Source organism: Malus sylvestris, chromosome 17 (genome assembly GCF_916048215.2).
Source record: "Malus sylvestris chromosome 17, drMalSylv7.2, whole genome shotgun sequence".
NCBI lineage: Eukaryota > Viridiplantae > Streptophyta > Magnoliopsida > Rosales > Rosaceae > Malus > Malus sylvestris.
In genome coordinates this window covers 25,881,008-25,951,449 of record NC_062276.1, presented here as the reverse complement: position 1 = coordinate 25,951,449, position 70,442 = coordinate 25,881,008, and the positions used below count along the sequence as shown (strand labels likewise).

At 37.1% G+C, this 70,442-nt stretch overlaps 5 protein-coding genes and 2 long non-coding RNA genes across 9 annotated transcripts; 5 read left to right on the top strand and 2 right to left on the bottom strand.

The window, feature by feature from the left end:
* The first annotated feature begins 5,667 nt into the window (after positions 1–5,667).
* On the top strand, positions 5,668–7,779 carry LOC126611575 (SNF1-related protein kinase regulatory subunit gamma-like PV42a). The gene is made up of 3 exons (XM_050279872.1): positions 5,668–6,277; positions 6,564–6,927; positions 7,189–7,779. Exons 1-3 carry the CDS (start codon positions 5,703–5,705, stop codon positions 7,534–7,536), a joined length of 1,287 nt encoding a protein of 428 aa, XP_050135829.1. The 5' UTR covers positions 5,668–5,702; the 3' UTR covers positions 7,537–7,779.
* A 2,144-nt stretch (positions 7,780–9,923) lies between these two features.
* Positions 9,924–11,749, top strand: LOC126611574 (phosphatidylcholine:diacylglycerol cholinephosphotransferase 1-like). The gene is made up of 3 exons (XM_050279871.1): positions 9,924–10,528; positions 11,013–11,150; positions 11,233–11,749. Exons 1-3 carry the CDS (start codon positions 10,142–10,144, stop codon positions 11,533–11,535), a joined length of 828 nt encoding a protein of 275 aa, XP_050135828.1. The 5' UTR covers positions 9,924–10,141; the 3' UTR covers positions 11,536–11,749.
* Positions 11,750–14,817: 3,068 nt separating this feature from the next.
* LOC126611573 (protein POST-ILLUMINATION CHLOROPHYLL FLUORESCENCE INCREASE, chloroplastic) lies at positions 14,818–18,415 on the bottom strand. Its single transcript, XM_050279870.1, has 8 exons — positions 18,161–18,415; positions 17,206–17,332; positions 16,850–16,934; positions 16,688–16,766; positions 15,676–15,789; positions 15,479–15,591; positions 15,194–15,304; positions 14,818–15,104 (listed from the first exon to the last, which is right to left on the bottom strand). Exons 1-8 carry the CDS (start codon positions 18,267–18,269, stop codon positions 14,994–14,996), a joined length of 849 nt encoding a protein of 282 aa, XP_050135827.1. The 5' UTR covers positions 18,270–18,415; the 3' UTR covers positions 14,818–14,993.
* A 245-nt stretch (positions 18,416–18,660) lies between these two features.
* Positions 18,661–21,286, top strand: LOC126611572 (palmitoyl-monogalactosyldiacylglycerol delta-7 desaturase, chloroplastic-like). Its single transcript, XM_050279869.1, has 5 exons — positions 18,661–19,382; positions 19,634–19,774; positions 20,232–20,372; positions 20,481–20,587; positions 20,944–21,286. Exons 1-5 carry the CDS (start codon positions 18,783–18,785, stop codon positions 21,137–21,139), a joined length of 1,185 nt encoding a protein of 394 aa, XP_050135826.1. The 5' UTR covers positions 18,661–18,782; the 3' UTR covers positions 21,140–21,286.
* A 7,295-nt stretch (positions 21,287–28,581) lies between these two features.
* LOC126611571 (pseudo histidine-containing phosphotransfer protein 6) lies at positions 28,582–30,110 on the top strand. Its single transcript, XM_050279868.1, has 5 exons — positions 28,582–28,770; positions 28,894–29,024; positions 29,145–29,288; positions 29,539–29,611; positions 29,714–30,110. The coding sequence occupies exons 1-5, from the start codon at positions 28,702–28,704 to the stop codon at positions 29,768–29,770; spliced, it is 474 nt and encodes a 157-aa protein (XP_050135825.1). The 5' UTR covers positions 28,582–28,701; the 3' UTR covers positions 29,771–30,110.
* A 3,713-nt stretch (positions 30,111–33,823) lies between these two features.
* LOC126611570 (uncharacterized) lies at positions 33,824–37,998 on the bottom strand. 3 transcript variants are annotated; one of them, XR_007618903.1, is made up of 3 exons: positions 37,904–37,998; positions 37,023–37,144; positions 33,824–33,851 (listed from the first exon to the last, which is right to left on the bottom strand). It is a non-coding gene; the product is annotated as an uncharacterized LOC126611570 (long non-coding RNA). The 3 variants fall into 3 exon arrangements; XR_007618901.1 differs by lacking the exon at positions 33,824–33,851 and adding an exon at positions 34,253–34,280; XR_007618902.1 differs by lacking the exons at positions 33,824–33,851; positions 37,023–37,144 and adding an exon at positions 37,379–37,524.
* Positions 37,999–55,843: 17,845 nt separating this feature from the next.
* Positions 55,844–57,288, top strand: LOC126611567 (uncharacterized). The gene is made up of 3 exons (XR_007618898.1): positions 55,844–56,470; positions 56,576–56,634; positions 56,724–57,288. It is a non-coding gene; the product is annotated as an uncharacterized LOC126611567 (long non-coding RNA).
* Positions 57,289–70,442: the final 13,154 nt, after the last annotated feature.

Here is a 70,442-nt window from a genome sequence, read left to right as displayed (position 1 = left end):
AGATTGTGAGATCCGATAGAGGTGGTGAGTATTTTGGCAGGTTCACTGAGGCTGGACAAAACAAAGGACCGTTTGCAGCTTATCTTGAACAAAATGGCATCGTGGCCCAGTATACCACTCCTGGGACTCCACACCAGAATGGAGTTGCTGAACGAAGGAATCGAACCCTGAAAGACATGATCAGATCCATGTTTGCACATTCAAAGCTTCCAATGTTTCTTTGGGGTGAAGCACTGAAAACTGCAAACTATATATTGAACCGTGTACCAAGCAAGTCCGTAGACATGGTTCCATTTGAAGCTTGGACTGGAAGGAAACCGAGCTTTCATCACTTTCGTGTATGGGGTTGTAATGCTGAGGCCAGATTCTATAATCCAACAGAGAAAAAACTCGATCCAAGGACCACCAGTTGCAAGTTCATTGGGTATTCTGAGAAGTCTAAAGGGTATAAGTTCTATTGCCCTAACAGTCACTCGAGGGTTATGGAAACTCATAATGCAAGATTTCTTGAAGATGAGGATGAAACTGATATCAGAATATCAGCAGCTACATTCTCAGAATTCGATGAAATTACACTTGATAACGACGTTATTGATCCGCATGCACCTACTCTTTCCATTCCCGTGGACCTACAGCCACACCCTTTTCATGACAGTTCACATACGGTCCATGAAAATGATACAACAAATGAGGAGTATGCACCCCATGCAGACGTCCAGGAACATGAAGTACATGCACCAGTACAATTAACTGAAGAAGACCTTGTGAATGATCTAGCAACTGCAGTTTTCAAATCAACTATTCGAAAATCACAGCGAGTACGTAAGCCAGCATTGTTGCCTGATTTCGTATACCTAAATGAGGCAGAACATACTATAGGTGATGAAGATGATCCCTTGTCCTACAATCAAGCCATAACAAGTTCAAGATCCACACTATGGAAGCAAGCCATGCATGAAGAACTAGAGTCCATGGAGAAAAACCGTGTGTGGAGCTTAGTTTCAAAGCCAACTGGAACAACAAAAATTATTGGTTGTAAATGGGTGTTCAAGACAAAACGAGACTCACAAGGCAACATTGACAAACACAAAGCAAGGTTAGTGGCAAAGGGCTTTACACAAAGGGAAGGCATTGATTATAATGAGACATTTTCCCCAGTCTCAACAAAAGATTCCATGAGAATACTCACAGCACATTTTGATTTAGAACTTCATCAAATGGACGTCAAGACGGCATTTCTAAATGGAGAGCTTGAAGAAGATATTTACATGCAACAAGCACCTGGATTTGTTGAAAGGGGGAAGGAAACGATGGTTTGTAAACTGAATAAGTCTATATACGGCTTAAAACAAGCCTCGAGGCAATGGAATAGGAAATTTGATCAGGTAATGGCAGCTTCTGGTTTCCAAGAGAACAAATTGGATGAGTGTATTTATCTGAAAGTCCTTGGTGCGAAGGTCATATTCTTAGTATTGTACGTAGACGATATATTATTAGCTAGCTCCGATATGTCTCTACTACAGGCAACTAAGAGTATGCTCACACAAAACTTTGACATGAAGGACTTGGGGGAAGCTCGATTTGTTCTGGGAATAGAAATAGTAAGAGATCGTGCTATGAAGTCTCTTGGTCTTTCTCAAAGGCAGTATATCGATAGAATTGCTAAAAGATTCAATATGGACAAATGTTCGAATGGAGAATTGCCTATCGGCAAAGGAGACAAACTGAGCAGTGATCAATGTCCCAAAAATGAATTAGAAAAGGAGGGAATGAAAGACAAGCCCTATGCATCTCTTGTCGGGAGTCTAATGTATGCTCAGGTATGTACAAGACCGGATTTGGCTTTTGCACTGAGCGTGCTTGGTAGGTTTCAATCAAATCCTGGTGCATGTCACTGGGTTGCAGCGAAAAAGGTACTGAGGTATCTCAAAAGAACAAGAGATTTTATGTTAACTTACAGTCATGGGAACAAGCTGGAATTGGTGGGGTTTATGGATTCGGACTTGGCAGGGTGCGTAGACGACAGAAAGTCAACTAATGCATATATCTTTATGTTGGCTAATGGTGCAGTATCGTGGAAGAGTGCAAAACAGAAAGGTATTGCATCTTCAACTATGGAAGCTGAATTTGTAGGGTGCTATGCAGCAACTCAACAAGCTGTTTGGCTTAAAAACATGATGAAAGGATTGGAAATTGTTGACAGTGTTGAAAAGCCTCTCAAGTTGTATTGTGACAACAAAGCTGCAGTTTTCTTTTCAAAGAATAACAAGAGGTCTTATGCCAGCAGATTAATGGACATCAAATACTTAAAAGTACGAGATGAAGTGAAGAAAGGAACTGTCGAGATTGAGTACATCAACACAAGTTTAATGGTTGCGGATCCAATGACAAAGGCTTTACCAGTGGGAGTTTTCAAGAAACATGTTTTCAACATGGGAGTAAGAGAGGCCTTTGATTCAGTTAATGAGTGGGAGTAAGCACTCCTTAAACTGTGTTGAGTTTGTTTCAGTTATCTTGTTTATTGATTGACAATTGTTAGTTAGCTTGCAAATTTGTTATCTTTAATAATTTGCTTAAATTGGCTGATCATGTTTCTGCAAACAACTTTGGTACTGGAATTATTTCAGTTTGTTATGGGGAACTGACATTCTGAATTGTCAGTTCTTAACATCATGACTCTCAAGAGTGACATAGTGTTTTTTAAGTTAAATGTGTATGTGATTACAGAGTGCAAAGTGCAAGCTGTACGTGCCTTGTTTTCTGTGGTCCTATATTTTTCTTAAAAAAATGACAAGTTACTAAGAAGGATCAGTTGCAAGCTTTTGTGAACTCTATGATCATCATGATTCTTGTAATACTAAGGCATATCATTGACATTCAAGTGGGAGAATGTAAAACTTGTTTGAATAACAATGAGATTGCAACTGGACCACTTGGGTGGCGTTTAACTAGTTATACTAGTTATGCGAAACACAAGGAGTCCGAGAGCTTTAGTATGACAAGAATTGTGGAGTTCTATACGTTGCAGCTGTTCTATTTCGATCCTTATCAAATATATACTAGTATATAGAGTCATGATAGGACTAAAACTTGTTAAGAGATAGAGATAATCACTCCTTCTAATAATAGACTGGACCGAGTGAATCTCTAGATATATGGTTGGATATATATAGTTGCAGTCCCTGCTTCCTCATGTACTCTCTCAATATTATCTAAAACCCTATTCACTTAGAAGAGAGACTTTTGTGTGCTGGAAGTAGAAGACTTCTTCTTCGGTTGTTTCTTCAAAATGGCGATGCCCACAGGTAAGTGTCTTACAGATTATAAACTGGTATATCTCTAGTTATGATGAATATAATATTAGTTGGTAATCCTAGGGTTGTGTTGGTTTGCTGTGTTGCAGTAGTTTATTTATTCATATACTGCTTACATTTGTGGGAAAGTTCAAATAAATTAGTCTATCTGTTTGATTACACTAGATTCTACTATACGTTAACTAAGGAGGTGTTTGATAACCATTATATTTTTAGTTTTTGTTTAAACTTTTTTGAAAACTGAAATCTTGTTTGGTAACTACTTTCAGTTTTAAAAAAAAAAAAAAAAAAAAAAAAAAAAGGTTATCACTGAAAACCACAAATTGAAAACTGTTTTTTTGAGTTTTCAAAATTGGCCTTGAGTTTTCACCTTTTTATTGTCATTTTTCATATTTTTTGAAAAGTGAAAGTAATTATCAAACAAGATTTCAGTTTTCAAAAAAAGTGAAAAATGAAAACCAAAAATTAAAAAAAAAAAGAAAAAAAAAGGGTTATCAAATGGCCCCTAGGATAATAACAAAGCCCATGCATATTCATGCTACATATAGCTACTTGAAACTAAATATCCCCTCCCAAAATTTATTATTTATTTTATTATTTTGGAAGTGGTTTAAAATGTATAGATAGATTCCACGAGTGCATAGGCGTAAACGGTGCTTGATTCCAAGTTAGAACGAAGAAGTTTCGAGCGTCAAAATTGAGTGTTTAAGGTTTAGGGTTAAATTTCTCACTAGCCCGTTTCCTTCAAGACTTTCGACTTGAATTCCGGCCATGTCTGGCGGAATCGATAGACACCATTTACCTAGAATTAAATTCCTTACTTCTATCTACAAAACTCACCCAAGAACCTCCTTAATAAACCACCACACGTAGTGGTGCAAGGACGCAAAATTCTTAGGTTTTAGCGGCCCTATTCTTTTTTTCAGCAGATTGCTTAGTAGCGACTGACTCCACCACCTGAAACTTGTAGCCCATTATCCTAGGAGTAAAACACATCCAACCCATCATCAACTTCCACGTCCTTTAGTTTTCAAAATTTTGTTTACAAATAATCTCTCTAGCATTACTCTTTATCTATATATATCAAGCTCAAAAGTATCTCATTTCCATGACTCTCTTTACATATGATAATATACTATTTTGTTGTTCTCATTTCAGGTATGTTATATACTCATGAGAATTGTAAATGAGAAAATAAAATCATATTTAAGGACGTTGTATAGCAATAACAATTGAAACATATCCTATAATGCATGAGTGAGTGTATGTAATAGGCAAGTTTTGGAAAATTTTCATATCGGATTTGACATTTTCCAATTCTTATATAGAGTTAGGCAAGTTTTCCAATTTCGATTTCGGATTTAAATTGGGCAGAATATTTTGAAACATTTTGTCTCGGAATGAGAAGCTAAGATGATAAAATACAACTTGTAATCCACAACAAGAAATTAGGATGATATATAATGTAAAAATAAAAGGCTTTTTAGTCAAAATGGTCTTGAGATTTGCATAACACATCATTTTGGTCCCTGAGATTGAAAATCAATATAAATGGTCCCTGAGATTGTCCACCATCCATTATTTTGGTACTTTCGTTAAAAACTCAAGTATCCTGGAGCTCTTGGCTGAAAGTTTAGGTAATTTTCAAAGCTTCGTAACTCAATCATTTCTTAACCAAATTTGACCCATAATATATCAAAATGAAGATAGGAAAATTTAGAACAAGATTATACCTATTTGGAAGCCCAATGTTTTCTAGAGATTGTCGTAAAATAGCCTAAAAGGTGACTGGTTCACGGGAAAACTGGAAAACTCGTTGGAAACTGGGTAAACTTTAAACGTTTATAACTTCTTCAATACTCAACGAAATTGATTGATTCAAAACGAAAATCATACTTCTCGACGAGACAAAGAGAATGGTACCTTTCTCGATGGCTAAATTACCGTGGTTTGGTCGGAAAACAGCTCGAAAGTGGTTATCTTGGTCTCGAGTTAGCCACTTTCGAGCCGTTTTCCGGCCAAACCACGGCGAATTAGCCATCTAGAAATGTACCATTCCCTTCGTCTCGTTAAGAAGTATAATTTTCGTTTTTGAATCACTCGATATCTTTGAGTATTGAAGAAGTTATGAACGTTTAAATTTTACCCAATTTTCGGCAAGTTTTCTAGTTTTCCCGCAAGCCAGTCACTTTTCAGGTTATTTTCCGGCCATCTCCGGTAACCATTGAACTTCCAAATAGGTATAATCTTGTTCTACACTTTCCTAGCATCATATATAATTTGTGACCATGACAGGTGTTATGCCACCGAGTCCTATACTTTCCCTTAACGTGGCTACACAAACACAGCCATGCAACAGCCGCAGCTCTGACTTCGACACGTACCACCATGTCCGAAGCACCCATCTTACAGATAAATATCAATAACACCACCTCCTTATCTTCCACTTTCCTTGCACAAAATTCAGTACAAAAAATAAACAAAATGCAGCAAACAAAGGAGCAGTACAACACCGGCACCGCCACCGCCAAGCAACCTTCTCATGAGGCTGATCAGAGTAAAACTCAGCGGCTAAGAGACAAGAAGGTCGGGGACCTGATGGTTAACAAGCGGAGGCTCGTGGAGGTGCCGTACACGGCGACTCTTGCCCATACCATGAACGCTTTGGTGGCGAACAAGGTGCTGGCCGTGCCTGTGGCGGCACCGCCGGGCCAGTGGATTGGAGCCGGTGGTTCTATGATCGTGGAAGCTGACAAGCAGACCGGGACTGTGCGGAAGCACTATATAGGATTGGCGACCATGCTTGATATCTTGGCTCATATTGCAGGGACTGAAGATCAGCTGATGGATGAAGGAGTTAATGATGGGTTTGATCTTGATCAGAAGATTTCAGTTCCGGTGTCTACGATCATAGGGCAATGCCTTGAGGGTTTAAGCTTGTGGACACTAAACCCCAACACAAGGTGACTAATTTCTTTCTAATTTTGAATTTTAGCAAATGTCACATGATCCTTTTGTACCCATTTCATTAAGAGCATGCATGTTATTATACATCAATTTTTCTCTTGTAAAACATGTTATTTTACCATCTCTCCTAGGCTCAGAGTTGTGTGGATTAGATTTACAGTCAGTTCTACTAGGTCAGCCACAATGAGTTATTTTTGAAATGACAAAAAATTGGGGTTAATGCAATTGTGGGATATTGCTCATAATCTCTGAATTATAACTATAACCACTTTCCATCTTTAGCATCATAGACTGTATGGAAGTGTTTAGCAAGGGAATACACCGTGCTTTGGTACCCGTAGACAGCCACATGGACAACGTCGCTGGAGTTGAACTTGTGGAATCCGCTTCCAGCTACCGGATGCTCACCCAAATGGATGTGTTGAAGTTCCTCAAGGAACATGCCAGCTCCGGATCCGAACTCAATGGCATCCTATCACGGACGGTGTCTGATTTGGGAGTGGTAACTGAACGAGTTTTCGCCATTACTGACCGCACAAAGGTTATAGATGCCATCAAGTGCATGCGGATAGCTTTGCTGAATGCTGTTCCGATTGTCAGATCCTCAGACGCCGACAATGAAGAAGATCACAAGCAGCTTGTAAATGTACGTCTCATTGAACTTTAATTTTCTCTTTTTCTGTTTGCGACATGTACTATTTGAAATGATTGGTTCATATTGCAAGTGGCTAATCCTACTTTGGTGTAATACAAGTACGAATGATGTTTTGTCGAGCATATTTGACCACGTATACTCTAATACTTGGGGTCACCACTATTAGAGAAGTTGTGGTCATTAAATGTCTACAACTAACACGTGGGAGTATAAGTTTAGTGGCAATGATTTTTCTTATGCCTTTGACCGTAGGGCTTTGGTAGGGAGGTTATAGGAACATTTTCGGCAACGGATTTGAGGGGTTGCCACTTTGCGACGCTGAAAACATGGCTGCCGATGAGTGCCCTGGACTATACGGAGACTGTCTTTGCAAACCCTCTATTGGCATCAATAGCATCGAACACAGCGGGTCCAACGTCGAGGGAACTGGTGGTATGCCAATCCGATACGTCCTTAGGTCAAGTGATTGACAAGGTGGTCACCAAACAAGTGCACCGAGTTTGGGTTGTGGATCAACAAGGCTTGCTCAAGGGCCTCATTTCTCTTACGGACATAATCCGAGTGACGAGGTTTGCAATAGTAGCTGAACCAAACCCCTGAAAGAATTAACTAATTCTGTAGCCATTTGGAGAGGTTAATATTTTGTGTAATATTTTGGAGTTTTTGTATATGTTGGGGTATAAATAGGTTGTGCTTATTTACATGGTTTTCAAGTTGTTCCTGTTAACTTTCAATCCTATACAGTCCGTGCTCCAAATGTCTTTTCCTTTACGTCTGCCTGTAAGAATATATGTTAATTTCAAGTACTTTGTGAATGACCAGTTTGTAGTTTTTATATCTTTATATCTTTGTGTATCCTGATTTTCATTTATTTCTTAGGAAAAAATTCTTTTATTTTTTATGAAACAAATTTAAGACTCTGTTCATAATTTATTTGATTTATTGAATCCAATCGACATGGAGAAGAACCCAAACGACACAGAGGAGTTTAGGGCGAAATAAGAAGAAGAAAGCAATGGTGAAATCATTGCCCTATTTCTCAGTTCTAGCGATTAAGACACTATAATATTTCTTTTGAAAAAGGTTGCTAGAGGTATTATTTCCAAATACTTTGCTTGTCAAACAACTTGATCTGCTTCGACTTTTATTGACGGCAACCAAAGTTGGTTTTAGAATATTCCACTACGCTTTCCCGTATATGAATTACTATTAGCCTGATAATTTGTGTAAACTGTGAATTGTTTCACCAAGAGGAGAGGCAGCTGTAAAACATACAGGATTGGTCGTCTTCAGTTTCAGTTTAATTTCTTATGTGCATGCACTGCATGGAACCCATCATGTGTGAAGTTTTTTATTATTTACTTATTAATTGATCAATATTAGAATTGTGTGCAGTTCTCTTTACTAATTAGTCATTACTTAGTGTTATGCGCGTTCATTTCTTCATAATATGGTGAGAGCATACACCGTCCCTGCAAAACTAACAAGCGTTGATTAGCTACTGTACTTTAATTAGCTTTCCTAGGTATAACACTACGTTTTTCAATTACCAAGCTTTGTGAAACCGCCATGCACAAATCTGGTAAATTGAGATGCTAAGAAACACTACGTCCCCACGCCTCTGTAATTTGCTCTCAAAATATATTTTGAACAGGAAGAGACATGGCAGGTTATGAATCTAAAATAAAGTGGATTATCTAATTCAACTTCACACACGGGTTGCAAATCCCATATGCGCGAGCAGCGATCTCCAGACCTCACTCGTCATGAGCAGCGATCTCGTCTTTCTCCAGATTCGTCGTCAACAGCCCTTGCCTCGTGGGGTCATCGGAAGGGCGTCGTAGGTCCGTTGGAGCAATGACGTGGGTTGTTACTTTACACCAAACAACAGTTTCCAACCTTAGCCTAGTCAATCTTAAATGCGAGCTTATCCTTTCCAACCCACTAAACGGCCCGCAGAGTACGACGGGGAAAGCTATATGTACCTACTAAGTCCGTAATCTTTATCAGAGACATTTCAAGTGAAGGAAGCATCGGCGAGACTTTATCGTAAGAAATTGATTGCATGTGTTTCAGTGTTCTATTTTGTTTTCGTTGTTAAACTGTAGTTAGTGCTTTGTTGTTTTAGACGAATGCTTTTGAAGGTCTGGTGGATGGTGATAGGTAGGTGGTATTAATTGGGATGAAAGAATTAAGATTTCATATTCTTTTCTCCAGGCATATTCCGAAACCGTATTTCTTTCATCATAATGGACTCGGTTGGATTGGTGACTTTACCAATGATGAATTTTCCAGTTGATAAGTTTAAGTTTCGAGATTTGTTTAGTAGATAAGATAAATCAAATTTATGTAACAGTAATTACTAAATTGATGAGCATTACCATCACTTTTGAGTGGTGCGCAAAAATATTTTTTAAATTACTATAGGCTAAAACACATGACACACCATCATCATCCCTAAAGGCTAAAGTCTAAAACACCTTAACAATGCCACAACGCTTATCAACAGGAAAAATACATTTTTTAAGGAGTAATGTTACACTTACCACCTACTTTATTATAATTTGTATCATCTCTCTAATAGAGGTAGGGTCCGTTAATGCATGTAGAGTCTCATCTCTATTAAAGAGATGATACAAATAAATTGATTCCTTATGAGTAAAATTTTCAGGTCCAACGAGTAAAATTTTCAGGTACAATGATAATTAACTCGTCTCACATAAATTGATTCCTTATTTCACAAAAACAATTTGCTTATTACAAATATACCACCACGTGATAGTACATGCTAATAAAATAAAAACATAAGAACAAAAACTTATGCATACTTCTTTATTGACATATAATATCATGGTGACGATGTTCTGGACCATGTTAGTCTCCCTATTTCACAAGTCACGAGTCGCATATTACAACGCTTGATGACCACGTGTCCCCTTCACCAAGGCGCTCGTACCCTTTCCTTTTCTCTGCCACCTACAGATTTTCAGATCTCACCTTCTCTCAACTTCCAAGTTCCAACCCTTTTCCACATTGGATACTCCGCTCTCCCCGTCACTTAACAATCCATTTAAATTAATCTAATTTCCAATTAACAATTCTAATCCTGTTTAGAGAAATATCTAAACCTCTAGTTATATATAGATCACCACATCCCGCAATCTCGCTTGCCCCAAAAGCCTCTTTAACCCCAACCCCACTCACAATGAACGGCGCCGTTTCATCCCTCAAGCCTAGGCGCAAAAGGGTCCCAAACGGCAAGCCCATTCGCGTCGTTTCCCCTTCGCCCGCAGACCACAAGGAGGAGGCGATGTATTCTTCTTCCAAGGCCAAGAAGATCAACCTCAACGGCGGTGGCAAGGCCTCCTTCATGACGTGGAGGCTGCATGACGCCGTCCACGTGGCCAAACACCATTGGATACCCTGCCTCTTCGCAATGGGGGTCCTCTTCTTCATGGGCGTGGAGTACACGCTCCGGATGGTGCCGTCGTCGTCCCCGCCGTTCGATATCGGGTTCGTCACCACCCGCTCCCTCCACCTCCTCCTGGCTTCCAAGCCCAAGCTTAACACCTTGCTCGCTGGTCTTAACACGGTACTAAATTGCTAACTCTAATTGCGTTTTAATTTTCTGGGTTTGTGTTGTAATCTGTATTTTTCTCCGTCGTTTTTTTGTTCTGGGTTTGGTTAATGTTGTCCTGATATGTTTACAGTTGTATATTTTTGTGAATTTAATCGAATAAATTTGGCATTTTTTGGGCAATTGGGGTATTTTGTCATATTAAGAACAAAATCGCATTTCTGACAGAGCGTGCATTTCCACTTATGTTTTGGGTAAGCTTATCACCTTTTGAATTTAGACACCACATTTAGGGAAAATGAAAAATCTAACTTCGTCGGTGGACCAGATTGACAGTCTGACAACAAAATATTTCTGTTTATTTATTTATTTATTTATCCGTCGTTGATGTGATTGAAGTTTTGGGTTTTTGGGGACATTTGATGTGCTACCAAGTAGTTCAAAATTGAAAGGCATTTTTATGTCTTGTTTAGTGTTGAATTGGTTCCTGGTACTCCAGGTGTTTGTGGCAATGCAGACCACGTATATACTATGGGCATGGCTAGTAGAGGGCCGCCCAAGACCCACAATCGCGGCCGTCTTCATGTTCACGTGCCGGGGCATCCTCGGTTACGCCACCCAACTTCCATTGCCTCAGGTAATAGCCACACAATCGTTATGCATCGCGCATAAATAAACCTCACATTTTGCGCATTGTGTAATAATCCATGTTTTGACAGGGGTTTTTGGGGTCAGGAGCAGACTTCCCAGTCGGGAATGTGTCGTTTTTCCTCTTCTTCTCGGGGCATGTAGCCGGGTCTGTGATTGCATCCTTGGATATGAGAAGAATGCAGAGGTGGGAAATGGCATGGACATTCGATGCACTCAATGTCCTGCAATCGGTGAGACTGCTGGGGACAAGAGGGCACTACACGATAGACTTGGCCGTGGGGGTTGGAGCTGGTTTTCTGTTTGATTCTCTGGCCGGAAAGTACGAGGAAAGCAAGAGATCAACTTCTACCAAAGAGGCTCTGTTTCCTTGAACAGATGGGAATTTAGGCAGGTAGTTTTGGGGTAGGAATTTGAGTATGTTTTTGGGTAAGAAAATGAAAGTAGGTGTATGAACTTGTATAGAGTCAGAAACAGAGCTCAACGAGCTCAATTGTTTGGGGACCATTTGTTGTTTAATTTCTTCTAGAATGTATTTCTTTTTGGGTTCTAACAAAACTCTCCAATTTTAAACCGCAATTTGATATATGTGCAAACGTAACCATCATTAACACATTGCTCTTCACCATAAAACGCAGTTTGACGCATAAGCAGAAATAATCCATCATAAACATGGAGAAAGTTCTGCCTTTTCCAAAGAAATGAGCAAGTATTTAACATACTTAAAACTGATAGGGGGTGGGTATAATTTTGAGACTTGGCTTCTCTGCCCTCCCAGTTCTCATACACTCTCATCCTCTTATATTTGTGCGGTCACGGTTAAGCCACGTCAACATTTTACATCATTATTGTTTTTTGTCTTATTATCTCTATAAAAAATCAATATAAAATGTTGACGTGGCTTAACCGTGACCGCACAAAATAAGAGGGGATGAGAGTGTATAGGGCAGAGAAGCCGGGTCCATAATTTTGTCTGAGGTTAGATATCGAAGAGTGTTTTTTGGGGTTAGAATTAGAAGTAATTTTTTCACAATTAATTTGTTTTCTTTTCAAAAAGTGAGTTTATATGATTCTTCTTGTTGACTTCCAACCACAAAAGGAAATAAAATGGTAATTAATAACACTCCTAAATCCTTGATTTGGTTAAAATATAATGACTAATTGCCAATGAATAAAGGAGAAAACGAGTTTTAGACCTAACAAAGTGAGGATTTGGGAAAAGGGATGATGGGGTTTGGCTACTAACCACTTCCAATCAATGTTTTTTAATAGTTTCATAGTATTTTTGTTTAAAAACAATTTGTGGTCAATTAGTAGGTACTTGGCAGTGATATGATGGTTGGGGCATTCTAAATAATTTGGTGCCTCATGAATTCTTATTGATATCGTGAACAAATCCATAGTGGAGGGTTAACCTAATTCCCTTCAAAACCCATTCCCCCTGTGGAAAAGAAAAATCGAAAAAATTAAACCGGACCTAATCCATATCAATACTGAACCGAAAATACTGAAAAACTCGGTAATTGAAATTGAAAATTTTAGTCAGGTATTGGTATGACACATAATAATTGAAATGTACAAGTGGCAATCATTGAATGGTTAGAGCATGATAAGGAGAAATAAGGAGAGATGTAGAGGATTGCCACATAAGCAAGTTAGTAAAGGATTACACAGTCGAACATTTGTATAGCATTGTATCAATCTCAATCTTGGACATCCTAGCTGAGATTGAAGGGGGGGGGAGGGGAAATAACTGAAATGTTCAAGTGGCAATCATTGAATGGTTAGAGCATGATAAGGATAAATAAGGAGAGATGTAGAGGATTGCCACATAAGCAAGTTAGTTAGAACTGTTGGGATATAACTGATGTAATCTGTTACATTTGGATTCATTCAATACAATTACTCTTTCATATTCCGCTCGTTTCTCTCTCCAGAGTTCTTAGTTTCTTGCTTCCTTTGTTCATCATCATTGCGATTTTCTTCATACATCTGTGATTTCTCCTACACATTTGATTTGGTTATCAACACATAGGTTACTTTGGTAAGACTGAACTGAATGGAAATTTTTTTTAGTACATCAATATTTTTACACTAAGGGGAGGGGCAATTCGGAGTTTGGCTAAGCCATATAATGAGTAGCCTAATTTGGTATCGAATTCACTATCTACGAGATTCGAACCTAAGACCTCTCACTTTCAAGTTAAGAGGAATACCACTAGACCGTAGTGTGTGTGTATATATATATACATAGGAAGCAGTTAAGGGAATGAATCCTCATTTTTTTTTATAAAATTAAGGATTAATTGCGGGGATCGTTAAGGCCTGGTCAACTTTCCTACATAAAAAATGAATCCAAATCTGTACATATAATTAGGGATGCAACTCGGGCGGGTTGGAAGGTCAACCCAACCCTAACCCAACTTTTACAATTCGGGTTCGAGTTTGGGTTGAGTTTTGATTGGGTTCATTCGGGCTTAGGTTTAATCAGGTTCGAATTTACTTAGGTTGGATTTGGGTTGCCCAACTTTTCAAGATTTAATCAGGTTCATGCAAAGTTTGAATTAAAATACAAACAATACCAAAGCTAGTACCAAAAAAGAAAAAAAAAAAAAAAAAAAAAAAAGGAACACTTCATTGTCCAAAGCTAACACCCAACTCAAGACCCTTTAGATGATAAATTACTTGATGCTCCATTTATTTCGGACTGCGTAAGGATGAAGAAAGTTTCATCGGCGCCATTGTATGAACCCGAGAACTCAGAAAATACAATAGATGAACCCACATCATGTCAATCTGGAACGGAGCGGTGGTATGAGGCAATTGAGAAGCATATGCCTCCGTTTAGAGGGGTAATTTATTAAAAAAAATGTATATTAGAAAGGATATGGGTTTTGGTTCGGGTTGGGTTCGGGCGGGTAAATAATCAACTCAATTCAACACAATTAATAAACGGGTTCAAATCGGGTTGGATTAGGACTGGTTATAACTAAAAAAAATACCCGCTTGTTCGGGGTCAAAGTTAGATTAGGTTCGGACGAATTTGGATTGACCCAACCAAAATTGCACCCCTACATATAATATAGATTTTACGTCTTTTAATTGTAATTGTTCTCACTTCAATCCGTAATCTATGCCCCAACAATTGAAAAAACAAAAACCATTTCAGTATTACCGAATATCGGAAAACCAAAATAATCAATTCGGTTTCGGTTTTTTACTCATGTAAGAAAGTTGATTTGACCTTCTCCAACTGTTTGGTTTGGTTTGGTTTTTGGACCGCGCATTTCGGTTAGGTTCCGAACCGAACCCACCCCGACCTATTCCCATTCAAATCTCCTCCTGTGAATTTTACCTTCCCACCCATACCTTTCGGAACAAAAACGCAAAACAAATGGCCCCACGACATTCACATGCCTAATTCCTTGCCGTAAAGCGATCAAAATCCGCGTCGGTTGGCCTTTCGTAAAGAATTCTTCCGTCTTCAAAGAATCCATCATGAAAAACGGAAGGCATCAAATCCACATGTTCAATGTGATTTGCATGAATCTGTTAAAGTTTCCTTTTTCAAAGGACACAAAAAATGTCTAAGCTATGCAGCTAGAAAATGTTCGGAAGCACCGACTACCCGAATTTCTTAAGGAAATCAGCAAAAGTGGCTTGAATACTTTGGATGAGATTGCAACCATGACTTGTATAAACTCTATGAAACCAACAATCTCAGTGTAGTTTCCTCAATACGACAGGCATTTTCTAGACCGATACCATGTATGTACTACACACCGTGACGTATTTACGAGTAAGATGGGCAGGTATTACTGACTGCACGATGCTACTCTAGCTCAATTGGGCATGATCCATCATCCACATTGGCAAGCGGGTCGTAGGAGGGTGAACTGGGATCTGTGCATCCTGGTACGAGATTAAGGTTGCAACGATCGCCCTGCAAGGGCGGGACAATTAGATTTACAAGTCATTTTGGCACTTTCACTTGAGAAAGAATGAAGTTATGAATTTGAACAATTTTCTTACTCCTTCAACCGTCAAATTCCCAATTATATTGCATCTTGTTACCACAACAAACGTATCAGGAAAGATTGCTCTCTCACACGCACCGTCTTTACTCAACTCTTCTGCTAGTCCCTGCCATGAACGCATCATCCAAATACAACGATGCAAAATTTTCGGTTACAGGTGTACAGAATAAACTTGTTAGAACTGATTCAACAATTCTGATAGCTGATATCATTAGTATTTCATAGATTCTTTGAGCACCATATATAGTCCCGATTTGAACTTTGACAAGATGAGTTTTACCTCGTTAAAGAATTCAATCGGTTTGTTCTTCAAACCGTTGGGAACTTGAAATTGTAGTCGGTAAGGACCATCCCAATCAACTCCGTTTGTAAACGAAAAGATTAAGTTCAGGGCTGGAGAATTTAGAACATTTGGTTAGGAAAAACAACGTTATATGGCCAAGAAATGAAAGATGAACTTAACTGAATGATACTAACCGTGCCGGGGAATACATATTTGGATGGAATACATTGGGGAATCGGCTTTGCCTCGGCTAATACTAAGCATTGCCCTTGGCTCAGCGCCACACATTATAGGCTGATTAAAACCTCCTGTGAAGACAAGAATACAACCAAGTAAATAAAATGCAACCGTGACCAAGAATTGAAAAGGCAAAGGCATATTCAGCTGATTTTTCAGCCACAAAAGTAGGACATTTCCGATCAATGAGTTATAACATAGGCATACAATCCTGGAATTTGGATAGGCATGCAATCCTGGAATTTGGATTTACGAAACGAAATATATGAAGGGAAGGGGAGAGGAACTAGAAGAGAAAAATGAATGAGGTAAATGAAATGTGGGAGGATTTCGAAGCTCCAATGGCATAGAAGTAGCACAAGGAGCCAAGACATACTCCAAACTGTTCGTTTCAGCATTGTTCCATATCCCTAATGGCTTATATGCGAAGTCAAGAGGCAAACAACAATGCTGTTAGAAATATAATGGGACTTATGTAAATGTTATGAAACTACCATTGCACATAAAAATTTTAGCTCTCAAGGAATCTGGGAGGAGTAATTTTGAGAATGAATCATACATTGATGGGAGGAGGGAACTTGCACATGCTTATAAGTAATCTAGAGAAAATACGAATTCAGCAATAAAATGTGGGGAGAATTTCGAAGCTCCAAAGCCGGTAGATGCAGCACAAGGAACCAAGACAATCTCCAGATCATTCATTTGAGCATTGTTACAAATTCCTCATGGCTATTAAGTAAAGAAAGTCAAGAGGATTGTCAATGCGAGAAGTCGGGGAGAAAAACTTATTAAGGGGTTAGTAGTTTAGACTACCGTTGCGGTTAACAAAAAAAAACTCAAGTTGTTAGGAATCCCGACAACAATGTATGTCAAGCTAACACCCTCGTACGAAGTAGCATCACATAGCACATGAAGAGGCCAACAATGCACAAGGTTAACAATAAATAATAGGACATTTTGTTCAAGTACCATTAAATGCAATCCCATATTCTTCATTTGGGACAATTTTATTTGCAGCTGGGTTGTAGAAAATCCTTAGCTTTTCTCCCTGCCAGATTTTGCGAATGAGTTTATTTTAAGAAAACGACGATTAAGAAAACCCGACTAGTTTTACCACAATGCCATACTTACAGCGGTAGGAGGAAGACCGTTCATGGTTTTCCAATACACAGGAGCTCTCCCAAGTTCAAACATAGCCCATGAGGGTAGTGAGAACCTGAAAAGACGAAATTTACAATTTTAACTTTACCAAGGTTAATTTTAGCTTTACCAAGAGGAGAAAACAAGTGTTGACGAATCTTATTTCAATGAAAGAATTCTGCTTGTACGACCCTTTCATGGAGGTGATGTTTAATTTCATTAGTTTTTTTTATTTTTTGCTCAAAGAACGACTAGAAATCCCGAAAAATGATACTAAAGTAAAGATTTAGCGATAGTAAGTAAATGTATTAATGCAATTGCAGTAAGAGGGAGTTGAACGCTCATACTCTTTGGGTTCCTCTACAGGAGTTGGTGCAAAAGTCGTTGCAGCAGCACTGACTTTCGCATTGCCCTTCACAACTTTCTTCCTTATCGAAGGACACCTCGCCAACGATGAACCCCGAAAACTGCTAGCTGCATTACATTGCTCAAGTGTTATCCATTTGGTCTTAAAAAGTCTTATGATCCGATGTTATGAACAGAAAACATAGATACTTTGCGGCGAACTATGGAAGTTAAAATCGAACATGTAATCACAGAAACACTTTCAAAATTATGAAAATATTTCTTCACAAACACCAAAAAAATGAATGCATAATCAAACCTGCTCAAATTTAGCTAAACTCTCTGATGGCTTTAGCATTTTAGCATATTGAATTACACCTTGCCTGCTTTAGCTGATGTTGGATACATTTATAGTGGTATCTAACTAAGTGATTAAGATAATATCATTTAAAAGCCACGTAAACAGCATAGACATGGACACACTTCATAGAACCGTTCTAATTGCCAGCCCTTTAAGGTATGAGTTCCAAATTTCCAACTGAAGTAGAAACAATCTTCCAAAATTCCCTATTTTTTGTGGCATATTAAAAGCTTTTATAACTAACCAATGAACAATTATGGTAACTATAATATCCATATTTGTTTTCTCTTTTCACAACAAGATATTCTAAATTCCTCTAATGGACAGGGTTGGAGATTCGAACTTGAGTGCAAGGGCCGGACTCACTGGCCAACTGAAAAAAATCCACATCTGCATCTATATTTCGGATTTGGCTACAATACTTACAAGTACTTAGTATTATCACCATCTGACGGTTAGATATACCGTAATGACATCCAAGATTCCAAGGTGCTATCGGTGATGGTACTTGCAAGTACAATAGCCAGTTCCTTATATTTCAATCTCGAATCCCACACAGGTTGCAAGTAAAGGAAACCGATTAAGGAGAAGCATACCTAGAGTGTTTGAAACAGGTGGGCTTGCTTTGCTACCAAAAATGGACGGTATGGTAGGAAGATGTTGTGTGGACGCCGCAAAGATCGAAGATTTTGTTGCTGCAGCCATTTACGACTCTTTCCTTCTTTCTTTCTAGCTCATCAGATGGGGCAAGTGTACTATGAAGAAGACCAGAAATAGATACTTCTTTGAGGGAGATGATGACAAATAAGCAGACGAGCAATCACAGACACAAATTTTACACAAATATCTCTCTGCCCTTTTAACCAATAAGAACAAATGTCACAAAAATTATTTTAAGAAAAAATGAAAAATTAGGATAAAATATAACTGGATCCTATACATTCTAGTTTCTACAACCCAAACGGCCCAAAAACCCAAACGCCGCCTTATCTCCATCTTTCTTGTCTCCTTCTCTCCCTTTCAGTCCACAACTTGAAAAAAATCTAACAAATCTTGCAATGAGTACTCCACCACAAAGTCACAAACACTCTGCCCCACCAAAACACTCCAACTAATTCGGCGGATTATTTAAACTTTTTTATGGTTTTGTGAAAAACCCAATTTTGTATCAAACTCTAAGACGCCCTCATCCTCCACCCTCCTCCCTCCTCCTCTTCCATGGATTTGATCACATCACCACAGTCCAATCCCAAAACCCACCATTGTTTTCATCTCCGCCGCACGTTTCTCCGGCCGGGAAGACCAGTTTTGGGTCTCAGGCCATTGCCCCAGAGCTCCAAGCTCCTCACTTTTGATCATTGCAACTCAAAACAATCGCAACCCAATAAGTTTTTAACAAGCAGAAAGCTTTTCAGCCTTTTTCTTACCAATTCTAATAGAAAAGCATCAGCAATAAGCACCAATGCAGAATTGTCTGAAGCCCTGGAACCAGAACTAACAGAGACAGGAGAGTACAAGTTTAAGAGAATTCTACTTTCTGATGTGATTGTGAAGAGGCCGAAGAATGTGTTTATGGGGAGAAAGTGGATTCCAATGGACGTGGCCACAGCTGGTGTGGTAGTGGCGATGCATTTGCTCAGCCTTTTTGCACCTTTTCAATTCAATTGGGGAGCTTTTGGGGTGGCAATGGCACTTTATGTTGTGACTGGTCTATTTGGAATCACTCTTTCTTTTCATAGGAATCTCTCACACAAGAGTTTCAAGCTCCCCAAGTTTCTTGAGTACTTATTTGCTTATTGTGGATCCCAAGCACTTCAGGTGAGGATTTCTAATTTGAATTTGGTTGTGTTTCAAAACATTTTCGGTGGTCACTTTTTTTCTACAATTTACAGTTTGACACGGTTGCACTATTAACCCATAACATTTTTTTTTTTATTATATGTGTCAAACTGTTATTAGCAGGAAAGTTAGATTTTTTGGAATGCCTACCTCCAAATATTTTTACCTATTTTTAATGGTTCTTTTTTTCTTTTGTGCGTTCAATTGATTGTGTTTTTTTGGGTTTGTAGGGGAGCCCAATTGATTGGGTGAGTGTGCATAGGTACCACCACCAGTTCTGTGATTCTGAGAAAGACCCACATAGCCCAATTGAAGGTTTCTGGTACAGTCACATGAGTTGGCTCTTTGATACCAATTCTGTGAATGAAAGGGTATGAGTTTCTTTTTCCTTTAGTTCTACATAGACTTTTTAACTAAAATGATTTCTGAGATTATAATAACTCTTTATTTTGATCATTGATACTAAGAATCGATAGAAGTGGTCTTTGAGTTTGTTCAGCGTAAATCATTTTGATTGTTTCATAAAAAATCTGTCAATATTCTTGTTAAGTGGAGGGGTTGGTTTGACAAAAATACCCTTGTAAAAGTGGTCACATGACAATTTAATGAGAATATTGAATGATTTTCCCGAAAGGACCAAAATGGTTTATGATGAACAAAGTCATGGCCACTTTTATCGATTTTCTTTGTCAATGACTAAAATGAGGAGTTAAGTGAACATTCAGGACTATTGTGGCTAAAAAGCCTTTTGTATACATATCAAAACTTATTCATTGTTTTTTCTTCCTTCTAATGAAAATATATATTTTATGCCTTTAACATTTGCAGTGTGGGGGATCAAATAATGCTGGAGATCTAGAGAAGCAGCCCTTCTATCAGCTCCTGCATAAAACTTACATTGCTCACCCTATTGCTCTTGGACTTGTACTATATGCAATGGGAGGATTCCCATTCCTTGTGTGGGGAATGGTAAGATGAATTGAGGGCCTTTCATTATTTGCTCTTGAACTCCTACTAAATGCAGTGGGACGATTCCCATTTCTTGGACATAAATGTGCTTCAATTTTAATATTGCAGGGTGTGAGGACTATATGGGTATACCACATTACTTGGCTTGTTAACTCAGCTTGCCACGTTTGGGGAAACAGAGCATGGAATACTGGTGACTTGTCTAGGAACAATTGGTACTACTATTTCTCCACAACCCCATCATCTAGAGAAAATAATTGGGTGGAACTTCCGTGTCACGTAACAAATTGAGAGCTAGACACTATTCAGTTGAAGCATCACGTTTATTCTAATATTTTATAAAAGTTATAGAACGTGTTCACTTTTAACTAGACAATGTCTCATACTCAACATACGCCACATGGTAAGGAAGTTCCCACCAAGTTTTTCTCTGGTAGTTCTTTTACATTTCTCAACCTAAATTGGTTAGAAACTTCTGTATGACAATGTGGGCTGGGTTAAAGCACTATTGGGCTGATTGCCTTGTTCAGTTTTAGATGGAAAATTCAAAGGGAAATGTGAATTTGTTCAGGTGGGTGGCAATACTAGCGTTTGGAGAGGGTTGGCACAACAATCACCATGCATTTGAGTACTCGGCTAGGCATGGCCTGAAATGGTGGCAGCTTGACATGACATGGTACGTCGTAAGATTTCTCCAAGCTATTGGATTGGCAACTGATGTGAAGCTACCAACTGAGGCCCACAAACAAAAGATGGCTTTGAACTAAAGAAAGCTTTGACCACGTTAAAACCATGCTTCAAATGGTGTGCTTTTGGTTATAACCATGCATATAGAGTTATTACTCACCCGAATTTCATGTAAAACATGGTGTTTTGACTGCCTCTCAAAATGCAAGATGGCGTTTTGAGTGTTTTTTTTTTGGGACACTTTGGATGCGGTCCCTAGCTATCAATATCCTTTGATTGAAACCTTGTTAGTTTTTAGTTTTTTATTGAGGTCCTTGATATTAATGTAATAATGTAAGTTACTATATTTTTTTAATTAAAAATTAAAAATTGAAATTTGTAATTGTTTATATTAATGAAATTTTAAATAAAACCCATAATTATGGGATTAAAAATAATAAAATATAAATTATTCTCTCTATTATATTGTGTGTGTGTGTACATATATGTATGGGTACATTAACCAAAATTAACAAAAAAAGTTATTGTACCAAAACATGGATACATTCTCAAATCAACGAAAAAGAATGTACCCATATAAGTTTAAACATGGATTAAAAAATTTGAATGGATTTTATATTAAAAAAGGGTACATTTTACATATAACAAATTGATATATTTGAGAATGGGTACATTTAAGATTAAAAAAATTGAAAAATTATATGAATGGGTACATTTAAGATTAAAAAATTGAGAATCTTTTTATATATAAAAAAAAACTAATAGGTACAAACTTAATTTAATTTAATTTTTTATTATTTTGGAAATGTTTGAATTGAAAATTAATTAGAAGTTTAATAGAGGTGTGAGTATTAAACCCTAAATTAATTACTAATTTTTATATTAAAAAAATTATATAATAAACATGTAAATTCATTATCACATTAATGCTAGGGACTTGAATCAAAATTTGAGAACTAATAAGGTGTTAGTCAATGAACAGTAAAAACTAGGGACCGGATACTAATTTTTCCTTTTTTTTTCTCCTAGGGTCAAAGGGGCTTTGAGTATTGAGTTGTCTTTTTCCTAGAGACTTGTGTTGGTTAAGTAAACTCCATGTATGATACATACAAAGAAAGGAGTTCCTTATAACTTCTATATGTACCGGAATCTTTATTTTGTATAATACGGATGCGAAGCTCATTGTATTGAACTAAAAAAATAAGAATCACTCTCATTTTACTCAGATTTTTTGTCCACCGTAGAAATTTGATTCCTATATTATGGGTATCACATTCAATTTTTCTACCCATTGTGAACGTCATTAGTCACATAATAGTATAGGGTTTAGGAAAGTTTTGAAATGTCAGATGAGCTTACACACTTTTTTCAATTTGTCATATAACTAAAGTTGTAAACGATTTGTCATATCAACTTTCCGAAATCATTCATTTGTCATTTCATCCTAACACCGTTAAATTTGATATTTACTATTATTTTAGAGGACAACTATACTTCAAAGAATATGTTATATATATATATATGTGTGTGTATGTATGTTTTGAGGACTATACTGTTAAAGAGAACTAAGTTTCATTTTTGTTTATGGAAATCTTGGATTTTTGTTTTGTCGAAGATAACTTTTTAGAAGGGGAGTGGAGAATTTTCTATATAGCCCTAAACACAAGTCATGTGCAAGACACATCACTTATTTTGGATAGAAAACCTAATGGTGTTAGGATGAAATCACAAATTAATATTTTCAGAAAGTTGATATGACAATTTGCTTAAAAATTTTGTTCATATGACAAATTGATAAAGTGTATAAGTTTATCAGGCCCTTTATGCAAAGGGATCCCTATTTTTTTTTAAATAATGAGAATTAGGTGTGGGGCCCACTCCACATCTAATTTCAACGATCCGGACGGTCTATTTTGTTAGTCTCGATTCATAGATCATCCTTGCAAAAATTCAATTCAATTCGAAACTATTTGCCTATTTAATTATCAAGATCAAATTTCATTGTTTCTTACATAACAAAGTATTCGTTCATTTCTTTGAACCCAATAAGATGCCTTAAATATTTCTGATTTGACTAATATTTTGTGAGGATGATCTATGAGGTACAACTTGAAAAACGGATTATTCAGATTATTAAAGTTCGATGTGGTGTGGACCCCACAATTAGGGGTAGATCTATATAGGGACCGGGATGGTCCCGGGACCCTCCAAATATCAAAGAAACGCTTGTGAAGAACCTCGGAGGATCACCCTAAACCCTAGGCGGAGCTCTATGAAGGAATCGATAGGATAAATTATAGTGAATTAATAGGACAACATAGTAGATATATAAGAGCCACCAATCGCTGGGTTTTATTCGCCGGAGTATAAAAGCTTGAGTTGCAGAACCCGCAATATGAAGAAGAAGGGTGGTGCTTTTGAATGTGCTTTTTTACTTTTAAGAACGTTGTCGTTTTGCGTAATTTCCACCCCTTTTTCTAATTTGAACCCACCATGTTCTATTTAAATATTTTTTTTTTCTATCCCAATTTTGCCAGTCACCCTTTTTTTCTATCCCTGCAGAAGTATTGAATGCTAAATATGTTTTTTAACCTTTTAAATTACTAGTATGACTTCACCTCTTAATTATTAATATCTCAAAAGAAAGAACCCCTTTCAAGTTGAGAGTATCTAAAAAAAAAAAAAAACCTTTAATTTATCTGTTCTCAAGAAAGACTTTTCAAGTTATTAGATATCAAGAAAAATTGACACTAAAAATTTTAACAAGACTTTTAATCTCCAAAGAATAAAACAAGGCCGCTCATATATACAAAAAATGCTCGACAAAATCTTTCATTTAAAAAATAGAGAAGAATCTTTTTTGCATTTCGCACTATTTCCATCTACAAAATTGTTGAACATTTTATACTAGAACCACCCAAGGTTGAAATTATGGATCCGCTATTGCCTACAACTAATCCCTATTTTTATAAAAAAAAATAATAGAAATCCCTTTCCTTAAAGGCTTCTTAAGTTCATATGATATTTTAAAAATGTTCCCTACTTTTTATATTTAAGTGATACATACATTGATGTCTTTTTGTCCATATTTTCTTGTCATTTGTCACAACTTTGGGTAGTAATCTATTACAATAATAGGACTAAATGGATTGAAATTTTTTACTATCTCGAGCAATGAGTTTCCAACTCTACTGTAGTATAAAAATGTCCCTTAATGATCACATTCCATAGCTTTCTGATGGAGTGCATGGGTGCTCTTTACACACTAGGTTATATGTTGCTTCGTATTAACTTTAGGGTCTAATCTCTAAAGAATTAGGAATCTTTGTACCATAATTTGGAACTTCAAAGCTGCGAGTGTGAAAAGTTTTAGTAGTAGGACAAAAAAGAAGAACGTGTCTTGAATGGATAAAATTCAGAGTGAATAAGCACGGGAGCTCAAGAAGCATGGTTATGATTTAGGAAGTCTAGGTATAATTTTGCATTTTATATATGCAAAAGTACCTCATGTTTTCATGGAGCATCAAAATAATTGCCATAAAAAGTATTTCTATAAAGAAACATTTTTTTGTTCCTAACGCACATGATTTATGCACTTGTTTATTAATTATTGATTTGAATACTGAAATTTATGTATTAGTAATTTGTAGTGATATAACAACATCAAACAATCCTCATGATTTAGGCATAATTTGACGTAAGCATTGGTTATTTTGTCGCTCATACTCATTAGAAATAAGAAAGAAATTAATTAAGTACAACTAATGAAACTCGCCCAATCCAACCCTCTTAAGAATGGTTTGGGTGAGTTGGTTTGCCTATTTTCTTAGACGGAAATGGGTCTGAACAATTCCAACCCGAGCATGTTGGGTTGGCCAATGGGTTGAAATCCTACTAGACCAACCCACTCGATGCCCCCCATTTTTTTTATGAACAAACGATATTATCAATACAAATAAGTGGTTGGGTAGTGGACTAAGCCTCATAATGAGTGGGCTATAATAATGTGGTTCAAATTCGCTTTTGGTGAGAATCGAACCTATGACCTTTCATTTACAAGTGAAAAAAATACCATTAGAGTCCTAGATCGTAGTACTAAGTGGTTTTCTTATTGAATTCCGTTTGTATTATATGTAACAAAAGGAAAAATCATTGTATTAAATAAGAAATTTTTCATTGTGACCGGAATACGAGGGGTACATCACGTGTTTTTATATAAGTGGTGGAAACTTTTATTTTTTAAGTTATTAACTTTTTAACACACATATCCCACCATTTGTATAATGACACGTGATGTACTACTCCGTGTACTGGTCACATTGAAAAATTTCTCGTATTAAACAATACTGATAAGAGTTTGCTTACGTCAAGGCACGCTTTTTATGTGAGCATGCAAGTCGAGGTAGTTATTAGCAAATTAATTAAGTAACATGCTTCACATATAAAATTAAGTTTTACTACACTTAAACCCATCACATAGGCTAGGATGGTTCGTGCGCACTTTGTACTACTGTCAAAGTAAAAAATATGTCTTCCATTTCCAGAGACACATATGCCACATAAAGTAATGTTATCACTGCATGTTTAAGCAATTTTTTTATTAAAAAAAAATTGTAGATGCAGCAGTCCATCCTTTCGGAGATCATGAAGACTAACTTAGGCTTTTCAGCTTATCCGTGGTCATTATCATGTGATTTATTAACGTCAGAATTTGAGTCCACTACATATCATGTGGGATATGGGCCTAAAATTCGACTCTAACCACTGAGCTACCTTGTGATAGTTGCATTTTCAAGCATTTCAGTTTGATAATTCTTTCATTGAATGAATAAAGCTCTTGTGTTAAGGTAACTTTGATCGGAACCAATTAGCTTTTTAGGAGACTCTTTTCGTAACATAGTCCGGTATACTAAATGTAATAATATAATTGGTTTTAAATTGATTTTTTTCTTCAATAAATTGTATAAGGACATTTGGGGTACCGGATTGTGTTTCAGACACACTAAAAAAATTTCGCTCTTTAGAATGCACAATGGAAGAAAAAGGGTGAACAATGAACATAGATGGCTTTGCTGCAATTTTCTGTTACTTGGTTACTCATTTGTAATTCAAAATTTTAATTTAGTTTTAGTTCACAAACCCTCTTTCATTCAATCAATTTAGTAATTACTTAGGCAGAAATTCATGCCGGAGCAGCAGAGAAGAGAGGCCACCTCTTCTCAGCTGGAAACAAAAAATTTGAGTTGCTACAAACGTTACAACCTGGAATTTGAGAGTTTATTTAGTTTCTTTACATAAAAAGGTATCAACACTCCAAAAACATCATGATAAACTCCTCGTAAAAATTTTCCTGGTGCAATACAGGTTTCGAAAGAAAAAAAAATTTGAAGTTCATGAAATTATACTTAGGGCGGGATCCAAAATTTTGAAATTAAAATAGCCACCATATATAACATTAATTATTACTAAACTTTTGCAGTCATTATGTATATATGGGTCAAAAAAAAAAAAAGAGCCATCATATAAACCTTTTTGATCCAAAATTTGCTACAAAGTTATGTAATTCATTACTCATTAGTAGCTAATGAAGAGAAGAGAAATGGGAAAGGGCAACAACTTCAAGGTTGAACGTCACCACTCTAATAAGCCAAATCATATTAGTCCCATATAGAAAATGATTGCTTCTCTTTTCTCTTTTTCTCAAACGATAAGAAACTAAGAATAAATTGAAATGATGGCCTATAAAATTGTGTGCTTGTTTTTGTTGAAATGTTAACCTGACTGAGCAGGTTCCAATGCCCATCACGCCCTTTTGAAAAGTCCCTTCATCATATTCATATGTTTATGTGAGACCCTTTTTTTTTAAATAGCCGGTATTCAAGTAATACACTACATATAATATAAGTGAATGATGTGATATATGTTTTTGTATTTTTCTACTTATTTTATACCACGTTAAATATCTGTTTAAATACCGGACATTATAAAATGTTTCTCCTCATCCTCATCCTGTAACGAACCCCTTTTCTTTATACATACACCTACACATAGATTAAACAATGAAAATCCATTTTGTGACGTGACCACCTAGATCAGTGTTTGTCACCACCGTGAGGTCCAGGTGTGTTTGCTCTGCGAGCCTTGTTTATCAGGGGTGCTAGAAAGATAGCTCTTTCTCAGATCCCAGTTTCCCAGAACCAAAAGTGTCTGCTTATTTCTTTCTTAGCAGCAGGCTTCAATTCTCTGCAACTCAGTGAGCCAAAAAAGAAGGTAACAACAACCAGCCAACATTTTTTCAAGAAAGTGACAAAGAAAAAGTAGGGAAAAAAGTGAAGCAAAACCATAAAATATGTTGAAAATTCTAAAGTGTAGTGGAGGTTCATTCAAATGATATGGTTTTGTTTCTTCTCTTTCTTGTTTAAGTAAACTGTGGGGGTTTGTGTGTGGGGAATATTGGAGTGAGTGACTGACAAGTAACCGGGTGCAGGCAGTTGTCGGGTGAAAATGAGGCTTCACCGCCGCACCAACCTGCCATAACAGACAGCACGCGAGCTCACTGGCTACGGGGACAGCAGGTCACCACCTCCCTCACCTCACTTTTTCACTCATTCATCAGTCACTCAATCTTAATTTATTTTATCAAAGGGTTTTTTTTTATTAACACCTCATATTTTGTCGATTACATCCCATATAATAACTTAATATTAAATTGTTCATAAAACGACTATTTAAGCCCTAAAATGTTCTAAAAATAAAAAAGAAGATTCTAAATACACCCCAAATTCTTTCTTTGAGGCATGCCTAAAATTTACTTCTATGCTCTCACATTAGCAATATGACTATTTTTCCAGAAAAGAATGAACAGGTTTTCCGTAGAAGTTTGAAAACTCAATGTGAAACTCCATCACTTCAATATATATACATACAACTGCAAGACTTAAACCCTTTTGCCCTCGAGTCAGTTTGGGTGAGGTTTGTGTCCTTTTATCTTTACTTTAATGAAAACTCATTTCGACTAAAGGAAAGATTGAAGAATTATATAGGTTACTGATATGAAAATTGAAAAGAAATCTGGAGGAAACAAGTTTGTGAAGACGAATACGCGGGTTTGATGTGGGGTGTATGTGAAGAATTTAGGGTGTGAGGGTAGCTTGAGAAAGAATATGGGATGTATTAAGATATTTTTTTAATTTAAAAAGTAGATATATGATGTAATCAACAAAATATGGGGTGCCAATCAAATAACCCTTTATCAAATATTAGGGTTGGGATGTTGAGAGCTGAGGCCTGTGGTGTATAGGCTGGTCCGGTTGATACCCCACATTCGCCTCGATATGTTACACAATGCATGCTCGAGGTTTAGGGTTTGAAAATTAATTTATATTAATACAACTTTATTTAATTAATTTAGGCAAACAGTGGGGTCCAATTCAATCGGTACATTGCTTTGAATCCCAGGTGGCCTTCCCGCTTCTATATATAGAACAAGTGAAAGAGCAGAAGCACAACAAAATTGTAAACACAGAACCTAAACCCTAGAGGTGCTGGTGTGAAGCAGGTAAAACCTCTCACTATTAATATTATCAAATTCTTGTTCTGTGGGTGAACCAAGTGTTTAGCCAAGACGGGTCTGCCAGTGTGGATGTTGGGGTTGGGTGTCGATCAGTTGCGAGCAGACATGAATCGTTTGCTCGCGATGCTCTTTCACCAGGTAACTGCTGATAAAATAACTTGTTTCGCTTTATTTTAATGTTCTTCATTACTATTGAAGATTAATGTTTATGAACGCAGTTAATTGGTGTTTATCGGTATTTTGTTGTTGTTAAATGTATAGGGAGTATTGGATGAGCAATTCTTGCAGCTTCAACAACTCCAGGACGAGAGCTCCCCAAACTTTGTTTCTGAAGTTGTGAACATATATTTTCATGAGTCCGAGAAGCTGTTGAGAAATCTCAGAGGATTGTTGTGAGTCTCTCTCTCTCTATTTCTCTCTCTCATTGAGCGATTTAATTGGTTAATTTTTGGTTGTCGGTTTGGTGGTTGGTGAAACATTGAACTGAACTGAAATGAACATGTAAACAACAGGATGGATAGGGAGTTCTCGGACTACAAGAAAATGGGAACACATTTGAATCAGTTTATGGGAAGCAGCTCAAGCATTGGTGCCAAGAGAATCAGAAACGTCTGCGTCGCTTTTCGCGCTGCTTCTGAACACAATAACCGTGCTGGGTCAGTCAGTTACTCTCTTCCTCATTTTTCTCTCCTCAGTAGTCGCGCGTTCACATATTTCATTTATTCTTCAATAAATCACCGTCTCAACTCTCAACCGTCTTATAATTTCTCTAATAAACGTGGACCTTATTTGTATTGGATTCATTTTATGAAACGGTACAAATAATAGTACTCGTCATGTTCTCGCTATATTATGTTCCACATTTTGGGAAAGAAACATGAATCGTATTGCCTATGTATTATTCAGGTGCTTGAGAGCCTTAGAGCTGCTGGAACATGAATATTGTTACCTTAAGAACAAACTACATGAATTATTCCAGGTAATTATAATTAAACCTACCACCTAACTGCTCCTTTAATATTGATGATACCGTATCTATCTTGAGCCAAACCATTGGTTATTCTTCTGTATGGCACTGCAGATACAGCAGCAACGAGTCTTGGCAGCTGGGGTTAGGTACCCAATGCAAAACAATTAAAGAAATGTGTGTTCTTTGTGTACGGCTACCTTGTTAGTGTTTCAAAGTTTTACTCAAAACCAAGCTAATTTGACCCACTGCGACTGTACCAGTTGGGAGTAGCTAGTTGTGCATTTGAGAAGAAGAAAACTAGACATCGAGAAAATGCTGTGATTTTATTTCACTGTTAGTCGATCTACCTGCCTGCCTTTGTATAGGAGAACAGCTTATATATGGAATGGTTCACTGCCACGTGGTGTTTCAATCCAAAAGTACATTGTGATCATGTGGAGGAAAACTTGTACGTTAAATGTATCAATGGATAAGGAATGCTATATAACGGTGAACTCATTTCATATAAGTTCTTCTCCCCAACTAATTGTAACTTTAAATGAAAATGAATTCTACTTATGATTCCATGCGTATGCATGGCTAGTTGTTCTGAGTCTCATAAATCAAATAAATGAAAATAAATTATAGATTAAATCTCTCTGAATATTGACTCTCCACCAACTAGTTCCTTGTTTTTGAAGTAATCTATGAATGCTCAACAACTGGTTCCTTGTTATTGAAGTAATTTTTGAATGCTGAAAGGCATTTTCAGATAATCAACGACGTTTCTGATTGCACTTTGTAAAACAAACAATTTTGAAACATAAAAGCATTTGTTAGTGCTTTTTTATGAAAACACTTGAAAGTGATTCTAACAAAGACACTCATAAGCAAATTATTTCTTACAAAAATGTTTTCAAATGGTTTAATCTAGTAATTTTTTTCCAAGTATTAAGAAGGATAATATCAGGAAGACTACGTTTTTAAATCAAATGATGTGTAACTAATAGAAAATAAGCACGTTAATTAACATTTAAATAGCCATCCAATCATCAACCTTTATATTATTTAATTTATAAATTTGGTCTCGCTAACCTAACTTATTATAGATTGTCTTGAATTTGAATATCTCGTCTCATTAATATAAGAAATATAATACAAATTCTCATCTTGATCTGTCAAGTTTCACAACCATTTTGATTAATTGTAATTCATTGCCCAATTGCTATAGTCTACAATTTTGTACCGAAGTAAAATGCTAAAAAGATACTAAAAAAAGATACAATATTTTCTTTCAGAAAGAAAAAAAAAGATACAATATTTTATAATATTAAGTATCCTTAGCATTTCTCTTGTACCAAAAATATGCTCAGAACTATCAGCAGTAAGGAGAGATTTTTCAATGTTCCCGTCATACGAAGTGGTACACCACGTGTCCCTGTGTTAAAAGGTTAATAACTTAAAAATTAAAAATTTCCACTACTTGCATAAAAACACGTGGTGTACCATCCGTATTCCCGTCACAACTAAAAATTATCCCAGGAATCAGGACTCTACTTAATATGATCTGATTAGATTGTTTTTTTTTTTTGTCAAATGATATGATTAGATTGTTCAGTCTCTATATCTCAGTGAATCAATCAATCTGAGGAGCTTATTGCGAGGGGAAGTTTTCTCATTTAACTATTTGAATGTTTGACGATCAAAAGGGTGCCCAAGGCCCACTGCATATCTTTAGAGCAATTTCATCATTGCTAAGGTCCTCTAGGGCTATTCACTATTTAATCCACACAGTTAACAATAATTGCTCTTAATAAACAGTAACTGTATTTTATATCTTCAATTCTTACATTGAATAGCCCTGACAATAGACAATAAAATATTAGTATTTTATTTATTTATAAAATAATACAAAATAATTTTGTTTGTAATTTCGGATAAGATTTTTAATCGTTCTCGTTGTACCACGTGTCATTATCCGAAAAGACAATTATTGGTGATGGATTTCAATAAGATTTTTATCCAATGTCGTCGTGCTACGTGTTGTTACCTTTTTAGAATTGTTGAGGATAGATTTCCGATAAGATTTTTAACCAATCACGTCGCGCCACGTATCACAATCTGTTTACAATCTTTGAGGATAGATTTTGATCATATTTTTAACGAATGACGGCATGCCATGTGACATTATCTACAACCTAATCCTTTATGAATCATCCATACAATCCACCATCTATCCTAAAAAATCTCACACCAATTTTCTCAAGATCTCTATCATTATTCATAGTTTATGCTTCCTTCTTACAATGTCTTCTTCTTCAAGGATGATGTGGGAAATCGATCAGCAAGAGGAATAATTGTTTAACCAATCAGAAGGAATGTTCAATCTCCAGGTGGCCCAAAATGAGATGGAAGAGGATGAGGAGCGTAGAAGGAAAGATGACGAAGCAAGAATGGCCAGAGCCTCACATTCCCGTCGAGTCATCCAAGCTGTGGCTCATATCTATAGGCCCAACCGTTCTGCAAACCTTGATTGAAGCAATCAAAGACGAGGTACGGATCTCTTGAATGATTATTTTGTTTGTAATAGTGCATTCCTTGATACGTACTTTAGAAGTTGTTTTAGAATGAAACGACATTTGTTCAACAAAATCATGATTGATGTTTGCAACCATGATTCTTACTTTGTGCAAAAGAAGGATGCTTTTGGTGTTATGAGTCTCTTTCCTAAGCAAAAAATTACTGCTGCCTTACGAATGCTTGTATATAGAGCATCTGCAGACCAAGTGGATGAGATAGCAAGGATGGGAAAATCAATCATTCTTGAGTCCCTGATGAGGTTTTGCGGAGCAATTGAATCTATCTACACTGCAGAGTACCTCCGGAGACCTACTGAGATGGACTTGCAAAGGCTTCTGAAAAAGGGCGAGATGCGAGGTTTTCCTGGGATGATTGAAAGCATCGACTGTATGCACTGGACTTGGAAAAATTGTCCAAGTGCATAGCAAGGTGCTTATGGTAAATATTTATGATAAATGTGAAAGGTTATCATCTTAATAATATATATTAGTTGAACAGTGTTAATCGCTTTGAAACGTGTTAATTAAATACACATCGTGAAACATGTGTCGTGTTTGAAATTGATACTTTTTGTATCCTATAATAACATATCAGTTTAAGAATAGCTTTGGTTGGTGAAGATATGGCAATATGATTTGCATACACACAGCTGAAAATTTACCAATCACCTTTACATTAACCGAAATTGGATGTTTTTGTCACATTTAACATGTCCCTCCAAATTTCTTCATCTTCTTCTTCCTCCTATCCTTTAAATTTGGGTTTTTTTTTAAAAAACTTTTTCAAAACTTGGAAAAATTGTCCAAGTGCATAGCAAGGTGCTTATGGTAAATATTTATGATAAATGTGAAAGGTTATCATCTTAATAATATATATTAGTTGAACAGTGTTAATCGCTTTGAAACGTATTAATTAAATACACATCGTGAAACATGTGTCGTGTTTGAAATTGATACTTTTTGTATCCTATAATAACATATCAGTTTAAGAATAGCTTTGGTTGGTGAAGATATGGCAATATGCTTTGCATACACACAGCTGAAAATTTACCAATCACCTTTACATTAACCGAAATTGGATGTTTTTGTCACATTTAACATGTCCCTCCAAATTTCTTCATCTTCTTCTTCCTCCTATCCTTTAAATTTGGGTTTTTTTTTTAAAAACTTTTTCAAAACTTGGGGTGGGTTTAATAAGTTTGGATGGTTGAAATTGATTGGATTTGGGGATGGAAGTCGAAGATGGGAGATTTTTAGAATGGAGACAGAGAGAGAAGAGCTTCGAGAGAGAGGGTGAGAGGGTTAGAAGAAATCCCAGAGAGGTGAGAGGCCTTGAAAAATGTGGAGGCTTGGGGGTGAGAGGAGTCTTCGAGACTTTATAGGTTTTTTTTTCAATTTTTAATTATTAATATTCATGTAGGGCCATATTAATACGTGGCACTTAGTTATTGTCCACATAGATACCACGTCATTAGTTAACAGATGATCTAACTGAAAACTTAACGAATGTATGAAAGTATTCTAAAATTATGATTTTAGGTACCAAATTGGGATGAAAAAAACTTGATATATCAAATGTTAAAATCCAAGAAACTACAAGGTAATAAACTGAGATTAATCCAATAAAATAAAACAGAGGGGAGAAAACTATATAAAAAAAATATTAAAAAAACAGAGGTATTTTGAAATACCTCATTTTGTTTCAATGGATAGATATATACGAGAAATGCTAAGGAAAACTCTTTGAAAAGTGGACTCTCCTTGAAAAATGTGGAGGCTTGGGGGTGAGAGGAGTCTTCGAGACTTTATAGGTTTTTTTTTCAATTTTTAATTATTAATATTCATGTAGGGCCATATTAATACGTGGCACTTAGTTATTGTCCACATAGATACCACGTCATTAGTTAACAGATGATCTAACTGAAAACTTAACGAATGTATGAAAGTATTCTAAAATTATGATTTTAGGTACCAAATTGGGATGAAAAAAACTTGATATATCAAATGTTAAAATTCAAGAAACTACAAGGTAATAAACTGAGATTAATCCAATAAAATAAAACAGAGGGGAGAAAACTATATAAAAAAAATATTAAAAAAACAGAGGTATTTTGAAATACCTCATTTTGTTTCAATGGATAGATATATACGAGAAATGCTAAGGAAAACTCTTTGAAAAGTGGACTCTCCTTAAACTCTCTAGCACCATAAATCATCAAACTCGCCATCTCAACTGATACCAGCCTTCGAACCCGAGACCTAACGAAAGCCATCTTCTGCTCTCATCCACCAGGCCAGGAAGAAGGCCGGTGCAAATTTATGCAAATAATAGAATTTAATGGTTTGGGGGCGTAACCAATTACCAATATTATTTATTCATTGTTTTAATTTGACCCTTTGTAACATGGCATTTATTTGATGTATAAGTTTGCCGATCTATATGCATATGAGAATATAATTACTAGAAATTCAGATGCTTTTGTTATTTGGGACAGTGCTTTAGCTTTTAGAATTTATTCCACATCTTTGAGCTTTTGAGTACGTAATATTTCGTTTACATGAACATCTTCTTGTTGAAGCTAAAATGTTTTTAACTTCTCAAACATATTTACAGCTTTTTGGCATGAAATTGAAATTTCCATACGACATCCTCATGAATCCTATTTAGTAAATACAACATTCATAAAGGATAAATAAGTTAATAAATAATATTTTTTAACTACACCTCTATTAAGTAATAATTAGTTTAAAATTATAAAAAATTATAACTTTATAGAGGTCTTACAATATCGTTCGATATTAAAAAAAATGCATATGCTTGTTTATTAACAACGTAATTTGACATAAAAACAGAGGTATTTTTCAGAATACCTCATTTGGTGGCAACTAGGGTTTTGGTTGGATTATCATTTTCTTTCTCAGCTATACCAGCCTTCGAACCCGAAACCATGAGGGTCAAATGCTAACGCACTTTACCACAAGGCTGGAAGAAGACCAGTGAATACTTCCGTGAAAGGAAATTAACTTGTGCGATTTATACTTCCATTTCAACCATTTGGATGTGGGCCCACCCGCAGGAAGACCCCTTAAATATCCCCTCTTGTTTGAGTTCATCTGGGCTACTATATATATTTTGTCAAATCTTGGCTACAAATATTTAATTTGACAATTTGAGTCCCTAAACACACAAATTAGGATGAAAAGAAAAGATTTCACAGTAGTCCAATTGTCCTCAATATATGGATATTGATTTGATAGTAATTTTAGACTCACAATTGTTCTCAATATATATGTTTTCATCTCATACCAGCATTCTAAGAAAATCTTGAGTTGAGCTATATTTCAAAGAATTAAAGTATGCAATGCATAAAAATATAAGTATACAATGGTTTTATTAGGAGTGGACACAAAATTGACCAAATTATTCAAATTGGTGTTAGCATACGTTGATTTAGGTGATAATTTCTAACGACTCGAAATCTGCACGAATATAAATCTCAACACGATGATAAATAAGTTTTCTAAACACAACCTAGTACCACCCATCATTATATATTTTGGTAAATACAAATGACAGAGAGTAGTCCAATACTATGGTTGGAACTCATGTTCTTGTAGGTATCGTTTGGTATGCATACGGGACGGGACGAAACGGAATGGGATGGGACGGGACAGGACGGGACGGGATGGAGCAGAGAGGGAGCAAAGATGCCCTCAGATGGAAACAAGGAGGAAGAAGAAGAAGAATGAGAGGTTATAATTTTGTGTTTCACGATGTGGAACGAGTTGTTCCAGGGGGATGAGGCAGAACGAAAATTCACCCAAAATTCGTCGCGTGGAACAGCACGTTCCATCCATTTTAAGGGCACCAAACGTGAGACTGAACGTCTCATCCCACTCCGTTCCGTCCGGTCCCACGTACCAAATGGTACCGTATAGTCGAGCTAAAACCTAAATAGTTAAAAAAGAAGTATTATTACTATGTTTAATATATAGTAGTAGGAGAAATTCGACCAAAAAAGATATAGCAGAGGAGGTTATAGATAACAAAATAGGCATATGAAAATTTGAAAATGAGCATCTAACATTGTTTAGTTTTTGTTGTCATTAGAAAAAAAATTGGAGAGTCCTTTTGATTAACGCTGGTAGATATTTTATCCGAAATAAAGCATTTCAAGAGCAAATATGAACTAAAAATTCTACTGGAGTTATCAAAGAGACCATTATCACGTACTGTAGGAAGTTAAGGGACTCATAGATTTTTGGGAACTTTAACGAAAAACTCCCGGAACTGTTCACTTTAACGAAAAACCAAAATTTTACACTAAAAAGTCAATCCTGATATTATTCACTTTACCTTTTATTTTGTCCTTATTGTTAAAACTCAAAGTTTTCAGTCATTTTTATTAGTTTTCCTTATAGTTTTAGCTCATGGACCAAAGCTCCAATTAAACTAAAATTCAGGAACTATTACTGCAATTAATCTATTAAATGAAATAAAATAAAATAAAAAAGGGAGTAAAATCTCTATTAATTAATGAAACCCTCTTTGTCAACCAAAAGAGGGTGAAAAGACAATTTAGTCTTCTATCACACAAAAAAGGTGATGGGCAACAATGTAATTTCATATGTCTAAATTTTAATGTTTTTTATTGAAGCCTCACCTACAGGTGATGTTAAAATATCTCTCATATCGCCCCCCCTGCCGCCCCCAAAAAAAATATCAAAAACAAAAACCTTCCCCCCGGCCCACCCCCCCCCCCCAAAAAACAAAAAACGTTCTCTCTTTTCTTCTCATTTTCTAAAAAAAATGTGTTCATAAATGCCTAATGTATTGAAAAAACAGAGGTAGTTTGAAATACCTCATTTTGGTGATCCGGAGAGGATCCATTTCCATATATATGTACGTACACACACACACACACACGGAGACACACAGGGCATACTGATGCATGCATGCTTGATGATCATCATCATTCAGCCACTCGCCATCTCAGTCGAGTGGCTGAGATGGCGAGTGGCTAAATTTTATATTGAAGCCTCACCTATAGGTGATGTTAAAATATCTCTCATATCGCCCCCCCTGCCGCCCCCAAAAAAAATATCAAAAACAAAAACCTTCCCCCCGGCCCACCCCCCCCCCCAAAAAACAAAAAACGTTCTCTCTTTTCTTCTCATTTTCTAAAAAAAATGTGTTCATAAATGCCTAATGTATTGAAAAAACAGAGGTATTTTGAAATACCTCATTTTGGTGATCCGGAGAGGATCCATTTCCATATATATGTACGTACACACACACACACACACGGAGACACACAGGGCATACTGATGCATGCATGCTTGATGATCATCATCATTCAGCCACTCGCCATCTCAGTCGAGTGGCTGAGATGGCGAGTGGCTAAATTTTATATTGAAGCCTCACCTATAGGTGATGTTAAAATATCTCTCATATCGCCCCCCCTGCCGCCCCCAAAAAAAATATCAAAAACAAAAACCTTCCCCCCGGCCCACCCCCCCCAAAAAACAAAAAACGTTCTCTCTTTTCTTCTCATTTTCTAAAAAAAATGTGTTCATAAATGCCTAATGTATTGAAAAAAACAGAGGTATTTTGAAATACCTCATTTTGGTGATCCGGAGAGGATCCATTTCCATATATATGTACGTACACACACACACACACACGGAGACACACAGGGCATACTGATGCATGCATGCTTGATGATCATCATCATTCAGCCACTCGCCATCTCAGTCGATACTAGCATTCGAACCTGAAACCAGATGGAATCATGCTTATGCAATTATCCACCAGGCTAGGAAGAAAGCCAGTGAAAACGTTTGCAAAAGTTTTATATATATATATACACACAGCGATTTGGATTTGAGCCCATATATATATATATATATATATATGGCATCAACTATGGATTTGAGCCCAATCAATCTTTTATGGTGCATCAACCATTTGGATTTGAGCCCATATATATATATATATATATATATATATATATATATATATTTGTTTTATTTTTTTGACTTGTAGACATTGTCTTTAAAGCGATTGTGCCGAAAGAAGACTATGGGAAGTTAATTAATAGTTTTTCTTTGTGTATTGGTTTTGGTTGAGAAAGTTTATCTATTTTATTTTATATAACTGTTTTCCCATGGTATGAAGACTCTGGTTGGTGAAATTATTTTGTTTAATAATTGGTTTAACTCCTGCCTCTTCCTTGGGAAGGTTAAAAGGAGTAGTTGGAATATGTGTATTGGCAGTTGTGATGAGGATTGTTTCTTGTGAGGGGTGGCTAGAAGAGACAATGATTTTGTCTTCTTTAAGCCAATTTTATTTTGTTATTACCTTTAATTTATTTGCATACTCATAGTACTTTTCAACATAATCGAAGAAAAATACTTCAAATCTGTGGGTTTCCATAAAATTCAAATATGTGGGTTTCCATAAAATTGGTCCATTCTTTGTAAATTTCCAATTTTTGTTCTTTGGTATATTTGTTTCTGAAAATGTTCTTTTTGGGAATATTCTCTGTGGCTTCAATATCAGCATTGAGCATTTTCTTGTTCCATTTGAAAGGTTTGTTTAGAACTAAAAGTTGATGATAAACCTGACCTGCTTCGAAGTCAGATTCTGTTGGAGAAGTTTGTTCTCCTTGATCTTGGGTATGAGATTGGTATCTCAGATGTGTGACTTGAGAGGTTGTTTATATTGATTTTAATTTGATATTAATTAAATCAGTAATTAATTCTTGTTGGTTGACGGATGAACTAGTGTCTACCGCTTTTAATTTCCTGTTGGCTAATGAATTGATTAACTCTTGATCTTGACCTATCCTATCGATTGGTATGGATCCAGAAAAAAAAATTTTGCTAGGAGCAAATGATCTATGTGATTGAGTGGACTCATAAGATTTTCTGGTTGGACGGTCAAAGTTGATTTTAACAGTTCTGTCAAAATATTATTCTATGTTGTCTAGATTGACTAGACTATTTTGGATGGCTACTGGTTTACTTTCATTGATCAAACACCAATCTGAAGGTAGACTGATATATGACCACCTAATGGTTTTGGGAACTTTGATGTTTGCATTTTCTTGATTTGTTTGGATTAAAAGTGTATGATCTCTAGGACTTTTGGTTAAAACTTGGAAATTCATATTTGTACTAGTGACTTTGTAGTAAACTTGATATATTAATGCCAAGGGCTATGTTCCTTCGAGGACTTGGTATCCTGAAGTTTTGATGTTTAATGTGAGTGCTTTCAGAAAATAGGGATTATATATATATATATATGTATATATATGGTTCATAATAATATTACCTTTATACCACAAAATAATGATTGGATAATATTTTCCAGACCATAAAAGAAAAGGTTGGATAATTTTACCTTATATATATATATATATATATATATAAGGCATCAACCATTTGGATTTGAGCCCAGTCAATCTTTTATGGTTTGGAAAATATTATCCAACCATTATTTTGTGGGTATAAAGGTAATATTATTACGAACCATATATATATATATATATAAGGCATCAACCATTTGGATTTGAGCACGATCAATCCTTTATGGTGCAGTATTTTGTGGGTATAAAGGTAATATTATTACGAACCAGAAACAAGCAAACTTACTAGCTGTACAAACCAAAGGCCCATAGACTAAAAAAATATAAACAAGCAAAATGGACTAGCCAAACAAATTAAACCAGAGCTCAACCAACAACTTAGGCCCAACACGGAAGAAACTAAAGAAAGTTGAAAAGTCGGCTGCAACTGTTGCCGCATCAATACATCTCGATTTGCCCAATTCCACGCCTCCAACCTCATGTTGACTCGTTGATCATAGCATCCAACCTCAAGTACCACTCTGCCAAAAGAAAGAAGTTCGTGGAAATCCACGAGCAACACTGCCAGCAAAGGTAGACAGAGAAAAGATGGTGGTGTTGGGAACACCCGAGCTGGTGCAAGCATCGAAGCTCTACAGACCATCTTAGTCAAGCATGACTGTAGATCGGAGCATGGATGAACAAGGAAGAGGGACGCTAGTTGGATAAGAAGAAAATGGCAAATCGGTATAGAGAGTAGGGAAAAAGCAATCGAAGGGAGGAAAAGAGTAGACAAAGAGAGGAAGGGGAGAACGGCCACCAGCCCAAGCTAAAGCTAGGGTTAGGGCCACTAGTTCTGAACGAAATTGAATAACTCATACAAACAATGAGAAAAACTCTCAAGCAGAGAGAAAGGAACTTAGCTTTCAAGAGACTAAATTTTTTGAGCTAAACTACACAATGAATCAGTTATAATTGAGTATCAAACTTGCAACTCATGAAAATCAATTATGATTTTTTTTTCCACTTATAAATGAATAGAAATACCACTCAATATGTTAATGACGTATATAAATGTATTATATACAGCCACTGACCATGACTAATATAATAAAGTTTGCTTAATTTTTCAACCAAACAAAACAAAGAGAATGCTTGCTTTTTACGTGTGATTCAACTACTTAATTTTTCAGAAAAAAAAAGAGTATGCTTAATTTTTACGTGTGATTCAACTATCTTCACAATTGTTTTCGTAGTTTATTCATGTTTTCACTTTTGTTTGGTTGCACTTCTGTTCTCGAACGTTCATTCTACATCGTTAGTCCAAGCCGTCAAATGAAAAGATGTGCACAAAATAGAAGGAAAAATTAACTTAGTTGACAAGACTAAAGTGAAAACAGATTGAAACTACATGGATAAAAATACAAGAAAAAAAGGCAAAGACAAAAATGAAACTATATATTAAAATGGGACATACCAACTTATAGATTGATTGTGGAAGCATGATTCCATTTCGAGTGAAAATTGGAGATTAACAGTAGCATAATTTGTCATGTGGATTGATTTTATTTTATTTGTTGACACATTTACTGGGTCACTAAATATGTGGAGAGTCATTGAAGAATATATCTTAAAATGGAACATATTAACCTTATCGTCCACTTATATTATAATATGTAGTGTACCATATCGCGTTCCGAAGATATATTAAAATTTCTTGAATTTGTGGTACGCAAATGAGGCTATAGGATTGGTTCAATGAAGGATCAAGTCAATTGGCTTGTTAGGATTTAGGATTAGGCATTGAGTTTGTTGATACAACGAGAAATAAGATAGGGTGTTGAGATTCTACTCATGCATTCTGAACTCAAAAATCTCACCTCATTTGTATGTCTCATTAAAGCATACATGGATCTTTGTGGTCTCTATCTATCCATCGATTCATGAAGAAGGGCGAAGCAATAGTGGTGGGGGAAGGGAAGGTAAATCGAAAGAGAGTTTATGAAACAAAAAAGTTGATTTTTTTAATTTTAAATTTTAAATGGAGAATAGGTGAGATTAGCTCATCGACTATGATCGCGTACGAGGTACCAAAGGGGTGAGGACCATCAAACACATAAACTAAGGGTGGGCACAGTATTGTTCGGGATAGGGGTGGAACTGAAACTGAACCTAAAACAAAATTTCGGTACTGGTACGGTACAATATGTGATGAAATTGAGGTTCCACCATAAAACCAATTGACAATATGAGGAGTAGCCCAAGACCATATAAGCACATAACAAACCTTGTCCTTCATCGATGTGGGACAACTTTCAACACATCATCGCATGTGTGGCGGATTTTCAAGCCTACACATGGACAACAACTGGGTGATGTGGAGCGCGTGTGGCCGTTTGGTTTCACACGAGGACAACCCGCTCTGGTACCATGATGAAATTGGGGTTACACCATAAAACTAATTGGCAATATGGGGAGTTACCCAAAACCATATAAGCCCATAGCTAAGTTGACAACTTATCGATGTGGGACAAATTATCTCTCACATTTCAACTCTCAACACGTCCCCACACGTAAGGCCGATTTTCAAGCCTACATATGGACAACAAATGGGTGACGTGTGAGCACGTGTGGCTCTTAGGCTTTCACACGTGGGACAACCTGCTCTGATACCATCTTAAATTTTAGGTAGACGGGCCATGGGCCCACTCCAACAACACTGATACTGTTCCCACTTGGCCACCTACTCAATTCGTCAGGTGTGGGGTTTCAATACAAAAGACCTTGGTGTTAGTTAGAGAGGGGTATTTCTATTTAAAATGCTTTCTCTTTGGCCCTCTGGCCGATGTGGGACAATGAGTTCCAACACTCCCCTGCACATGAGACCCCATTTTATGGGTCACACGTAGAGATCCACACATCGGCAACCACGTGGAGCCAAGTTGGGGGTCACCCATCGCATGGGGCCAAACGGGGATCCACCTAATCATATGGCATCTTTGGCCTACGTGGAGCCATGTTGGGACTCACCCATCGTGCGGGGCCAAAGGGGACCCACCCAATCACATGGCAGCCCGTCCCCTAGCTCTGATACCATTTTAAATTTCAGGTAGATGGGCTATGGGCCCACTCCAACAACACCAATACTGTCCCCACTTGGCCACCTGCTCAATCCGTTAGGTCTGAGGTTTTAATACAAAAGGTTTGCTATGTGCTTATATGGTCTTGGGCTACTTCCCATATTGCCAATTGGTTTTATGGTGGAACCCCAATTTCATTATGATATCAGAGCATGTTGTCCTACGTGTGAAAGCCTAAGGGCCACACGTGCTCACGCGTCACTCATTTGTTGTCCACGTGTAAACTTGAAAATCGGCCACACGTGCGGGGGTCAGTATGATGTTGGAACTGAAGGTGTACCGAACCCTTCGGTACCAGTTCGATTTCGGTACAATATAAAGAGTTTCGGTACAATTGGCAATTTGGGCAATCTGAAGCAGACCTATAAACCAACACACCAAAAGGAAGACAAACACAGTACATCCAATCTTAACTGTCTTTCAGATTAACTCTCATCTTTCTCAAATCTCGAAAAATCAGCAGGCGACTTCGGCTTAAGGAGAAGAGAGAAAAGAAAGGGGTGAGATGAGAGAGATGTCGACTAGAGAGGCTCATGATAGTGGTGGAGGAAGGAAGAATGGAGGTACACATAAATCACGTTTGACGAAGTCGCCAGAGACAATTCTTCCAATCCACCAATAGAAATCACATGACCACATTAGAAGCCTTAAAAAGATAGTGAATAACCAACGTGGGGTTTGTTTCAATCTACAAATGTTTCCAATCTCTAACCTAAGCTATACGTATGACCTCAATGAAAGCAAGAATTTTTGCCGCAACTCAACTTACAAATTTTATGTTTCATGCAAAAGCACCAAATGCTCCATGCTTTGATGAGCGAAAAATCCCCCCAAATCTAGTCCGTTCGTTGACACAAGACCAATCAGCCTTGAGCCATCTAGCCATTAGCAACCTCCAAATGACTGGAACAAAGGATGAAGCCACAATATAAAACGGTGAGATACCCAATATTGAGAAAATAGGAAACCAAAGAGGAAAAGTTACCACTCGAAAAACACAATAGAGCCGCACGAATCAATTCTAAAGTGAAAACAGATTGAAACCACAAGGATAAAAATGCAAGAAAAAATGTGAGACAAAAATGAAAATCTATCTTAAAATGAGGCATGCCAATCTATGAATTGATTGTGGAAGCATGGTTCCATTTGGGGTAAATATCGGGGAATAATATCACAATTTTTCATGTGAATTGATTTTTATTTATTTATTGAGAGATCTATTGGGTCATTAAATTTTTGGATCATTTGAAAATATATCTTAAAATTGGACACATTAATTTTAATGTTTATTTATATTATAACACGCGGTGTACCATTATATATTTCAGGTATACATAAAAATTTCTTGAATTTGTGGATATATGCGAATGAGGGTATATGATTGGTTCAATGAAGGATCAAGTCAATTGACTTGTTAGGAATTAGGATTAGGCGTTGAACTTGATGAAACAAGAAGAAATAAGGAATATGGTATTAGGTTTTCACTCAAGTGGTCCGGGTTTGAAATTTCTCCTCCTTAAAATTAAAATAAAGTTTAGACCACTTCCATTCCCCTTGATAATGAATATTTTAAAACTAAGGGAAATAAGGGCTACGCTTGTCAATGGATTTCACTTTGTCTTCATATTGTTTTCGGGAAACTAAATAAAAACAAAGGTATTTGAGAATACCTCATTTGGTTTATGGACCTGTTTGATAATGATAGTGTAGGTAGCACCACCCTTAATAAATAATTATCTACAAATTTAGTCACCTGAGTATTACTCGGGTTCATCATAATCACCAAAGCCATTACCTTCGAAGCTAGAACCTTATGGAATCATGCTAGCGCAATTAACCACTAGGCTAAGGAGAAAGCCGGCGCAAACGTGTGCTAAAAAATGAACTTAGTCTACCATTTGAGTTTGCGCCCAGCCAATTTTTTCTCTCCACATATGTCATTTTCAATTTGGCATTTGTACCTACATTTGGTGAATAAGTTTCCCTATGTATATGTATACGAGATCAAAAAACTAAAAGCTCATACGCTATTGTTCTGCTTTTTAAAATTATTTAGAATGAGATACTATTTTATGTCTCACTAGAATATACGTCAATCTTTATGGCCTCTACTTGGATTTGTCCATTGGTTCATGAAGAAGAATGAAGCGAGAGTGGTGGGGGAAAAGAAGGAAAACTGAAGGAGAATATACGAACCAAAAAGTTAAAGGTGAAAACAATTTAGAACTGTTTCTAGATTTTAATTTTCAAGTTTGAATTTGTATATCATTCCATTACACTTCCTCAACATCTCTCAAGCTTCCTTCTTCTACCATTTATATATCTGTCTTCAATGTATTTCTTTTCTATTTCTAGTAATACTAAAACTAAAAACAAAATGGCTATTAAATGACAATGTGAAGTTATTTTGACGCTAAATACAATAATAAGATACCATTGAATAAAAATAGTGCTGATAGGCCAATCCCATTGTCGTATTTCTATACCTACATTATAATATCACCCACCAGAAAAAATAATAATAAAGAATTAAAATGTTATTTCTCCACCCATCATTATTCCTAAAATAACCTCTAATGTATTTTTTTTTTCAAAGAATAATATTAATATGTTTTTAAAGAAAACCAGCATGCTTCCTTAATTGCCTACCCTATCCCACACCAGAATGGTAGAATCTCCTCCCACCACCCATAAAAAACCAAAACCTTTGACACCTGCTTGGCGACATCTCCTTAAAGAGTGAGAAACGGAAGGGGGAGAAAGAGAGAAACATGGGGGAGATTGATCTAATACAAAGGCAAATTGCTCCAAATGGATTTCTATTCCAATTGGAAATGGGTATTTTTCGATTTGGAAATATAGGTTGTCGTCGCTGTTCGTCTATGAGGGTCGAGGTGGTAGTACCAGAATTCAAAGAGAGATGGGGTGGTGTTTGTGGCAGGGGGGGGGTGATGGATGATTGGGCACTTGATAGTCATCGGCCCATCGTGGATGATTTGGGAGGGTGATGGGGGCGGTGTACCACTTATATTATAACACGCGATACACTTGTATTCCGGACGCACATAAACATTTCTCGAATTTGTGGATATATGTAAATGAGGCTATAGGATTGTTTGAATGAAGGGTCAAGTCAATTGGCTTGTTAGGACTTGGGATTAGGCATTGAGCTTGATGAAATAATGAGAAATAAGACATAGAGTATTAGGTTTCTGCTCATGCTTCACGAGCTTGAAAATGTAGAAAAACAGAGGTATTTTAGAATACCTCATTTGATTTAAGTTCCTTTCTGTCCTAAAGAGTCCCTTAACATTTCTCTTGATAGTAATAATCCAATCATCAGTTCATGATCATTCACATCGCCGGTACCTGCCTTCGAATCCATAACCTTGAGGAATTATTGCCAGTGCCATTAACCACTAGGCTAAGAAGAAGGCCGGTGCAAACACATGCGAAAAATGAACTTAGTCCTTACCATTGGCATTTGGGCCCAGCCAATTTTATCTCTATTTATATTCCATTTTTAATTTGACCTTTGTGGCCATATTTGGTGAATAAGTTTTCCTGTGTACGTATATGGGATGAAATAAAAAAAAAAAAAAACTCTTACGCTTTTATTCTACTTTTTAAATTATTTGGAATGAGATACTATTTTTGTTGTCATGTTTTTTACTCTTATTTTGTATGTCTCACTGAAACATACATCGGTTCTTGTGGCTTCTACTTGGATCTATCCATCGTTTTGAGAAGGAGGGCGAAGTAAGAAAATATATGAAATAAAAAGTTGAAAGTGAAGCAATTTAGAATTGTTTCCAGATTTTTGTTTGTATTTTTGAATTTGTATATCATTCCACTACATTTGCTCAACATCCCTCCAAGCTTTCTTCTTCTACCATTTATATATCTTTGTCTTCAATATATTTCTTCTCTATCTCTAGTAGGAGTAAAATTAAAAATAAAATGGTTATTAAATAAGAATGTAAAGTTGTTGATACTAAATACAATAATAAGTTATACCATTGAATAAAAATATAAGTATAAAATGGTTTATTTAGGAGTAGGCCAAAATTGACCGAATCATTAAAATTGTTTTTAGTATATGGGGAGTAGGGCGACAATTTTTACACGACTCGTAATTTGTACGGACATAGGTCGGGAAACAGAGAAATGGATTTCCTCAACACAAAAGTCCTTTAATCATACCTATAAAATGATGTCTCTTCTAATTCATATAGATTGCATATAACTAAGCTTTGTATTCCTTTATCTCGATGGAATTTTGGTATGGTTGGCGTTATATTTTTTTTGAACAAATGATATTATATACTCTAAGGGGGAGGGGTGTGCTTAACCTCCCAATGGGCTAGCAATATTGTGGTTCAAATTTGTTTTTGATGAGAATCGAACCTAAAACCTCTTACTTATAAGTGAAGAGAAATACCACTAGATCATAGTATTAAGTGAAAAATAAAATAAAATAGAGGAGTGAAAAACAATATGTATATTAAGAAAACAGAGGTATTTTGTAATACCTCATATTGTTGATATATATGTTTCCTCTGAGGGGGCATGATGAAGAACATCAAATTCACATGATACTAGCCTTCGAACCCAGACCCTACGAGGATCATGCTTGTGCACCTTCCATCTGGTTAGGAGGAAGGCCGGTGGTTGATTTGCAAAAACGATTTATTTGAAGCTTTCTACTATTTGGATTTGAGCCCAACCAATGTTTTCTCTAAAAAATATTGTCCAACCATTAAGGAGAATAATGTATTTGAAACGGGTTCAATGCCGCGTTGCTGTTTTTGTCCAATAATGCATTACTGTGTACAAGTTTTTTTCTACATGAAAATGTATGATTGGATCAAGAAGCCACATGGCGATGAACAAAAAATTTAAGGAAAATAAAAAGCAACAAGGCAAGTTTACATAAGTGATAGGTCCAAGCTGTAGGACTAGAGGTCGAAGTTCTTGGACTAAAGAAATTTGGCTTTAAAAAGATGGAATCATGTCCTTATTGTCTCTCAATACCCTAAACAAACAATGGATATATTAGAAGTTGGATTAATCCTGCACATGATCAATCACATTTTGTGGGGCAAAAAATAATCAAGAAAATTACTGAGGCGATACGTGGACTTTTGGGTTAAAAAGATAAAATTACCCTTGAGGCACACGGGGACTCCCACACACATACAACGGACAATAATGGCTCAATCGAGGTCAAAGGTGATCAAAATGGTATTCTTTTAAACCCTCTCATCACTCCTTATCAAATCTTCACCCATAAGGTAACTCCCAATTATTCTTTTCAAAGTGGGATTAATTGCCAAAATTAATTGATTAATTACCCATTTAATTGATTAATTTCCAAATTAATTGTAAGATATTATTTTACATAATATCTTGCAATCAATCCCACAAATCAACCAAATATGGCCGGTCCCAATTCTCCTAATAGGGTCGGCCACACTCCTATATATAGCCACTCATTTTCTCCAAAACCTTAGTCCAATTCTCTTCTAAAATTCTCTAAATTTCTCTAAACACTTTTCCCTCAAATTCTAACTTTGGCATCGGAGATTCTTCGACCAAAGCCCCCCATCCCAATTCATCGTGGGAGCATGAGCCTTATGGCCTTGATTTTATGTGTTAATTGTTTTGCATGTGCATTTTCATCCAAGAAGAAGAAGGCGGAATTTTGCATCCACAAATGGGTGCTTTCATTGAGAGCCTTGATTCAAATGCTCGAAAAAATACTCTCACATTTAAGGTTTTTCGTTTTCTTGTTCATTTGTAGATTTTTTGTACGTTCTCATTCCTAGAATTTTTTATGAAAATTCTTTGAATCAATGTAAAAGAAAAGTACAATGACAAGAAATTTGGAAATCACGACAAACGGAAATTCCAACGTTCAAGAATTGGGACCAGGACAATCCACGAGGCTCGACGTGACAACAAATGAAGTGGCACCACCACGAGGCACCATCGCAGCAGCCACCACGACAGAAACCACCGTGGCCACCCACGACGAGATCCACATCCACGGTAAGCAGGCCACTTCGCAGCAACATGCCTAAGCTCGTGTCATAAGGCAACCAGCCTAGATCGAGCAGGCCACGGCCCAAAAGGCATAACCCTTGAAGGCAGCCTAACTCGCTGCCACTTCAGCAGTCCAGGCCCAGGAGGGAGCCTAGGCCTAGATAACAGCAACAGAAGCCTGGCACCCCCATACCCATGCCACGGAGCAACGCCAAGGCCAGGCTCGACGCACAGCTGCTGACCCAAGCCATACCAAGGAGAGGGCAGGCTCAGCGCCCACGTTCACCACACGTGGCCTAGCCCATGCCAGTGATCCGACTCGCTCTAGCCCACTTCAGTAGAGTCCCAAACTAGTCCAAGATCGGTTCAACTATTCCGGCTCTAAATTTCTGGGCCAACGATTGAACCGGGAGCATTTTCACCACATTTCTCCTCAGATTTGACATTTCCCAACTCAAATTGCGTGCTCGGAGTCTACCACACTTCCACTAGTCAAGGAGACGTATTTCATCCAAGCTCTTCCAACCCAAATGAAGAATAACACTTGTCTCGACAAGTCATAGAGTTGACAAGCGCCCTTGCACAACAGACGACCTTGGTGATTCAGCTTTTGCAGCGTACCAAGATGCAACGTGCCCCTGACTAGGTGTCCCGAAGTAGGACAAGGATAGACGAGGAACCTCTCTAGCAGTGTCCTAATAAGCAACCACTTGACTAGTCACGAATTGAGTGTTCTGGCAGTGTACATTCCCGACTGGCCCCCCAAGATAACGTATACTCTGGTCTTAGCGTGTGGATAAGCGTCAACTCTCAGTTAGGCCCACAGACAAGCATACATTCACGATTAGGGCCACACTCCAATAATCAACATGAGCAACCTTCCAAGCGAAGTGTTCATCCGCGACTAAGCCTGCAAGGAGCATCCTCTACCTCATATCGGAGTAGGGAACATGACGGATGGAGAGAAGTAGTCACTCAATCCGGCTCAAATTCAACTGGCAGTTTGCGAGTAATTCGCTCACCTGCTAGGAGTGTACTACATGCACTGCAGCCGCATCATAGATGAGCCGAGCATAGAGAAGAGCAGCTTAAAGTCATGACTGGAGGAAAATTCAGGAAGAAGTTGAGAGGGTCTTGATAACACGATTGCATGATTTCCAACGTAACAAAGCGCTCTGATGAGACATGACATAAACATGTAACTTTTCATTGACAATATCGAGTAGACATAACCATCCCACATACAATAAAGGATACAATGATTACACTTGTTCCGATAGAAGCAGTAACTCAGCCTAATCGCACGCCGAAGGTAGACGAGTACTAGAAGGACACATCAGCCTAACCACCAAGAACTAGGGGCATGTCTTGTTTTCATCACAACTTTGAGCTTAAAGTCGTGACTACCTATTCCACGGCTTCCGGCCGCCCTTGATTTGTCACCATGGCTTTCAGTCGTGCCGATCTTGTACCACGACTCCCAGTCATGCCACCCTGCAGCTCCTATCTGCGTCGACCAAGCCCATGACACTTCAAACTTCAAAGCATCCAACGATGAAGCAAAAGACAAGGCTTTATTAGCAGCCACTGCTAGCGAAAAACTCAACATTGAAGAACTTTACAATCCATTCAGATTCTCAGCTGATCACCAACCAAGCCTTAGGAGGGTACATGATGAAACATCTAACGAAGGCACAATACTTGAAGAAAGTTTGGGAGCAACTTGATGTGTTTCCCACTTACACCTTTACGCGGGTTCCACAAATAGTTCGAAGTTTTAAGCAGATCGCCAAACAAGACCTCGTAGGCTGATGATTATTTCAGTTGTCCAGCAATCCAGCTTTCTTCAGCTATACTTACGATAATGACTTCCAAGCTTTCCAGTGCGAGAGGGCAAACTAATTGATCTCTAGTGCGAGAGGGTAAACCAATTCCTCGACACCTATATGGGTCTGCTCTCTAGTGCGAGAAGATAAACTAATTGTCACCAGTGCGAGAAGGTAAACCAATTCCCTGACACCTATATGGATTTGCTCTTCAGTGCGAGAGGATAAACTAATTTCTCTTTAATGCGAGAGGGTAAACTAATTCCCTGACACCCATCTGGGTTTGCTTTCAAGTGCGAGATGATAAACTATTACTTTTCAGTGCTAGATGGTAAACTAATTCCCCGACATTCACATGGTTCTACTTGCTAGTGCGAAAGGTTAAACTAATTGCTCTCCAGTGCAGGACGCTAAACTAATTCCCTGATACCCATTTGCGTAAGCTCTCTAGCGTGAGAGGATAAACCAATTCCTTGACACCCATCTGGGTAGGCTCTCGAGTACGAGAAGGCCACACAGCTCAAAAGATCGAATACTTAAAGATCAGTTAAGCAGCAAATGGTTAAGGGGTAGCAGCCATTTTGCACTCAACAATTCTCTTATTCGACACTTCATCTTTAGTAGCTCCGATCTTGGCAGTTCCATCCTTGGTTGCTTTTTCATTGGTTGCTTCATCTATGCCAACGGAGAAATCAAACTCAAGTAGTTTCATCATATTTAGCAAATAGCCTAGATGTGGCAGTCCAAACCGTGGCCCATGCCATGCCACTTCCTCAGCCCATGCCCAGCCAGCCCTTAGCTTTAGTCAAGTCGAGCAGCACAAGCAGTGGCTTTTGCCACACCACCTTATCAGCCCATGCCAAGCCAACTTTTGGCCCCTGCCAACTGACGTACTGCACCATCCCGACGGCTACCTCATGGCAGCACCACCCAAGAAGAAGACAAGGAAAATTAAGTTTTTCTTACATTGGTGTAGCACGGAGAAGACAAAGAAATCAACAAAAGACGATTCTTTGCACGAGCAAGCAAAGAAGAGTGCTAGGGGAAAAGGAACAAGTATCCTCTCTCTTTCTTGTAGGGATAAATAATTACCCTCCGAAGTTGATTTAACCCTATACTTAAGGTATACTTAAATAGGCTTTGGAGGCGATTTGTTTCCCTTTCCTAGAAGAATCTAATTACAAGTCCAAGTGAGAATTTGCATCAAAGTTGGAGATCTCTACACCTGCTGCCTTTTCCTGTGAGCTGCCTAGCAGGTGTGAGGGCATTTATGGAGCCATAACTAATCAAGAAAATTATGGAGGCGACACATGGACTTTTGGGTAAAAAAGAAAAAAATTACCCTTCAGGCACACCGGGACTCCTATGCACATACAATAGACAATAACGACTCAATCGAGGTCAAAGGTGATCAAAATGGTATTCTTTTAAACTCTATCATCATTCCTCATTAAATCTTCACCCACAAGGTAACTCCCAATTATTCATTTCAAATTGGGATTAATTGCCAAAATTAATTGCAAGATATTATTTTACATAATACCTTGCAATCAATCCCCATAAATCAACCAAATGTGGCCGGTCCCAATTCTCCTAATAGGAGCGGCCACACCCCTATACATAGCCACTCATTTTCTCCAAAACCTAAGTCCAATTCTCTTCTAAAATTCTCTAAATTTCTCTAAACACTTTTCCCTCAAATTCTAACTTTGGGAGCAGAGATTCTTTGGCCAAAGCCTCCCAATCATCGTGGGCGCGTGAGGCTCTTAGCCTTGATCTTAGGTGTTAATTGTTTTGCAAGTGCATTTTCGTCTAAGAAGAAGAATGCGGAAATTTGTATCCACAAATTTCTTTTTTTTTTCCCTTCGTTTTTAGCATGAATAATTGCTAGCTTGTGCAATTTATGGGTAATATTGTAACGCAAACTTGTTGAACCTAATTTCTAAGGCTTGGCAGACTTTGTCAAATGATAGTGCATCTTCTTGGGGCAACGAGGTTTTACGATTTAGTAAAAGGCCTAAAATGAGTTAGTTTTTAGTTATATCTACAATACTTTTCAAGAAGTTGCATCGCATAAAATGGATTAATTGGGAGGAGATAGAAAATTGACCAAATCATTCAATTTGGTTTTAGTATATGGTGAGTAGGGTGATAATTCATGGCATGACCCGAAATTTGTACCAGTATAAGTCTTTGACACGTAAATGAATGGGTTTATGGAAGACAACCCATTACCAACCATCATCATTACTTTAGTCAAAAGTCGGGGGAGGTGGCACTGTGCAATTTTAATAGGAGCGGCCACACCCCTATACATAGCCACTCATTTTCTCCAAAACCTAAGTCCAATTCTTTTCTAAAATTCTCTAAATTTCTCTAAACACTTTTCCCTCAAATTCTAACTTTGGGAGCAGAGATTCTTTGGCCAAAGCCTCCCAATCATCGTGGGCGCGTGAGGCTCTTAGCCTTGATCTTAGGTGTTAATTGTTTTGCAAGTGCATTTTCGTCTAAGAAGAAGAATGCGGAAATTTGTATCCACAAATTTCTTTTTTTTTTCCCTTCGTTTTTAGCATGAATAATTGCTAGCTTGTGCAATTTATGGGTAATATTGTAACGCAAACTTGTTGAACCTAATTTCTAAGGCTTGGCAGACTTTGTCAAATGATAGTGCATCTTCTGGGGGCAACGAGGTTTTACGATTTAGTAAAAGGCCTAAAATGAGTTAGTTTTTAGTTATATCTACAATACTTTTCAAGAAGTTGCATTGCATAAAATGGATTAATTGGGAGGAGATAGAAAATTGACCAAATCATTCAATTTGGTTTTAGTATATGGTGAGTAGGGTGATAATTCATGGCATGACCCGAAATTTGTACCAGTATAAGTCTTTGACACGTAAATGAATGGGTTTATGGAAGACAACCCATTACCAACCATCATCATTACTTTAGTCAAAAGTCAGGGGAGGTGGCACTGTGCAATTTTAAGTGAATTTCAATTTATTTACAAAATTTCCACCGGGTTGATTTTAGCCCAAATTTTGCTTTATTTACAAGATTGCCACTGGGCTTAAGAACGATGTTTTAGTGTTTGGGCTAGATTTGGACTTTGAGTCGAGGAGAGAGAGGGAATGGGGATAGAAGGGTTAACGGGTTGGAGGGAGAGGTTCGCCGGGATTTAGGGGAGAGAGGAGAGGATTTTTTATCGGGGAGGTATGGGTTTAGGGAGAAATAGTAAGGGAGAAGTATGGGGTAGGCTGATTTCCAGTGTTTCTGTTTCAGAAACCCTTTTGTTTCTCTCAAACCCTCTCCTTGCCTTGCTCTCCGAACAACCAGCAGCGCCCAACTTTCTATCTCTCTCTTTCCAAAATTGCTAGCTTTCACTACTCTACAAATTTCTTGGTCGGAACAAAACTTCAGACCTGAAACCACCCCATTTTCCTTTTTTTCTTCTTCTACTTATGGTAAATACAAAATATTGGATAGTTGATTGTGGTTGGTGGGTTGATCTAGGTTTTGTTTTACTTATTTAGATTTGAAATGCTAGGGTTTGTGGTCAATAATTCTTAAAAGCATAAGTCTCAGTTTATTACCCTCAAGTTTCGTGGTTTTCAACATTTGGTATATGAAGTTCTTTTCGTCCCAGAGTCATACCTAAAGTATTAATTTTGGGATAGTCTCATACATCTGTTAGTCTGGCTATTAAGTCTCCCTTTAATTGATGACATGGTGCCCATGTGGATAATGACTAGACGCCACGTGTAATTAAGGGGTCCACGTGAAAATTAAAAATTGAAAAAAAATTCAAAAAATAGAACAAAAGGGTTGAATCTCTGGAGAAGACGACAGAGTTTCTCGATCTGGATGAAAGCTAGCACAATTTCTCGATCAGAGTTTCTCAAATTTCCGACCTTTGCAAAAACCCTAATCCCCAAAATCTTTCAATTTTCAAAAAAGTTTCCACAAACCAAACAATCCCAAAACAAAAAGAAAGAAACCCCCAATTCACCTGCAACAGAAGCTCATCCACCAACGACCCACAACAGGACTTTGTCCCCTGAATCTCTAACACCCAGACGCATCCAACAACGTCGTATCCTCCCATTTTCGGTCTTCCATTCTATGCTGCTGCTCCTTCTCTGGTTCCGCTGAAGCTGCTGCGCCCTTTCTTCCGTTGCGCGTATCCTCCCATTTTCGTGCTCAACAAAAGTTCCCACTACTCGATCTCCGCCTGGTACTTAGCTCTGAGTTTGAGAAGAAACTTCCTCCTCCGCTCTCTCCAGAAGTACTGGGGATAACAACTAAATCCTATCACAACAACACCACATCAACCTTCTGGTATTTTTAAATAAAAATTGAAATTTTGAAATAAGGGTTGTTTGGCTGCGATTGTGACCGAGAGGTTCCCGGCCGGCCCACAAATGGTGCAGAAGCAAGTTCAGATCGTGGATTTGAGCTCTTCAGTAGGTGTTAATACCAATGTGTACGCCTAATCGTAGTTCTCTGTGTCACCGGAGTCGATCTCACTCTTATTGTGTTGTTTTAGAGGAAATAGGTGCACATGGTACGAGAAAAAAAAAGAACAGAAAAAGAAGAGACAAGGAAGATGAAAGATATCCTCTTGTAGATCCACGATGAACGAGGACGGTGGAGTCGGGACCAACGAGTTGACATTTGGGTCGACTCTGCGCTGCTTCCTCCGCTTGAAGATGAAGTTGTCGTCGTTGCAGACCTTCTACTCTTGGGCGTCCACCCAAGCTGCTGCAGACTCCATTACCACAGGAAGCTACGAGTGGGAAATATGAAATTGGATGTTAGCGGGTGGGTATCAGGGAAGGGGAAGGTGGGGTGGGTGAGGGGCGGGATTGAGATTTAACCCAAATTTTTTTTGAAATTTTAATTTCCACGTGGACCCTTAATGACATTTGGTGCTCAGTCATTGTCCACATGGGTGCCACGTCATCAGTTAACGGAAGACTTAACAGCCAGACTAACGGATGTACGAGACTGTCCCAAAGTTAACTTTAGGTATGACTCTGAGACGAAAAAAACTTCATGTACTAAATGTTGAAAACCACGAAACTTGAGGGTAGTAAACTGAGATTTACCCTTCTTAAAATTATCAGAAACCTAGAGAATACAAGGTAGTTTTTGAGTTCGTGGACATTTATATATGTGGAAATTCGAGGTGGTTGGTTTATTTTATTTTACTTGAATTATTGTTTCTGAAGGGGGTAGGAAGAATTGGAGAAAATGACGAGGGAGAAGATCAAGATCAGGATGATCGACTACTTGCCGGCAAGGCAGGTGATCTTCTCAAAATAATGGTATACTTTCCTGTTTGATTTTGTATGAAAATGACTAATGCCATTCACATTTAAATGCGTGCATTCCTGGTTTTATTGAATACTTTGTTAATCTTGAGTTGATCAACTTCCTCCCTGTGGTAGCATTAGATTTTCATTGCGTTGATAACAATGATAACAATTCACATATTGTCAAACCAGAATGTTAATTGACTTGCTTTATAGGTTGGTAATGGGCTGGTTAAGGTTCTCAGAAGCTGGAAATGTATTTGATTGCATAAATAGGCCAAACACAGTAAGAATGGATCTAATTTGATTTTTTTTAGACGATTTGATGATATCTTCTTCATTGTCACCTTACTGTGTCTGAACTTAAAACTTTGCATCTGGTTCACACACAGGCCTTCCCTGTCCCTATTCATGTTGAAGAGGTCAAAGGTATCCAGATGATTAAGAGAGAATAATTAAATTTCCGTGTTTAGAAACAATGTTATTCAATTTTGATAATGTAAATGTTATAAACGCATTGCTAATCCTTATAGACCAACCCTAAGTGTCCAAAGAAAGAAAACTCAAACCTTTAATTCTAACATGCAGATATTGTCAGTGTAGCTGGGTACATACTTCTTGTGGAGAAAGAATCAGGTATACTATTTTTTTTTTGTAGCTCTGACGCTTTAGCATGATAGAGCTTGATTTTGATGCGTGCTTCTATCAACAAACCATCATTTGTTTATATATTTTGTACAGTTTTTCAACGATTGGCAAATGACCAGGTTTGCAACAAAAACCATTGCATCGTTAGCACTGTAAGCATACACCTTTTGCTTTGTCCATATTAACTCTCTTGGATCCTTGCAACAACTTTTATTATTTTTATGGGTGTGTTTCTTCACAGGGGCGTGGGTATCCTGATATTCCCCCAAGAAGGTAAAGAGTCCCCTTCAAACTTAAAATGGGAGAGATATTTAGAGGGCAGAAAGCATGGTTTCGACTGAGTGGGAGAGATATTTAGCGGTTTTGTCCACTTTTTGAGAGAAGGATGGACAGGGAGAATGAGAGAGGGCAGAAAGGATTTTTTGGGGCTAACGGGTTACCCAACGGGGTTGGTGAGGAGAGGATGGCTGAGGGAGGTATGGGAGAGAGTGGGTTTTCAGTTTTGTCCTCTGATTCAACAGGTAAAACATTGTTTGGAAATCATTGTTTTTTGTTTGGTTTGCTATTTGCTTTGTTAAAACTGTGATTGATATTTTGTTGTTTCAATAAAATTGTAATGGATGTTTATAGGCTGTTTAGTTGGGTGTTAGGAAGATTAGTCTGTTGAGTGCACTGTTTCGTACACGGTTAGAGTCAGGTTTGTGTCTTTATAACTTTGGAGGTTGTACTGTGCTCATTTATGCGTTTCTTCATGCTTTGCTGCTGTTTCCTTCTCAACAAATCAAATTGAGGTTCCTTTTCTGCTTCACATCCTTTGAATATCTCTCTGTTGCTAGATTGTTTCTCCATACTTTGTTGCTTCTGTATTTGTGTGATAAGGGTGTTAGAAGGCTGCTTTAGTTATTGTTTTGCTCCTCTATTGATAGATTATTTTTGCAATTCTTGGTTGCTTATGTATTTTTATGATAAACTTTTTAATTTTATTCTTGACATGTATGTAGATCAAACACAAATCTTAACAATTGTTCGTAGGAAGCCCTCTGTGCTCTAGGTTAACAATTTCAACTTTTTACTTGATAACTTCTCTGTTCCCCAGAAAGAGAGAGACGGACACACACAGATTCAGTCATTTGGGTCAAAAAGTTATATATTCCCAAATTACCAGAAAGTGCTAACTAGCTAGATAGATAATCAATGCATGTACACAAAGACAAACTAGATAAGGCAGAGAAGAAAGGCTAGAGAAACCAAAAGCTAGAGAATTCGAAAGCTCACAGAGAGAGAGAGGTGAATGAATTTTGTGTGCCTACGCTGTTAAATAAAAGCTGAAACAAAACGAAACGAAAAAAAATAAAATAAACAAAAGTGATCGAGCAATGATGAATAACCTTAACAGCGTCGGTGACCTTGAGCAATGTGAACTCGAATCATAAGTACTGATCTTTCCTTTTTGTGTTGAATTTTTTTTTAAGGAAACTAAATGAAAATGACTTGAAAACTTTGAGTTTTAACAAAAAACCATGTAATAACTTTATTTAATAGTTAGGATAAAGCCCAATACTAAATCAGACTAATTAAAATAGCCCAAATATTGAGTTTATGATTTTATCCCTAACGGCAAGCTTTTGTCCGTAAGTCTCTCTTCATTATGGATCTCTCTCATATTCTCTCCCCCATTTTCTTGACATTCAAAACCTTCCATTTTTCTTTCTAATCTCGCATAGCAACTCCATTTCTATCACTACGTAAAAACCACAGCTTCGACCCCAAACCTAATTTTGAGCAGTCTCTCAATCTCTGTGAAAATCGAAAACGATCTTACGAGCAAAACAGTATGATTTTGTCACTCTCTCTCTCCTTCCCTCCCAAAATTTCTCTCTTTCTCTCTGTAAAGACGAGCAAGGGATCTGCACTTTCACCGACATCAGCAAAAAAGCCAAAGGTGAATTTCTGCCCTTCCCTCCTCATTCATCTGATTATTAACCTTTCAATTTTTCATAATGTATTCGAGATATTGTTTTTCAATTTTTCTTCTTCAGTGGAGTTCATCGTTTGTTTCTCCAAAAAATAAATTTGAGATATGTTAGCTTTTTGTTCAGTTTTTTTTTGTATTTTTTTTTTCTAGATACAGTTTTGCCAACATTTTTTTTTCTAGAAACAGTGTTATTTTTTTGTTTTCCAGAAACAATATTATATTTTGGTTTTTTTTTCCAGATACAGTGTTTGTTTGTACACAAACAAAACAAACTCTGTATCAGATTATTTTTCCAGAAACAATATTATGTTTTGGTTTTTCTAGAAACAGTTTTATGTTTTGGTTTGTTTTTTTCTAGAGATTGTTAGTTTTTTCCAGAAGCAGTGTCATTTTTTTGTTTTTCCAGAAGCAGTTTTATAGTTTGGTTTTTTTTTTCAAAGACAATGTTAGTTTTTACCAGAAACAGTGTTATTTTTTTGTTTTTCTAGAAATAGTTTTATATTTTGGTTTTTTTTTCGAGAGACAGTGTTGGTTTTTTTTTTTTTTTTTTTTTTCCAGAAACTGTTAGTTTTTTGCCGGTTTGTTCCAATAGTGGTTCTGATTTTTTTTCCATAAATATTTTTAGTATTCCAGAAACAGTGTTAGTTTTTGCACAAACATTGTATCTGATTTTTTTTTTTCCAGAAACAATGTTATTTTTTTTTGTTTTCAAAAATAGCGTTATGTTTTGATTTTTCCAGAAACAATGTTATGCTTTTCCAAAAACAGTTTTATATTTTGGTTTTTTTTTTTTTTCCAGAAAGAGTGTTAGTTTTTTTTTTATTTGCTTCGATGGTGGTTCTGGTGCGTTTTGCACTTGTTTTTCTTTAGTTTGTTGTTAAGTGCTTGGGAGTGTAAATTTGGATTTATAAATGGGTTTTTTGTTTAAATTTTTTGGTTTTGATTTTGAGGATTTTGTTTGTGGGTTCGTATTCAGCTTTAGGAGGTCGTGGTTTTTCAGATTTGGGACTTTTCTTTGCATTGTACAAAGCACTCTGTATTTAAGGTGAGCAGTTTCAAAATTCTTTTGATATAGAGTTTTGTTTGGTTTTTTTATTATATTCGACTTGAATTTGGTTTTTTGTTGTTTGATTTTATTGAAATCATAGTTTGGGTTTGATAATAATTTTCTGTGCTGATTAAATTTGATAACTCCAAAATTGATTATTGGTTTGGTTTGATAGGTGAGGCAGATAGAGGGAGAGAGGGAAGTTGTGGTTTCAACACTCCCGCTTCTGTTCTTGGAAGGTTCTTCTTTACCATTTAACTCTCATTCAATTTATGTGAATTTACAGTTTTTGGTTGTTTTAATGGAAAATGGTTTCTGGATTCTATTTGTTTTCGCCGGGGGGGGGGGGGGGGGAGGGATTTTTGGTGAAATATGGTCAAGTATAAGGCTTTTTGGGTTGTTTTGATTCAACTAGAGTAGTTGCTGTAAATAGAGTTATTTATTTTGAAATCTAATTGAATGAAGACTTTATATATTGCTGTAGCAGTTGCAAAGAAATGAAATGTAATTGGGTGATTAATTTGTTTGTGTTTATGTAGAAATAGAAAATAATTGTTAGATAAGTACTACGTAATTTTTCTTACAAAAAAGTTCTAACAAAATGATAGGAAGAGTAATGCAGTGAGGCTTGGGAATTGTAGTATGGGGTGTGATATCTACACACCCCATTTTACTTCTCACATACCTTTTTAATTTTCGACCGTCAGATCAGATGAATTGAAGAAGATCAACGGATAGAAATTATCAAAGGGTGTGTGAGAAGTAAAATGAGGTGTGTGGATAGCACACCCCTTGTAGTATTGGTTCATTCCTTATCATTAAGCAAGAGATTTTCTTTATTTTTGAATTAGTTTCTGTAATTTTATACTCTAGAGAGTGAGCTATGTTATAATTTTCAGTGAATTGAAGATGCATTTTAATTTAGGAAATCAAGGTCATTATCGTTTTGTAAATTTCATCATAGTAAGCTAAAAACTTGACGTTGTGGGACGATGGAATGGAATCATGTCGAATTAGTTTTGGTTGATAAGGGTTAACGCTCTGTGTGGATTAGTAAGATTGTTTAACTTAACCTGAACCTATGTGGGTTTCATTAGGGTGATTAGTTATTAAACATTTGTATGTTAAGCTGAGGTGACTGCCTTTTCCCCACTTTTTCAACTTTGAGCAATTGCAGTGTTTTAGCCCTGTTTGCTTAAATTTTTGTTTATTTTTAAACGAATTAAGTATGAATTTACTTGGAAATGTTATTGTTGACTTTGTATTTTAGATAGGATTCCTAATTGATATCAATTCCGTGTAATCTCCTGTAATCTCGTGTAAATAGTTTTCTTCCTATTACATTAGGGTTGTACACCTTGTATAAATACCTCTCATTGAGAAGAATAAAAACGATTCAAAGCATTTTCTACTTGGTACCAAAGCCTAGGTAAAGGAAAAGAAAGAAAAAAAAACAAGAAACCGCGCACCAGTTGTGCTGCGCCGTCCGACCAGTGAGCGACGTCGTTGTTGTTGACCCGAGTCCACCACGCTGATCCCGTATCCATCACAATCCACTGCTGCATCACGCCCAGATTGAAGCTTGCGTGCCCTGTAGCTCACAAACCGACATCGAATCACCACTGCTGCAATACCAACACCAACCCAGTTGTCGATCAGCTACTTCTACTGTTGAATCGACGGGAACACCTCGCCTGAAATCATTGATGCATAAACCAATCTGACTGAAATCAATTTGAATCACGTCACCATCTTGATCTAAAGTCGTACCTACCGCTGCATTCTGCAATTGGAGTTGAACCCGCTGCTACATCCCATCCTATCTGCACCTGCGCTTGTTTCGAAAGCCCCAAAGAGAAAGAAAGGAAGAAAAAAAAAAGGTGAAGAAAGGGAATAAAAGGAAGCATTGAAAAAAAAAAAAGGAAAAAGGAAATAGAAAAAGATAGGAAACAAAAAGAAACAAGGAAACAATTGTTTTTTTGAGCTTTGAGTTTTTTGAGACCCACGGTTTATATTCTAGACTCTCTCAAGTTTCTGGAAAGTCCTTTCATTTGCAAAGTGGAATGTCCCACCTTTCACTTGAAGCCACTCCATTCATCCTTCTTTACACTACAATTTAATGGCCTGCGATGAGATCAAACCAAAGGAAGATATTCCCACTGTTGGTTCGTTCTATCGTCCGTCCAACAAGTGCTCTCACTGTAGTTTGAAAGGGCATTCAAAAGATCGTTGTTTCGAACTTATTGGCTACCTTGATAGTTAGGACAAGACTCGTGACCCCCGCTGTAACAAGTCATAGGCATTGGTTGCTGAAGTTAAAGTAGATACTGATCATACAGGTAACAATGGTAAGGCTTTAAAAGTTTCTGCATCTGTTGTGAATAGGACATGGATAATTGATTCTGGTGCTACTGAACATATGACTTGTGATTCTAGACAGGTACAAACCCTAAAACCATCCATTAAGACTATTGTTAGTGTTGCCAATGGTAACGTTGCCCCCATTATTGGGGAAGGCGATGTCTCCCTCTTTGATACCCTTAATCTTGACTCTGTACTTATTGTCCCCTCTCTTGATTATAATTTATTATCTGTTGCTCAAATAACTGTCGCCCTACATTGACTTGTGATTTTTTGGCCTTCCTTTTGTGTTTTTAAGGACATTCGGACTCGCAAGACGATTGGTTATGGTATTAGAAAGGGGAAGCTCTACTACTTGGAGTTGACATCGAACAGTACCCAAATGTTGACTCAAGCTTTTGTCGTGGAAGGATCTCAGGAGGAGAGGAATAAAGCTTCAGAGATTTGGTTGTGGCATCGTCGACTTGGACATGCTTCTTTCGGCTATTTACGGAGGTTGTTTCCTAGCCTATTTGTTAAGCATGATGTTTCTAGTTTTAAATGTGATGTTTGTGAACTAGCTAAAAGTCATTGTGCGTCGTTTCCATCCAGTTTGAATAAAAGTTCTATTCCATTTATGATAATTCATTCTGATGTTTGTGGTCCATCTAAAATTGCTACATTTGGTGGTGCTCATTGGTTCGTTACTTTTAGTGATGACTGCACACGTATGACTTGGGTTTGTTTAATGAAATCCAAAAATGAAGTTACTTTTTTATTTCAGCAGTTTTACAAAATGGTACAAGTACAATATAAGTCACAAATATAGGTTCTTAGGAGTGATAATGGTGGAGAATATGTTAACTCTAAACTTCGTGCCTTTCTTGATCATCTTGGGATTGTTCATCAAACTACATGTCCATATACTCCATAACAAAATGGGGTTGCCGAACGCAAGAACCGTCAGCTTCTGGAGGTTGTTTGTGCTTCTTTACTCGAGGCGCGTCTCCCGTTATCCTATTGGGCATAAGCTCTCACCTCAGCTGCATATCTCATTAATCGTGTTCCATCCCGATCGGTTGATTTTCAGACACCCCTTCAGACACTTTCTTCACATGTTGATGCTCCTGCAGTCCCTAATCTTCCACCTTATATGTTTGGTTGTGTGGCCTTCTTTCATCTTCATAAACAACAGCGAAGTAAACTTGAACCTCGGGCCTTACAATGTGTGTTTGTAGGGTATGCATCAAGGCAGAAAGGATACCGTTGTTATCACCATCCGACGAATAAGTTGTTTGTCATTATGGATGTTGCGTTTCATGAGAATGATATGTACTTTGCCAATCTCAAGTCTTCACTTTAGGGGGAGAAACAGAAAGAAGTTCAAACTCTTAATTATACTATTCCAGATAGAGATAAAGTGAATGATTTGGATTTAAGTAGTGATGTCTTGGAAATAAGTGGTGACCATTCACACGGAAACAATGATGTGAATGAATTGGAATTAAGTGGTAATGTCTTGGAGACAAGTGGTGATCATTCACATGGAAACAATGTTGAAAACCTTGAAAGGGACGAGTTGACATCGCCAGATAACTCACTACCTGATAGGTCATTGCCAGTTTCTTCACCACATGACAGCCTTATGTCGCCAGTTACCTCACAGTCGATCTTGAGTCCTAATAACCATAATCAATTGTCTTCGATCTCGGATGCACCACCACCACGTCATTTCCTTGATCGCGCCAACTGAGGTATTCTAAACTTACTTATAAAGCCGACCCTAAATGTATCCGGTGAGTAAGCCCAACCCTGAGTCTAATATGTTATACCTATTAAGTAATCATGTGTCTACCATTGACCTGTCAGAATCAAATAAGTCGTTTGTGTATCAATTATCTACTATATCTATTCCTAATAGTGTGCATGAGGCTTTAGCTGATCCACGTTGGTAAGCATCAATGAATGAAAAGTTGAAGTCTTTGAAGAAGAATGCTACCTGGGATATCACAGATATGCCAGTTGGCAAGAAACCTGTGGGATGTAAATGGGTCTATACTGTGAAATACAAAGCAGATGGGACAATGGATCGTTTCAAGGCAAGACTAGTAGCAAAAGGATACACTCAAAAATATGGAATCGACTACACAGATACATTTGCACCTGTAGCCAAGATCAACACAGTTCGTGTTTTGTTGTCCTTGGCTACAAATCTTAATTGCCCCTTACAACAGTTCGATGTGAAGAATGCCTTCTTACATGGAGACTTGACAGAAGAGATTTATATGGATCTTCCACCGGGATGTAATGCTTCGGATAAATACAAAAGAAAAGTGTGCAGGTTGAAGAAATCCTTATATGGTTTAAAGCAGTCCATTTGGGCATGGTTTGGAAGATTCACAAAATCTGTGAGAGCATTTGGCTACAAACAAAGTAACTTCGATCATACTCTGTACCTGAAAAGACGAAATGGGAAACTTACTACACTTATTGTGTATGTAGATGATATGGTGGTAACAGGTAATGACCCATAAGAATGTGTGGCGTTACAAAGATATTTGTCTACAGAATTTGAGATGAAGGACCTTGGATCTTTGAAATATTTTTTGGGGATTGACGTATCAAGAAGCAGTTCAGGAATTTTCTTATCACAGAGGAAGTATATTATTGATTTGTTGCACGAAACCCGCATGTTAGCTTGTCAACCAGTAGCTACACCATTAGAGGAAGAATTGAAGCTTAGTGTTGATCCTAATCAAGTACCAGTTGACAAAGGGAGATACCAAAGGTTAGTAGGTCGTTTAATGTACTTGACATACACAAGACCGGACCTTGCTTATGCCTTAAGTGTAGTGAGTCAATACATGCATGATCTCGGAGAACAACAACATATGAATGCAGTGATGCGAATTTTGAGATATTTGAAAGGAAGTCCCGACAGAGGAATTTTGTTTAAAAGGAATGACCATCTTAAAGTTGAAGGTTATACTGATGCAGATTGGGCATGTTCAATTGACGATAGGCGTTCAACATCAGGTTGCTTTACATTTGTTGGGGGTAACTTGGTTACATGGAGAAGTAAGAAAAAAAATGTGGTTGCCCATTCCAATGCAGAAGATGAATATAGAGGTATGGCTTTGGGGATTTGTGAAATTTTGTGGCTTAGGCTCCTGCTTTGCGATTTGGGTATACTACATGATCAGCCTATGAAATTATTTGGTGATAATAAAGCTGCCCGTGACATTGCACATAATCCGGTACAACATGATAGAACAAAACATGTTGAAGTTGATCGGTTCTTCATCAAAGAAAAATTAGAAGGAAAAATAATTGAGCTATCGCAATAAGAATAGAAAATCAGTTGGCAGATATCCTCACGAAAGCTGTTTCAAGTTTCTTACACAAGTTGGGCATGAGTAACATATATGCACCAACTTAAGGAGGAGTGTTGAATTTGTATTTTAGGTAGATTCCTAATTGATATCAATTTCGTGTAATCTCCTGTAATCTCGTGTAATTAGCTTTCTTCCTATTACATTAGGGTTGTACACCTTGTATAAATACCTCTCATTGAGAAGAATAAAAATGATTCAAAGCATTCTCTACTGTTATATGAATTTGGTATAAACTTGAATAGAACTTATATCTGCAGGTTGAACGTGTCCTTTGCCAACTATTTGTTGGTATAAGAAAAGATTACATTATATACACACAATGCAATATGTTACCCATCTGTTTATATACATGTTGTATTGATACATATAATGTTATAAGTTGAACAGAGGCAATAGAAGCCAAGCCAAAAGTGAGAATGGGAACGAACACGGAATCCATGCCAAAATCTCACATATGTTCAAAGTGGTCTTCATGGAACATGGAATCCATATCACCAAGTGTACTAATTCAAGGTTCATTGTTCTAATTCTTAAATTAAAATTAATTTTGTCCTGACTCCAGTTGCTTCATGTCTTTCTTAACTTCACATGCATAGATATTGTACTAAACATCTACAAATTTGTCTAATTAGATTGCGTATGCCTTTGATTCTTTATTTAATTGTTCTGTTTGCATTCGGGTGTGATGATCTAAATTTTATAAGAACCCAGTTAGGAAATTTGAGACCCTTAGCTTGGGGAGTTAGTTAAATTTGTAAGATTTTTCACGGATTTTGGGATAATATACTATTTTTGTTCTAATTGCTGCATGAGCTTGGTAGCAGGGAATTTGCATGAGCAGGAGTTTAAGGTCGAAGTGGAAGCGATTGGCTGTGCTCGCTGTAAGAATTTAGTGAGGTTGCTTAGTTATTTTGAGCTCATAGGTAATTTCTCTGAAGGAGTCATAGGTAATTTTGATCTTCATTTGCTATATCGTGTATACTTTCGAGTTTCGGTCTGTTGTTTAATGCATGACCTTTTCTTGATGGCTAATTTGTTAAGAATCTTTGTAATTACTTCTTCTTTATGGATTAACTATAATATTTATTTGCCTTAAAATGATTGCGCTAATGCAGTAAGGCTTTTGTAGGATGCTTGCAGAAGGAATTTCTGTGAAAACATGTACCCTAAAAATTTGTCTACATACTTTGCATTGACAATAAAAAAGTACAAAATTGGTGCTCCTTAATAACTGAAATACAGGTGTCAGTTACTGAGTGGTTAGAATGTAATAAGGAGAAATATAGAAGATTACAGCATAGACAAATTAGTTAGAAGTGGGGTAATATAAAAGCAGTTGTAAAACGTTTGATATTCATTCAATACAGTTAGTCATTTTATTTTCCGCTGCTTATCGACTTTCTCTCTTCTCAAGCTTTCTTGAATTCTTTGATCTTCATTTTCTTGAAATCATTTGTTCTTGTTATCATGGTATCAAGAGCCATCGATCGTGTGTGGGTCGGCGCTCGTCTGAATCATTGATGGAAGTATGATGATTTGCAGATGTTTTTGGTGAATTTGGGAATTTTTTTTTTGGCGATTTGGAGGATTCGTGTGACGATTTGGGGATTTCTATATGCAATCATGGTGGAATCTGCAGAAACTTCAGGTTCTATATTTCCAGCGCTTCAATCTATTACGTTTTCTTGTAATGATTTTTTGGGCAATTTTGGTTTGTTTGTGTCTATGCGAAGATAGTAGTCTGTATATGTGAAGATTCGAAGGTCAATGCCATTATTAAGTAGTTGCTATGCACTGGGTAGTTTGAGAAGGCCAATGCCATTACTCTGTGCTAAGAAGGGATCTGAAGGCCAATGCCATTAATTCAAGAAGTTTGATTTAGTTAGAAGTTTGATTCTTGCAAATTGTTGGGTAGTTTCTTGATATGATTTGTTCAAAGGTTAATTCTTGTCGATTTGTTAAAAGGTTAATTGTTGGGTAGATATGGCTTCGTCTGTGAAAATTGAAGGATTGTTGGGTATGTTGACGATTCGACTTGGTGAGCACAATTACGCCAAATGGTCTTTTCAATTCAAGGCTGTGTTAAAAGGGTACAAGTTGTTCGATCATTTTGATGGCTCTTCTACTTGTCCATCGAAATTTGTGGTTAGTGCCGAAACTAGGGTTACCAAAGAACTAACTGTTGCTTTTCAAGATTGGGAGACCACAGATTTATCACTATTAAGTTTGTTAATAACAATGCTGACTGATGATGCTATAGAGTATGTGATAGGCTGTAAGACTGCTGCTGAAGCTTGGACAAATCTTGAAGAAAGGTATGCATCTGTGTCTCAAACGGGTGTCAATCATTTGAAAACGGAATTACATACAGTTCAAAAAGGTGGGGATTCAATGGATAAATATTTGTTAAAGATCAAGTCAATAAGGGATCAGTTGATGGCTGCTGGGGAATATGTCTCAGATAACGATGTGATGATTGCTGCTCTTGCTGGGTTACCTAAAGAATATGCAACTATTCGGACTGTTATACTTGTGAGAGATTCTAATGTTACTATGAAGGAATTTCGGGCGTTATTAATTGGCGCTGAAAGGGAAAATAATGTGGTGATGACTTCACTGACTCAATATATGGCTGCTCTGTATATGCAACACAATGATGGTGGTTGAAGTTCTTCTATGTATAACAATGGTGCATCCAGTTCAAATTCCTCTGCGAATGAGCCATCACGTACAGAAGGTGTCATTACAGCTATTCCTTTACCACCACAAATGTCATTATTTCCACAGTCTCAAATGGGGAAATTTGCTTCTTTTCCAGATCAGAATTCTTATGGCTCAGGTAGTGGTTTTGTTGGTAATCTGGAGCAGCATCCACAAGATACCTTGAGGCAATATCAACCTTCAACACAGTTCCATAGCATTCAACAACGGTTTAACAATGGAGGACAATCAAGGGGACATAATAATTACAGATCAAGATTCAGAGGCAAATGGTCTAATTACAGGAACAATACTGGTTGGAATGGAAACACTGAATCAAGAACTACTCTACATCCGGAATGTCAAATTTGTCAGAGAATGGGTCATACTGCTCCTAACTGTTTTTACAGAACTGCTCAGAGTACTTCCCCACATTTTAATACTGAATGTCAGATTTGTGGTAAGAGGGGACATAGTGCACTGGAATGCTATCATCGGGGAAATTACTCCTATCAACCTTCTGGACCTCCTGCCTCTCTTGCACCTATATTTCCTGGTCAACCTTCTGGGATTTCTCAATCACAAGGTTTTGTTCAACAACCTCAGAATTTTGTTGCTCATTATTCATATCAGTTGCATCCACCTACACTGCAAGGGATGAATGTTCAACAGAATCCACCAATACCTGATATTTCATATCAAGTATAACCTGCAATGCAAGGGATGAATGCTCAAGGGTCAACATCATATTCCAATGCTGCAAATTGGATTGTGGACACAAGAGCATCACACCACATGACATCTGATCTTGCTAGCCTACATCAAGTTTCTCCTTATGAAGGTTCAGAGAAAATTAAAATTGGCAATGGTCAAGGTTTGCCAATTCAAAATACTGGTTCTACAATCATTAAAACATCTTCTCACTCTATTATATTGAAAAATGTGTTACATGTCCCATCTCTTGCTGTGAATCTAATGTCTGTAAAGCAATTGTGTAAAGATAACTGATGCTGGTTTATTTGTGATGACAAAAATTTCTTTGTGCAGGACAAGGTGACAAGGGAGATCTTGTACAAATGAAGGAGTAGATCTCAAGAGTTGTTTCAGATTCCTATGTCAACATGGACAGTTTCGAGTTTATTGGATAGTTGATAAAGTCTTCTCTTTAGCATCAACGGCTAGGTCATCCTACTAATGAAGTCATGGCAATTATGTTAGCTAAGTCTCGTATTCCAGTTGCTATAGATAATGAGCATAAGCTGTGCACAGATTGTATTCATGGGAAGATTACACGAAAACCTTTTGATAATAACTCTTCTAGATGTATCTTACCTTTTGATAGAGTCCATTCAGATGTTTTGGGACCCGCTTCAGTCAAGTCTATAGAAGGGTATAGATTCTATGTTGTATTTGTTGATGATTGTACAAGATACATGTGGATTTTCCCACTATATAATAAATCAGAAGTGTTTTCGATATTTATCAAGTTTTAAAAATATATTGAAGTTCAGTTTGGAGCACAAATAAAATGTTTGCAATCAGATAGGGGTGGTGAGTTTGTAAGTAATTGTTTCAAAGAATTTATGCAGTCAAAAGGAATGATTCATAGGATTTCATGTCCCAACACTCCTCAACAAAATGGCTTGGTTGAAAGAAGACATAGGCATGTAGTGGAAATAGCACTAACTTTGATGAATGCTGCTGGGTTATCACAGGAGTTTTGGTACTTGTCATGTGCACATGCTGTGTATCTAATCAACCGAATGGGTTCTAAGTCATTACAAATGAACTCCCCTTATTTCTGTATATATGATAAGCATCCATCATTACAAGATTTGAAAATATATGGCTCAGCTGTGTATCCATATTTGAGACATTATAATGACAGTAAATTCCAAGCTAGATCCTCAATGTGTATATTTTTAGGATATGCTTCAGGATATAAAGGGGTTATTTGTTACAATTTACAATCTCAGAAATTGGTCTTATCTAGGCATGTTATTCATGATGAGTCTGTGTTTCCTGCCAAGTGTAAACCCTTAGTGTTGTCCAGTAGTGGATGTATACCACGCACGGTTCGTTCTCCTCCAATTATAGTTCAATTAAGAGATCCAAGTGAACATGACAGAAGATACACAGATCAAGTTCCATCTATGACTGATACTACTTCATTGCAGCAAGATATTGATGTGCCTGAGTCTACTGATACATCACCGCTTTTATCATAAAGACAGGAATCTGAAACACAGGAATCTGAGTCATTACGATCATATCAGTCTACTCCCATACAAGATCTCACTCAACCCTTGTTGCCTATCCTCGATCCAGCACAACTTCAGGTATTACTTCTTATCTCTGAGAGTGATTGGAATCAATCCTCTAGTTCTATTCCTCCTGCTGATGTTAGAACTCATTCTATGCTCACGAGACTTCAAACTGGAGCAATTGAGCGAAGAAATTATGCTACCTTGTATGCTAGCTTACCTGAAATACAGTCTTTAC

Coding starts and splice junctions, on each gene's coding strand:
- LOC126611573 (XM_050279870.1), bottom strand. CDS start 18,269: ATGGCTGCAGCAACAAAATCTTCGATCTTTGCGGCGTCCACACAACAT. Junction 16,935..17,205: donor CCTGTAGAGGAACCCAAAGA/GTATGAGCGTTC, acceptor TCGTCTTTTCAG/GTTCTCACTACCCTCATGGG. Junction 15,305..15,478: donor CGATTGAATTCTTTAACGAG/GTAAAACTCATC, acceptor CGTTCATGGCAG/GGACTAGCAGAAGAGTTGAG.
- LOC126611571 (XM_050279868.1), top strand. CDS start 28,702: ATGTTGGGGTTGGGTGTCGATCAGTTGCGAGCAGACATGAATCGTTTG. Junction 29,025..29,144: donor AGAAATCTCAGAGGATTGTT/GTGAGTCTCTCT, acceptor TGTAAACAACAG/GATGGATAGGGAGTTCTCGG. Junction 29,612..29,713: donor AACTACATGAATTATTCCAG/GTAATTATAATT, acceptor ATGGCACTGCAG/ATACAGCAGCAACGAGTCTT.
- LOC126611572 (XM_050279869.1), top strand. CDS start 18,783: ATGGATTTGATCACATCACCACAGTCCAATCCCAAAACCCACCATTGT. Junction 20,373..20,480: donor CATTCCTTGTGTGGGGAATG/GTAAGATGAATT, acceptor TTAATATTGCAG/GGTGTGAGGACTATATGGGT. Junction 20,588..20,943: donor GACTTGTCTAGGAACAATTG/GTACTACTATTT, acceptor GAATTTGTTCAG/GTGGGTGGCAATACTAGCGT.
- LOC126611574 (XM_050279871.1), top strand. CDS start 10,142: ATGAACGGCGCCGTTTCATCCCTCAAGCCTAGGCGCAAAAGGGTCCCA. Junction 10,529..11,012: donor TGCTCGCTGGTCTTAACACG/GTACTAAATTGC, acceptor CTGGTACTCCAG/GTGTTTGTGGCAATGCAGAC. Junction 11,151..11,232: donor CCCAACTTCCATTGCCTCAG/GTAATAGCCACA, acceptor ATGTTTTGACAG/GGGTTTTTGGGGTCAGGAGC.
- LOC126611575 (XM_050279872.1), top strand. CDS start 5,703: ATGTCCGAAGCACCCATCTTACAGATAAATATCAATAACACCACCTCC. Junction 6,278..6,563: donor ACACTAAACCCCAACACAAG/GTGACTAATTTC, acceptor TTCCATCTTTAG/CATCATAGACTGTATGGAAG. Junction 6,928..7,188: donor ATCACAAGCAGCTTGTAAAT/GTACGTCTCATT, acceptor CTTTGACCGTAG/GGCTTTGGTAGGGAGGTTAT.